Source organism: Salvelinus alpinus, chromosome 12 (genome assembly GCF_045679555.1).
Source record: "Salvelinus alpinus chromosome 12, SLU_Salpinus.1, whole genome shotgun sequence".
Lineage (NCBI taxonomy): Eukaryota > Metazoa > Chordata > Actinopteri > Salmoniformes > Salmonidae > Salvelinus > Salvelinus alpinus.
Genome location: NC_092097.1, coordinates 37,487,388 through 37,559,476, shown reverse-complemented (window position 1 = coordinate 37,559,476; position 72,089 = coordinate 37,487,388). Strand labels below are relative to the sequence as shown.

At 42.5% G+C, this 72,089-nt stretch overlaps 1 protein-coding gene and 2 long non-coding RNA genes across 3 annotated transcripts; 2 read left to right on the top strand and 1 right to left on the bottom strand.

Annotated features, from left to right (window-relative positions):
* Nucleotides 1–35,630: 35,630 nt before the first annotated feature.
* Nucleotides 35,631–38,088, bottom strand: LOC139536046 (uncharacterized). The gene is made up of 2 exons (XR_011667249.1): nt 36,887–38,088; nt 35,631–36,490 (listed from the first exon to the last, which is right to left on the bottom strand). It is a non-coding gene; the product is annotated as an uncharacterized lncRNA (long non-coding RNA).
* Nucleotides 38,089–38,942: 854 nt separating this feature from the next.
* On the top strand, nt 38,943–52,524 carry LOC139536045 (homeobox protein ESX1-like). The gene is made up of 3 exons (XM_071336165.1): nt 38,943–39,032; nt 39,212–39,272; nt 51,075–52,524. Exons 2-3 carry the CDS (start codon nt 39,239–39,241, stop codon nt 51,545–51,547), a joined length of 507 nt encoding a protein of 168 aa, XP_071192266.1. The 5' UTR covers nt 38,943–39,032; nt 39,212–39,238; the 3' UTR covers nt 51,548–52,524.
* Nucleotides 52,525–65,604: 13,080 nt separating this feature from the next.
* LOC139536047 (uncharacterized) lies at nt 65,605–68,086 on the top strand. Its single transcript, XR_011667250.1, has 2 exons — nt 65,605–66,527; nt 66,620–68,086. It is a non-coding gene; the product is annotated as an uncharacterized lncRNA (long non-coding RNA).
* The last annotated feature ends 4,003 nt before the right edge of the window (nt 68,087–72,089 follow it).

The window sequence follows — 72,089 nt, the reverse complement described above, 5'->3', positions numbered from 1 at the left end:
TAACCTACAAAGCATTACATGGGCTTGCTCCTACCTATCTTTCCGATTTGGTCCTGCCGTACAAACCTACACGTACGCTACGGTCACAAGACGCAGGCTTCCTATAATAGAATTTCTAAGCAAACAGCTGGAGGCAGGGCTTTCTCCTATAGAGCTTCATTTTATGGAATGGTCTGCCTACCCATGTGAGAGAAGCAGACTCGGTCTCAACCTTTGAGTCTTTACTGAAGACTCATCTATTCAGTAGGTCATATGATTGAGTGTAGTCTAGCCCAGGAGTGTGAAGGTGAACGGAAAGGCTCTGGAGCAACGAACCGCCCTTGCTGTCTCTGCCTGGCCGGTTCCCCTCTCTCCGCTGGGATTCTCTGCCTCTAACTTTATTTCAGGGGCTGAGTCACTGGCTTACTGGTGCTCTTTCATGCCGTCCCTAGGAGGGGTGCATCACTTGAGTGGGTTGAGTCGCTGACGTGGTCTTCCTGTCTGGGTTGGCGCCCCCCCTTGGGTTGTGCCGTGGCGGAGATCTTTGTGGGCTATACTCGGCCTTGTCTCAGGATGGTAAGTTGGTGGTTGAAGAAATCCATCTAGTGGTGTGGGGGCTGTGCTTTGGCAAAGTGGGTGGGGTTATATCCTGCCTGTTTGGCCCTGTCCGTGGGTATCATCAGATGGGGCCACAGTGTCTCCTGACCCCTCCTGTCTCAGCCTCCAGTATTTATGCTGCAGTAGTTTATGTGTCGGGGGGCTAGGGTCAGTCTGTTATATCTGGAGTACTTCTCCTGTCTTATCCGGTGTCCTGTGTGAATTTAAGTATGTTCTCTCTAATTCGCTCTTTCTTTCATTCTCTCTCTCTGAGGATCTGAGCCCTAGGACCATGCCTCAGGACTACCTGGCATGATGACTCCTTGCTGTCCCCAGTCCACCTGGCCGTGCTGCTGCTCCAGTTTCAACTGTTCTGCCTGCGGCTATGGAACCCTGACCTGTTCACCGGACGTGCTACCTGTCCCAGACCTGCTGTTTTCAACTCTCTAGAGACCGCAGGAGCGGTATAGATACTCTCGATGATCGGCTATGCCAACTGACATTTACTCCTGAGGTGCTGACTTGTTGCACCCTCGACAACTACTGTGATTATTATTATTTGACCATGCTGGTCATTTATGAACATTTGAACATCTTGGCCATGTTCTGTTATAATCTCCACCCGGCACAGCTAGAAGAGGACTGGCCACCCCTCATAGCCTGGTTCCTCTCTAGGTTTCTTCCTAGGTTTTTGCCTTTCTAGGGAGTTTTTCCTAGCCACCGTGCTTCTACACCTGCATTGCTTGCTGTTTGGGGTTTTAGGCTAGGTTTCTGTACAGCACTTTGATATATCAGCTGATGTAAGAAGGGCTAGGTAAATAAATTTGATTTGATATGTTTGGGGAGTCTCCCACATGCCTTTTGGCGAACATCAAACGTGTTTGCTTATTTCTTTCTTTAAGCAATGTTTTCTTTTCTGGTCACTCTTCCGTAAAGCCCAGCTCTGTGGAGTGTACGGCTTTAAGTGGTCATATGGACAGATACTCCAATCTCCGTTGTGGAGCTTTGCAGCTCCTTCAGGGTTATCTTTGGTCTCTTTGTTGCCTGGTTAATGCCCTATTGGCAGGTTTGTTGAGGTGCCATATTCTTTACATTTTTTAATAATTGATTTAATGGTGCTCAGTGGGATGTTCAACGTTTCTGATATTTTTTATAGCCCAACCCTGATCTGTACTTCTCCACAACGTTGTCCCTGACCTGTTTGGAGAGCTCCTTGGTCTTCATGGTGTCGCTTGCTTGGTGGTGCCCCTTGCTTAGTGGTGTTGCAGACTCTGGTGCCTTTCAGAACAGGTGTATATATATTGAGATCATGTGACAGATCATGTAACACTTAGATTGCACACAGGTGGACTTTATTTAACTAATTATGTGACTTCTGAAGGTAATCGGTTGCACCTTATCTTATTTAGGGGCTTCAATGCAAAGGGGGTGAATACATATGCACTCAGTTTATTTTTGTAATTCTTTTAATATGTTTTATTTTTCATTTCACTTCACCAATTTACACTATTTTTTGTATGTCCATTACATGAAATCCGAATAAAAATCTATATAAATTGCAGGTTGTAATGCAACAAAATAGGTAAAATGCCAAGGGGGATGAATACTTTTGCAAGGCACGATATTGTGATGCCTCTAGCACTGAGATGCAGTGATCTTAGACCGCTCCACCACTCGGGAGCCCAACATACACCTAGCAGCTGGAAACGAGTCACATATACATGGTCAGTTCCAATCGTCTCCAATGCTCAAGTGGTTGCAGTCAGAGAGAGATTAAGGAAGGAGACGAGAGAGAAGCTTAGATAGAAGAAGTGTGGTTGAGGAAATGTATAGGTAAGCTTGTTAAAGGGGTTGGAATCGTGTTGTTCAGCTTCTGATAGCATGATGAAACGCTGCGTCGCCCCCGTCTGCCTGTCTGTCTCTTCCCTCACCCCACTCTTCCCCTCTGCTTACATTAAAGTTTGTGATGTGCTGTCGTTGTACAGAACAGATCAGTGATCTGAGAGCAGGTTTATCAGACATGCTGAGCTGAGGAGAAGGATGCTGCGGTGAGTGAGTGAGTGAGTGAGTGAGAGAGAGAGAGAGAGAGAGAGAGAGAGAGAGAGAGAGAGAGAGAGAGAGAGAGAGAGAGAGAGAGAGAGAGAGAGAGAGAGAGAGAGAGAGAGAGAGAGAGAGAGAGAGAGAGAGAGAGAGAGAGAGAGAGAGAGAGAGAGAGAGAGAGAGAGAGAGAGAGAGAGAGAGAGAGAGAGAGAGAGAGAGAGAGAGAGAGAGAGCACCCTGCTCCATGTCCCTAGCAGGTAGCATATTGGAGGCTGTTGAGACTTCCTCCCATCACCAGCTTCCACTGAGGTAGCCCATGGTACAGTACAGTTAGGGGCCTTGAAAGGTTGTCAGAGAGAGAGAGATGACAGGGGTTATTGTTGCTGTTCCCACTGGCCTGTGAGGATAATTTCACGCCAGTAGCCATTGATCATTTCTCAACCTTAAGGTTCGCCCTGAACTTCCCTCCTTACTGTTGGACAAAGCCAGTTACCACAGAGCTCCAATTCTCCAGCATGAATCAATAGCTAGACAAGTTACTGTACACACGCACCCACAAACACACACACAGACACACACCAGTCCAGCCAGCTAAGCCAAGGGCCAGTGGGTGATATCCAGGCCTGTGCTGGGCATGCATGGGATTACTTCTCTTGGTTACACTTAGGCTTCATACAGTAGGCTGCATGACCTCAGTTCTTTGACATGTTTGTTATTGGACGAATCCAATAACTTGCTATTTGTGGATGTGATGACGAAGGATGGTTGAGATACTAGGAGTTTGGGGCATGTGCTTGATACATACCACGATCAAACCAGAAAGCCCAGCACTCAAAAGCAGTCAAATTCCTTTACCTTGAGGTTTGGAATGCAGTGTCTGTAATCAGTCTTGGTTTTATTTGTTGTTGTTGACTTGAAGGTGGGCGAGGAGAGGAGGGAGAGGAGGCATGAGCCTGTTTGGTCCAGCAGCTGTGATCTGCGTCTGTTGGACAGCCTACGTATGCAGGAGGAGGAGAAGCTACGTATGGAAGAAGAGGAGCTACATATACTGGCCAGTCTATGGCAGGAGCAGGAGGAAGAAGAGATGGGAGGAGCACCAGGTCTCAGTGTCTCTCATGTCCACCAATGTAACATCAGCATCAGCACCAGCACTGATGACACATCCACCTGGACACACACACCAATGGTGAGTCATGTACTCCTCATAGACCCAATGCATTCCTCTGGCTCTCTTCATAGGCTATATGATTGAGTCCTAGAATACAAAATCATAAAGTGTTTACAAAGACTTTAGGATTGTTGACTTTGACTTGTGGTTTGAGAAAAGTATGGCTATTATAAGCTTACATTCTTGTTTAACAACGTTGAGTTGACATGAACATGTGTAGGGGAATATAGAAATCCCCATCAACTGAGGAGTGGTCACCAATATGTAGGTGGATGGAAATTATCCAATCATTATTTAGAAATTATGTTGAATATAATAATAAACTACATTCATCAATCTGACTCCCATATTATGTGTATATAAATTATGTGTATATAAAATATTATAAATGCAACAGGCCCTGTACATCTCTGGTGGAATCTAGTTAAGGTAGTGAGCCTTACATCACCTCTCAGTATGACTATAATTAACTTGTGTCTTACTTGCATCATTATACAATCGTTAACAGACTAGATACAATCAACTAATCCTGGAAACCAATGTTATAGCTTTAATTTATTGAGGGAAGCAGATTAGAGATGTCAACGTGGTACCCAAGCATGTGCTCTGTGCATAGTGTAAATAACAACTCCCAATAGACCTACTCAATTAAAAGTCAATCAAATACTAACTCTGCAAAATGAGCAATGCATTTTCTAAATTCAACTAATATAGTGTATTAGTCACCAACAAATTAACACTCAAACAATTACAGTGTAGATGAGATACACGAAACATTATAGAATAAAAGGAGCCATATGTCGCACCCTCTTTGAACTATCCGCCATCCAATTAACAAAATAACACAGTTTCCCTGTAACAATAAATCCATATCACTTACAGTACAATAAAACATGTACAAATATACAGCTCTTTATGAACTCTTGAAACAATCCACACATGACAATTTAATTCACACGGTAATATTATATCCTCAATAAAAGTTTTCATCAGTCTTCTCTTCCTTCTCCTGTCAGTAACCCCAAGACTTCCATAGGAGCGTCTCTTCCTCGAGATTTCCACAGATAAGGTGTGTTTGTGATAACCCACAATGGTCAGCCATCCAAACAATGTTATTAATCGTGATTGAGTCATTACGCTGTTCTCCGACGCCAGCCAGTGGCAAGTATCACCTTCTCTCATTCTTCCATTACGCATGCCCTCTGTATCCGTGTGAGTTAAGACTGGTTTAAACTTCGTCTAACATGTCTGTAGGTAATAAGAATATGACAAGTTTCACTGGTATAAACAACACTTAGTTTGTTTTCTGGTGGAATGTTTGTTGACCATCGCGCCCTTTGTCATTCTAACTGAGACAGCGACGAGACAGTGCACAAGTTAAAACATTATCAGGTAGAATGCCCTGCTTTAGTTTTATCACATTCACAACCGTAAGCTATTTTCTGTAATTAGCTAGTTAGCCATTACCTGCCACAGTATTTGTGCGTTAGAGATGTCGACGATGAGTATGATGTGTCTCTTCTCTAATGCCCGGGAAGCTCTGCAAGCTTATAATGTCAAATAATGTCAAATAATGTCAAAAAAATGCCATCTTCACTGATCAAAAATATGAACACAACATGTAAAGTGTTGGTCCAATGTTTCATAAACTGAAATAAAAATCCCTGAAGTGTTCCATATGCACCAACAGCTTATTTCTCTAAAATGTTGTGCACAAATTTGGTTACATACTTGTTAGTGAGCATTTCTCCTTTACCAAGATAATCCATCCACTTGACAGTTGTGGCATATCAAGAAGCTGATTAAACAGCATGATCATTACACAGGTGCCCCTTGTGGTGGGGACAATAAAAGGCCACGGATGTCTCAAGTTTTGAGGGAGCATGCAATTGGCATGCTGACTGCAGGAATGTCCACCAGAGCTGTTGCCAGAGAATTGAATGTTCATTTCTCTACCATAAACTGCCTCCAATGTCATTTTAGAGGATTTGTCAGTACTTCCAACCGGCCTCACAACCGCAGACCAAGTGTAACCATGCCAGCACAAGACCTCCATATCCGGCTTCTTCACCTGCGGAATTGTCTGATGGGGTTGAGGGTGGATGCTGAGGATTATTTCTGTGTGTAATAATGCCCTTTTGTGGGGAAAAACTTATTCTGATTGGCTGGGCCTGGCTCCCCAGTGGGTGGGCCTGGCTGCTAAGTGGGTGGGCCTATGCCCTCCCATTCCCACCCATTGTTGCATCCCTTCCCAGTCATGTGAAATCCATAGATTAGGGCCTAATTTATTTATTTCAATTGACTGATTTCCTTATATGAACTCTAACTCTTTGAAATTGATGCATGTTGCGTTTATATTTTTGATCTGTATAGTCCCAGCTCGGACTCCCCCTTGCCTCCAAAACAGCCTGAATTCTTCGGGTCATTGAATCTGCATGGTGTTGGAAACGTTCGTTGCTCAATTGGTATCAAGGAACCTAACATGTGTCAGGAAAACATTCCCCACACCGGTACACCACTGCCACCTGCTTGTACCAAGCTTGATGGGTAGGGCTGTGGCGGTCACAAAATGTAATCAGCCGGTGATTGTCAAGCAAATATTTTTTGGTCTCATGGTAATTGACCGTTAATTAACATGAATACATTTAGCATCTCCTGGCCTACAAGCCACTGATACAGACCTTTGGAACATCTACATTTTAAAAAGTCTAATAAATCCATGTAATATAGCCTACACCTTCACAATAAATCCATTATTTATTTTATACAGGTCTAAAGAAGCATAATATGAAGAAAATGTCTGTTTCAGAAGAAAATAATAGCATACTCTGAGTTGTCCTTATGGATTCCGGAGGCTGTAGAAATTTGGCTTGGCACCTAAAACCCTCACAAACTTTTACAGATGTACAATTGAGAGCATCCTTTCGGGCTATATGCCGAGCCACTGCCTATTCACCCACTATTATCCAGAAAGCGAGGTCAGTAAAGGTGCATCAAAGCTGGGACAGAGAGACTGAAAAACAGCTTCTATTTCAAGTCCATCAGACTGTTAAATAGCCATCACTAGCACCATAGAGGCTGCTGCCCTATCACTGGCCACTTTAATAATTGGAACACTAGACACTGATTACATATTTTGCATTACTAATCTCATATGTATATACTGTATTCTATTCTATTCTACTGTATTTTAGTCTATGCCGCTCCGACATTGTTCGTCCAAATATTTATATATTCCTAATTCCATTCCTTTACTTTAAATTTGTGTGTATTGTTGTGAAATTGTTACTGATATTACTTATTAGATATTACTGCACTGGAGCTAGAAACACAAGCATTTCAATACACCAGCAATAACATCTGCTAAACATGTGTATGTGACCAATACAATTTGATTTGATTTGATGTTAGGTCCTGATGTGACTATGCAAAATGGCTGTTGGCTACACTAGTTCATTTAGCAGACAAGATTGGTTTAGAATTATGTGGCATTATTTTATATTATTTTATAGTATGAAGAATACAATTGAACAAAGCTGAATAAAATGTAAATATTTTCTCCAAACAATTTGAGGGAGTGCACACATGCGGCTATTCTGTGTTGAGCGGTTAGCAAAGAAATAGGTATCCATATACAGTGCCTTGCAAAATTATTCATCCCTGTCACGCCCTGACCGTAGATTGCTTTGTATGTTTCTATTTTTGGTTTGGTCAGGGTGTGATGTGGGTGGGTATTCTATGTTGTAGGTCTCGGTTTTCTGTTTCTGTGTGTTTGGCCTGGTGTGGTTCCCAATCAGAGGCAGCTGTCTATCGTTGTCTCTGATTGGGAGCCATACTTAGGTAGCCTGTTTTCCCACTTTTGTTTGTGGGTGGTTGTTTTCTGTTTAGTGTATGTCACCTTGCAGAACTGTTTCGTTTTCGTTTTTTCCTCGTTGTTATTTTGTTTACTGTTCAGTTTTGATTAAATTATTAATATGGACACTTACCACGCTGCACCTTGGTCCTCTTCTCTTTCTCCCGACGACAATCGTTACAATCCCCTTGACGTTTTACCTATTTTGTTGCATTACAACCTGGAATTTAAATGGATTTTTATTTGGATTTCATGTATTGGACATACAAAAAATTGTCCAAATTGGTGAAGTGAAAAAAAATGAAGACCAAGGAGACCAAGGAGCTCCCAAAACAGATCAGGGACAAAGTTGTGGAGAAGTACAGATCAGGGTTGGGTTATAAAAAAATATCAGAAACTTTAAACATCCCACTGAGCACCATTAAATCCATTATTTAAAAAATTGAGAGAATATGGCACCACAACAAATCTGCCAAGAGACGGCCGCCCACCAAAACTCACGGACCAGGCAAGGAGGGCATTAAACAGAGAGCCAACAATGACACCAAAGATAACCCTGAAGGAGCTGCAAAGCTCCACAGCGGAGATTGGGGTATCTGTCCATAGGACCACTTTAAGCCATACACTCCACAGAGCTGGGCTTTATTGAAGAGTGACCAGAAAAAAATCCATTGCTTAAACTCCTCTGGGATGTGTGGGACGCTAACGTCCCACTTGGCCAACAGCCAGTAAAAATGCAGATCGCCAAATTCAAATAAATTACTATAAAAATCCAACTTTCATGAAATCACACATGAAAGACACCAAATTAAAGCTACACTTGTTGTGAAACCAGCAAACATGTCTGATTTCAAAAAGGATTTACGGCGAAAGCACACCAAACGATTATGTTAGGTCAGTACATAGCCACAAAAAAACACAGCCATTTTTCCAGCCAAACAGAGGAGTAACAAAAAGCAGAAATAGAGACAAAATTAATCACTAACCTTTGATGATCTTCATCAGATGACACTCATAGGACTTCATGTTACACAATACATGTATGTTTTGTTCGGTAAAGTTCATATTTATATCTAAAAATCTGAGTTTAGGCGGGACGCTACTGTCTCACTTGGCCAAAAGCAGAGCGCCATATTCAAATAAATTACTACAAAAAAATCACACATGAAACACACATTAAATCACACATGAAAGATACCAAATTAAAGCTACACTGGTTGTGAATCCTGCCAACGATGCTATTATCTGATGATAGCACAATGTCAACAAAGAGAGTTTAGCATCTGTCAACCATGCCGGCGCTACTCAAAACGCAGATATAAAATATAAAACATGCATTACCTTTGACGAGATTCTTTTGTTGGCACTCCAATATGTCCCATAAACATCACAAATGGTCCTTTTGTTCGATTAATTCTGTCTGTATATGTCCAAATTGTCCATTTATTTGTCCCGTTTGATCCAGAAAAAACAGCTTTCACTTTGAAGAACGTCACTACAAAATATCTAAAAAATTACCTCTAAAGTTTGCCAAAACATTTCAAACTACTTTTGTAGTACAACTTAAGGTATTTGTAAACGTTAATAATCGATCAAATTGAAGACGGGTCTATCTGTTTTCAATACAGGAGGACAACAAACTAATGCTACTTTTCAAGTCTTGCGCAACAAAAACATTTTTTTTACGGATGTGATTATTGGTGCTAAAGTACGATATTTGGACCACCAGAATGGTGATGTCTGGCAGTCTTTCCTTTTTGTGTTGGGTTTCCCTCTTGCTTGTGGGAACAATAGAGAAGCAATAGAGAACAAAAGAGGAAAGCTCCACCCCCCACGTCTGATCCACCTATTGAGATGTGCCTTTTGTTAAGTAAATCAGGTGATAAATGAGGTGAAAAGGAGTCTAGAGTGCGACTTTAATGATTATCCTCAGAAGCCCTCTCTCCAGTCCAGACTTACTCTAGTGAATCTTGCCACAGGCCATCACACATTATTATGGTCTAGCCGCATTACAAGTGCATTACAAGTGCACTGTAGAGAACTCAAGGCCTTTCCTCTTGGTAGGTTCACTCTCCAGTGAATGGGGCCATTACAGACACTATAACTGTTGGGCTACTACCATAACACACACACACACACACACACACACACACACACACACACACACACACACACACACACACACACACACACACACACACACACACACACACACACACACACACACACACACACACACACACACACACACACACACACAGCATAGGGGGATGGTGGTGCTCATTTCATACGTACACATTGTTTTACAGATACAGGTAACCTGTGTGTGTATCCTGTGTGTGTGTATTTCTTTGCTCTCCTTCTCCCCTCACAGGTGGAATATATCAGTCACCAATCAGTCGCTAATCAGAAGACACCTGCTCATTTTCCCTTACTCAATCACATTCCCTTTCCCTTGGTTTAAAACCCTGTCAGTTGTTTTCTCTAGAGCTCAATCGCTCTGTCAATGCCATCTGTCTGTAGATCTCTTAGTTGGTTTTTGCAACTACATGTCACTTTGTCCCCACCTGTGAGTATTGGTTTTGTTATGGTGTTTGTTTGACGGTGGGAAAAGGGGGTACCTAGATAGGTCGCCCATGGGCATACATTACCCGTAGGAATACTTTGTATAAACACACTAATTAGAACTGGGCGGACCACCCTCTGTATTTTTGGTTAGTTAGTTAGCTGTTGTTAAAGTAGGCTAGTCTAGCTTAGGGGTGTCTTTGGAGATTTGTTTCTTTCCTTGGGTCCAGCTCAGCCCCTTTTCCTGCCCCCCCCCCCCCCCCCATTACCGTGTGTTTTCAAATAAACCCTGAGTGTTTGACGGTAATTTTAGTGTCTGGTTATTTCACTCTTACTTTTTCACTATTATAAATTGCATGAGTTATGTTACGGGTCTTGTAACCATCCCCCCTAGACTGTCGGGCCAAAGGGATTTGTAACACACATACTGTACACAGTTAATTGAAGGAAGCAATGAAGTGGGCCCAGATAGTATCTCTCCATTGTCCAGGTCAAATTTACCCTTGTGGACAATAAAGTATATCATATCATATTATCACTCTCCTGAATGATAATATAAGGTGCACATTAGGCTTATTCTCTCTCTCAATTGAACTTCAATTTTCAATTTAAGGGGCTTTATTGGCATGGGAAACATATGTTAACATTGCCAAAGCAAGTGAACTAGAAAATAAACAAAAGTGAAGTAAACAACAACAATTAACAGTAAACATTACACTTCCAAAAGTTCCAGAAGAATAAAGACATTTCAAATGTCATATTATGTCTATATACAGTGTTGTAACAATGTGCAAATAGTTAAAAGTACAAAAGGGAAAATAAATAAACATAAATACATGTTGTATTTACAATGGTGTTCATTCTTCACTGGTTTTCCTTTTCTTGTGGCAACAGGTCACACATCTTGCTTCTCTCTATCTCCCCTCCCTGCTCACCTTGATTTACTGTAGTACTCCTCTGCACTCGGTAGTAACATATGTAGCAACAGCGTCACCATCAGGCAGTTGACGGAGGTGCATTGAAGGTGTTTGTCGCTACACAGATTGTAATTAAAATATAACTGAGGTAGTTAGAAAAGATAACATACTAAATGTGTGTGGAGGATACTTTTTATTTATTAGTCTTGTGACTGAAAGCCTTTAAATTGAAACGTTAGCGGCCAATGTGCTTTTGAGATTGGGTTCTAAGTGCCAAGATTAGTATCTGATTGATTATAGCATCATTAGTAGATCATGACATTCTCTTTTCCTCATCTGTTGTCTTGTGTTGATGTCAGCCAGCGAATCAGGGCCATCAGTACCAGAAGGAAATGAACCCACTCGTAGACTCAAATCCAAGGTAAGCGTTCAACAGCTGGGGTTATTTCCACATATTCAATTCCCTCTCCCTGTAAATTCCATTTAATTCCCTCTCCCTGTAAATTCCATTTAATTCCCTCTCCCTGTAAATTCCATTCAATTCCCTCTCCCTGTAAATTCCATTCAATTCCCTCTCCCTGTAAATTCCATTTAATTCCCTCTCCCTGTAAATTCCATTCAATTCCCTCTCCCTGTAAAATCCATTTAATTCCCTCTCCCTGTAAATTCCATTTAATTCCCTCTCCCTGTAAATTCCATTTAATTCCCTCTCCCTGTAAATTCCATTTAATTCCCTCTCCCTGTAAATTCCATTTAATTCCCTCTCCCTGTAAATTCCATTTAATTCCCTCTCCCTGTAAATTCCATTTAATTCCCTCTCCCTGTAAATTCCATTTAATTCAAGTGATATTCCAGGTCAGTCTTTGAATTCAGAGAACTGGAAAAGGACACTTCCCAAAGAACATGTGTGTGCTTGCTAGTCTTGAAGTATTTATGGTTGTGAAATAGTAGTGGTAGTGACTGCAGTAGTAATGGTAGTTGGAGTAATGGTAGTAATAGGGTTGTCGTAGGCTATGGGTTAGTTAAAGTTAGTTATTTTGGGATGGTTTGTAGGTGTGGAGTTATTATAATTGTTTGAATATGTTGGTATTTTTATCATTAGTCCACTGTTGAGACGGTCCCAACATGTTTTGCATGTCAGCAATCAAGTTTTCTAAATATTGGACTTTCAAGAAGCAGTGTCACCAGCCACATCATCATGATAAAGCAAAATGCTAAATGAGGTTTCCAATTAAGATGCATTACATAAAAAATTGTACAGTGTCTCTTTAGGAGTGTTAAGTTTGATGACGACATGCAAGACATCTGTCATTCATTCATTGCTGTGCCCAAAAATATTTTGATATTCTGGTACCCCCAAAGAAAAAATGTTGCGCCAGAAATATGGGTCAGATCTTTTGAACTATTTGGACTAGAAACAAGCAGTTTTGAATGTGCACTTTGGAATCTTCACTCGGAAAACAACGGTACAGCGAAGCCTTATTATTACAACAATTGTATTTTATTTTTTTATTTTATGATTATTTTTTTGTTGCACAGGTGCTCCCAAATTAAAACTGCAGGTCACACAGCAAAATATTACGATGCGTATGTGACCAAATTGGTCGCGTTTTAGAACCCTGCTTGTATGAATGGCAAAAGACAAGATGGCTCCAATAGACATGGCAGCTCTGTTTCTAGCCACTAAGCAACTTTGCAGTATTTTACATTTTTTGTTGTGTTATTTCTCCCAATATTAGACCAGAACGTTTTTTTGAATTATTACCTACATCCAGAAACAATTTTGGGATATCAGAGCGGCGGTAACTCACCAGAATATTGATCAGAAATAAAACTTTTCTGAATTTGATCCTTTGTTGGTACCCCCCAAGGGAATTGAACTTATCCCAGAGGCTGCTCCAAGATGCCGCCGATGGGGAAGAGGTATTCAGAGTGAACTTTTAGTCCTACTCAGGAGGCGTATACACCACTTCCGAGTATATTACTCACTAATGTTCAGTCCCTGGACAAATAAAATAAATGAGCTCAGGGCGAGGATCTCCTTCCAGAGAGACATCAAGGACTGTAACATACACTGTTTCTCAGAATCAAGGCTCTCTGGATATACTGTCCCCGTCCATACAGCCAACTGGGTTCTCAATATGTCATGCCGATAGGAATAAAGAACTCTCCGAGAAGAAGAAAGGCGGAGGTGTATGTTTCATAATAAACTACTCATGGTGGGATTGTGGTAACGTACGGGAACTCAGTCTTTTTGTTCACCCAACCTAGTATACCTCAAATGTGGTCAATTGCTGACCACATTACCTCCTGAGATAATTATCTTCGGTCATCATCACAGCTGTGTAAATTCCCCTCAAGCCGATACCACGACGGAACTACACTGGAAACTGGAAACCACATATCCTGAGGCGACATTTATTGTAGTTGGGGACGTTAACAAAGCAAATCTGAGGAAAGCGCTACTGAAGTTCAATCAACACATTGCCTGTAGTACTCGTGCCTCAAACTCTCAACCATTGTTACTCTCCCTTCCAGGATGGCCCCGCCCTCCCTTTGGCAAATCAGATCACTACTCCATTCTGCTCCTCCCTTCCTATAGGCAAAAACTCCTGAGATGGGGTGCTCCCGAGGAGGTCTCATTCTCTGTGGCCAATGTGAGCAAGACATTTAAGCCTGTTCACCCTTGCAAGTCTGCTGTGTTACATTCCCCAGTTTCTGTGTTGTGGTTTGTGTATTTGTATGTATGTGTGTGTTTCAGGATGGCTTCCTGAAATTCCCCCAAGCAGCTGATTGGTCGGCCCCCATTGCTAATTGGAGCTGACCCCGCCCCCTCGTCAGGACACAGCTGTATCCCATTACAAACTCCTTCTCCAGCTATATAAGCCAGTGTTCCTTTGTTAGGAGAGAGCTGAGGGTGATATTCTATGTTGGTTGTTGCGCAGAAGGAGATGATGAGTGTGCCCTGTCTTAGTTGTGGCTGAGACAGGTTTGTTAAGTATTTTTGTAGCTGCTGATTTGAGGTATGTGTGTGCCAATAGAACTGAGTTTTTGATTCTTGAAATTGTTTAATTATGTTTGGAGTATTCTGTTTCATTTGTTCCTAGAAGGGAAGGGGATGCTAGGGAGTGCTGAGGCAAGAGGCCTGCGGGCATACATAACCCGTAGTAGTTTACTCTATGCACACTAGGTAAGACCTGGGCGGACCACCCCCTGCATTTTGGTTAGCGCACCAAGTGGTGTTAAGTTAAGTGGGTAGGCAGGTAAGGTAGGAGGGGGGGCTTTGATATTTACTTTCTTTGCTTTGGTTCCGTCCAGGCCCTTTTCCCAAAAATTACCGAGTGACGGAATAAATTCCCTGTAAACGGTACCATTCTCTGCCTTTGTCATCCTTACTCGCACCTACAGTCCCATACCTCTTTCACTCCACGAGGAGTTGAGTTGTAGCAGGGTGTTGCTGGCCCAGACGTCAACCTAGAGTGTTTACGGACATATTCAATCTCTCCCTATCTGTCTGCTGTCCCCAATTGCTTCAAGATGTCCACCATTGTTCCTGTACCCAATAAACTGAAGGTAACTGATCTAAATGACTATCACCCCATAGCACTCATTTCCGTCATCAAGTTAAGGATCATATCACCTCCTCCTTACTCAACACCCTAGACCTACTGCAATTTGCATACCGCACCAATAGATCAACGGAAGATGCCATCGCACTGCACAATGCCTTATCCCATCTGAACAAGAAGAATACCTATGTAAGAATGCTGTTCATTGACTACAGCTCAGCCTTCAACACCATAGTACCCTCGAAGCTCATCATGGGGCCCTGGGTCGGTACACTTCCCTGTGCAACTGGTTCCTGGACTTCCTGACAGGCTGCCCCCAGGTGGTGAAGGTAGGCAACAACACCTCCACTACGCTGCTCCTCAACACATGGGACCCACAAGGGTGCTTGCCTAGCCCCCTCCTGTAATCTCCCTGTTCAGGAGATGCAGGAGAGAGCCTACAGGGTGGAGGTGAGGGCCTTGGCTGAGTGGTGCCAGGAAAATAACCTGAGTGGGAACAAATCTAAGGCGCTGAATATGGACTTCAGGAGACAGCAGAGGGAGCACACCCCTATCCACATCGACGAGGTGATAAGCTTTATGTTGCTCTGCGTACACACCACTGACAATCTGAAATGGGAGTGAGGGACTGAAAAACAGTTTCTAGCACAAGGAAATCAGACTGTTAAATAGCCATCACTAGCCGGCCTCCGCCCAGTATCCTTCCCTGAACTTAGTCACTGTCACTAGCCGGCTACCACCCGGTTACTCAACCTTGCACCTTAGAGTCTTCTGCCCTATGTACATAGACATGGAACACATTGGACAGTGAAAAGGCGACTCCAGAATGCTGGCCTTCTAGGTAGAGTTGCAAAGAAAAAGCCATATCTCAGACTGGCCAATGAAAAGATTAAGATGGGCAAAAGAAAAGACACTGAACAGAGGAACTCTAGAATGCCAGCATCCCGGAGTCGCCTCTTCACTGTTGACGTTGAGACGGGTGTTTTGCGGGTACTATTTAATGATGCTGCCAGCTGAGGCCTTGTGAGGTGTCTGTTTCTCAAACTAGACACTCTAATGTACTCATCCTCCTGCTCAGTTGTGCACCGAGGCCTGCCACTCCTCTTTCTATTCTGGTTAGAGACAGTTTGCACTGTTCTGTGAAGGGAATAGTACACAGCATTGTACGAGATCTCGGTTCCATAGCCGCCGCAGGCAGAACAGTTGAAACTGGAGCAGCAGCATGGCCAGGTGGACTGGGGACAGCAAGGAGTCATTAGGCCAGGAAGTCCTGAGGCATGGCCCTAGGGTTCAGGTCCTCAGAGAGAGAAAGAAAGAGATAAAATCAGAGAGAGCATACTTAAATTCACACAGGACACCAGATATGACAGGAGAAATACTCCAGATATAAGACTGATCCTAGCCCCCTGACACAAACTACTGCATCATAAATACTGGAGTCTGAGACAGGAGTCGTTGGCTTGGATACTGTGATTGGTTAGAAATGATCCAATCGCTTATTTTGACGTCACCACAAACAACTTCATAGATTAGAAGTCTCAGACTGAAGTACAGTATGTAGCAAACAAAGCAATGGAAGAATTCAGTTGGAGTCGTCAGGTAACAGTTTCACAGCTCCAGGCAAAAAGTAAATTCTCGGCAAGGTATGGAGGTCTCATGACCAGTTTTACACTGTTTACTTCAGATATAGTTGAAGTAGGAAGTTTACATACACCTTAGCCAAGTACATCAAACTCAGTTTTTCACAATTCCTGACATTTAATCCTAGTAAAAATTCCCTGTCTTAGGTCAGTTAGGATCACCACTTCATTTTAAGAATGTGAAATGTCAGAATAATAGTAGAGAGAATGATTTCCCAGTGGGTCAGAAGTTTACATACACTCAATTAGTATTTGGTAGCATATCCTTTAAATTGTTTTACTTGGGTCAAATGCTTCAGGTAGCCTTCCACAAGCTTCCCACAATAAGTTGGGTAAATTTTGGCCCATTCCTCCTGACAGAGCTGGTGTAACTGAGTCAGGTTTGTAGGCCTCCTTGCTCGCACAAGCTTTTTCAGTTCTGCACACAAATGTTCTATTGGATTGACGTCAGGGCTTTGTGATGGCCAGTCCAATACCTTGACTGTGTTGTCCTTATGCCATTTTGCCACAACTGTGGAAGTATGCTTGGGGTCATTGTCCATTTGGAAGACCCATTTGCGACCAAGCTTCAACTTCTCTGGGGTATGTGGGACGGTAGCGTCCCACTTGGCCAAAAGCCAGAAAAAATGTAGCGCGCCAAATTCAAATATATTCCTATAAAAATCAATCTTTCATGAAATCACACATGAAAGACACCAAATTAAAGCTACACATGTTGTGAATCCAGCCAACATGTCTGATTTCAAAAAGGATTTACGGGGAAAGCACACCAAACAATTATGTTAGCTCAGTACATAGCCACAGAAAAACACAGCCATTTTCCCAGCAAAAGATAGTAGTCACAAAAAGCAGAAATAGAGATCAAATGAATCACAAACCTTTGATGATCTTCATCAGATGATACTCATAGGACATCATGTTACAGAATACATTTATGTTTTGTTCGATAATGTGCATATTTATATCCACAAATCTCGGTTTACATTGGCGCCATGTTCAGAAATGCCTCCAAAATATCTGGAGAAATTGCAGAGAGCCACGTCAATTAACAGAAATCCTCATCATAAACTTTGATGAAAGATACATGTTTTACATATAATTAAAGATACACTTGTTCTTAATGCAACCGCTGTGTCAGAATTCAAAAAAACTTTACGTAAAAAGCACACCATGCAATAATCTGAGACGGCGCTCAGATAAAAACAACATTTCTCCGCCATGTTGGAGTCAACAGAAATACGAAATTACATCATAAATATTCCCTTACCTTTGATCATCGTCATCAGAATGCACTCCCAGGAATCCTAGTTCCACAATAAATCGTTGTTTTGTTCGATAATGTCCATTACTTATGTCTAAGTAGCTACTTTTGCTAGCATGTTTAGTGCACATGTCCAAACGCTCGCGCAGATGCAGGCAAACCCGGACGAAAACTTCAAAAAGTTATATTCCAGGTCGAATAAACTGGTCAAACTAAGTAGAGAATCAATCTTCAGGATGTTGTTATCATATATATCCAATAACGTTCCAACCGGAGCATTCCTTCATGTCTGTAGAAGTTATGGAACGCAAGGCGATATCATGAGGAAAGCGTGTGACCAGGAACTGGCATTCTGCCAGACCAATGACTGAAACACCTCACATCCGGCCCCACATCACACTAGAGGCTTCATTCCACGTTCTGCAGACTTTTGACATCTAGTGGAAGGCGTAGGAAGTGCAAACACATCCATATCTTAGGGAATAGGGAATTGAATCGGCGATGAGTTGAACATTGACCAGTCTCAGAATTCTCACTTCCTGGTTGGATTTTTTCTCAGGTTTTTGCCTGCCATATGAGTTCTGTTATACTCACAGACATCATTCAAACAGTTTTAGAAACTTCAGAGTGTTTTATATCCAATAGTAATAATAATATGCATATATTAGCATCTGGGACAGAGTAGGAGGCAGTTCACTATGGGCACGCAATTCATCCAAAAGTGAAAATGCTGCCCCCTATCATAAAGAAGTTAACTTCCTGACTGATGTCCACCACTGGTGTGCATGGCCAAAGACTTCTATTTTCATGTCATATGACCATAGAATTAGTACTAGTAGTAGTAGTAGTATTGACTGTGGTAGCAGTAAGCGTAATAGTAGCAATGATAGCAGTACACTGCAGTAGTAACAGTGAATGTTGTAGATAGGTTGGCCTAAAGTCAGGTAATCATATGGGTTAGCTAAGGTAAATGGGGTAGCTATTGCAGAGTGTTTAGTGAGTGGGGTTGTTATAGTGGGTTATTTTGTGGGTTGGAGTGAGCTGTGTGTACACAATCAGTCTTAGAATGTGCTCACCCAATGCTATAATTAGATCATTCTGAAAGTTCCATTGCAGTTAATTCAACAGTGGGAAATTAGCTTCATGAAAAAGTAGTTGATGCGGTTAAAAAAACAGCTGTATCGCTTGATTCCTATCACTGTATTCCTATGGTTTTCATGTTTTGTAGTTGATAGCTTAAACAGTTTGAGAAGAGTAGTGTCTACATTTTTACTGAAGGCAATCCAGGCCTTCAACAAGCACAATAATTAAATTCCTCTCATTTCCAATGTTGGGTAAATTCCAATAATTTAATTCCCAATTCAATAATATCCCCAACAATTCCAATTCAATTCTCGCAGGCTTTCAGGCTGATCATGGCACTGTTCAGATAGCCTAGCTTAGGGTTTCCCCAAAATGTGCACGTTTTGGTTTTTGCCCTAGCACTATATAGCTGATTTAGCTGTACAGTGTTAGGGCAAAAAAATTGCATCCCTTGGGGTCCCGAGGACAGAATTTGGGGAACACTGGCTTAGCTATACTGGAAATATAGAAATTCAAGTTGAAATTATACAATACAAATCCTGCAGTACATTTTTCATACTTTTGCATTAATTCCAACTAGGAAATGTACTAATATTAAATTCCATTTGAACTAAATTCCAAAGATATAAGGTTTTTACAATTCAATTCCAATTTAAACATTAAACACAGTCTAATTCCAATTCAATTCCAATTCCAGAACTTGAAGTTTGTTGAAATTCGAATATAAATTCTCCACTTCATGAGTGAATTGGATTTGATCCCAACCTTGAAGCATACCTTATATCTCTCTCTCCCAAATAAAAAATACATAAACAATGTTATGTCTTTTAGAGGGGGCAGGGGTTAGTGAAGGGAGAAGCAATCGATACAGTTACATATCGCAATATTATTATTATTTTTTACAATTGGCTAGGTAGCGTTAGCTAGCACTAGTCGGCTAGTTGGGTGCACTTTTATTTCCATGACTGATCAAAACAATTTTTTTATCATGGCTCTCTCTTGTCTCTCTGCAGCAGACATACAGAATAGTAAGACATATGTTTGGAACATCAAATCGCAATACATATATATTCACAATACATATCGACAACAGAGAAGTAGTTTTACTAGCTAAGTAGGAGGACAAGAAAACTCCAGTGGCACTCAGTCTGAATATTTATCACACACCTGTTACATATAGACTGGAGAGATGGAGTTTTAGGTTTTATTTGTCACATGCACAAGTTCAGTGAAATGCTTCACTTACAAGCCCTTCCCAACAATGCAGTATGCAATATGAAAATAGTGTACTGAACAAAAATATAAAGTGAAATAAAAGATCTCAGAAATGTTCCATACGCACAAAAAGCTTATTTCTCAGAAATGTTGTGCACAAATTTGTTAGTAAGCATTTCTCTTTTTTCAAGATAGTCCATCCACTTGACAGGTGTGGCATATCAAGAAGCTGATTAAACAGCACGGTCATTACACAGCTGCACCTTGTGCTGGGGACAATAAAAGGCACACTCTAAAATGTGCAGTTTTGTCAACCTGTTGCATGAGGACGAGGAACACCATGGCCGGTCCTAAATTACTTTGTAGAGTGGTGTGATGAATCCCACTTGTTCCTCAATACCAAAAAGACCAAAGAGATGTGCATAGACTTCAGGAAGCGTACAACACCTACCTCTGCAACATCTATCAGAGGTCAGAACATAGAGATTGTAGAGGAATATAAATAGCTGTGTGTCCTCTTGGACAATAAGCTTCAATGGAGTAAATGTACAGACCTGATATACAAAAATAGTCAAATGAGACTGTACTTTCTCAAAAAGCTGTGATATTTTAAGGTTGACTGTACTATACTAACTTTTTGTATTGTTTGTTGGTTTGGCAATTCCACTGTCAGCAAGAGAAATATGCTGAGAACGATTATCACCACAGCAAGCAATGTACTTGGAGTCAGACAGGCCTGGATGAGATCTTTACCTTCTCTGCGCTACGGATCCCTTTTACGGGATCATTTTCCTAAACAACCGCTGAATTGCAGGGCGCAAAATATTACTAAAAATATTTATAATCATGCAATCACAAGTGAAATATACCAAAACACAGTTTAGCTTGTTGTTAATCCACCTATTGTGTCAGATCTTGAAAATATGCTTTACAGAGAAAGAAATCCAAGCTTTTGTGAGTGTATCAATCAATGCTAGAACAGCTATCCCCAAATTAGAATGGTCACGAAAGTCAGAAAAGCAATAAAATGAATCGCTTACCTTTGATAATCTTCGGATGTGTGCACTCACGAGACTCCCAGTTACACAATAAATGTTATTTTAGTTCGATAAATATTACTTTTATAACAAAAAAAACGCCATTTGGGTTGCGCGTTATGTTCAGAAAACTACAGCCTCGTTCCGGTCCGTGAAAGCCAGAAGAAAATTCTGCAAGACGATATTCAGATTCAAGAATATTACTAAAAATATTTATAATCATGCAATCACAAGTGAAATATACCAAAACACAGCTTAGCTTGTTGTTAACCTTTCACGAGCCTCTACCCCGGGTCCGGGATCACCCCCCACCCCCCCCACACACTGATTAGCATAGCTAGCATAGCTTCACAAGTAGATAGTAGCATCTAAATATCATTAAATCACAAGTCCAAGACACCAGATGAAAGATACAGATCTTGTGAATAAAGCCACCATTTCAGATTTTTTAAATGTTTTACAGGGAAGACAAAATATGTAAATCTATTAGCTAAACACGTTAGCAAAATACACAATTTCTTTGTCCACCATTTTTTCTCTCCACCAGTAGCTATCACCAATTCGGCTAAACTAAGATATTGATAGCCAATAACCTATAAAAAACCTCATCAGATGACAGTCTGATAACATATTTATGGTATAGGATAGGTTTTGTTAGAAAAAAGTGCATATTTCAGGTAGAAATCACAGTTTACAATTGCACCGACCATCACAACACGACTAGAATTACTATAGAGAGCAACGTGTATGACCAATTTACTCTTAATAAAACATTTCATAAGAATAGACAAAGCATAGCAATGGAAAGACCCAGATCTTGTGATTCCAGACAATATTTCAGATTTTCTAAGCGTTTTACAGCGAAAACACAATAAATCGATAAGTTAGCATACCACATGTGAAAACGTTACCAGAGCATCGATTCAAGCCAAAGAGAGCTATAACGTAATCATCGCCAAAATATATTAATTTTTTCACTAACCTTCTCAGAATTCTTCCGATGACACTCCTGTAACATCATTTTACAACATACATATACAGTTTGTTCGAAAATGTGCATATTTAGCCATACAAAACCGTGGTTACACAATGAAAATACTAGGAAATCAAGCCTCAAAATGTCGGACGTCATCTTTCAGAGTGATCTAGTTTAATTGAAAGCTAATCATATACTTGACTAAAAAATACAGGGTTGACAGGAATCGAAAGACAAATTAGTTCTTAATGCAATCGCTGATTTACATTTCTAAAATTATCCTTACTTTCTTATACAGCGTTCGCCAAGAGAAGCTATAACAAACAAAATGGCGTAATATGCGTTTAAAATATTTCGACAGAACAACGATTTATCATATTAAATATTCCTTACTATGAGGTGATTTTCCATCAGATTCTTGGGCAATGTATCCTTTCTTGGGTCTAATCTTCTTTTGGTCGATAGATGTCCTCTGTCCTTCGAAATATCCACTAACGATCGAACGGGACCCCGAAACGTGCCCAAAGTTTCAGAGTGCACGACAAAGAAATTCCTCAAAATCGCACTAAACGGATATAAATTGCTATAAAACGGTTCAAATTAACTACATTATGATGTTTTTAACAACTATAACGACTAAAAACATGACCGGAGAAATATCACTGTCTAAACAACCATTTGGAAAGAGGCAAGTCCGATGTTCATCTTGCGTAAAACGCGCGAAGGGAAAGAACGGTACTTCCACGTTTTGTTGTTTTATAGTGGCTCTGATTGCGCAATCGACTCCATTCAAAACGTCATGACGTACTGACACCCAGAGGAAGACGTAGGCAGTGTCGGTTTCTCCATAGCATCTACTGGCACCTTAAAACCGATCCCAGATCAGGGGTAAAAATGTCTGAAATCTGACTCCCTGTCAGGAAAAGTGCTGTAGAAGTAGTTCTGTACCACTCAGAGACAAAATTCCAACGGCTATAGAAACTAGAAAGTGTTTTCTATCCAATAATAACAATAATATGCATATTGTACGATCAAGAATTGAGCACGAGGCAGTTTAATTTGGAGACCAAAAAATGCTAATGCGGAACAGCACCCCCTATAGTTGCAAGAAGTTAATCCACCTATCATGTCAGATTTTGAAAATATGCTTTGCAACGAAAGCAATCTAAGCTTTTGTGAGTGTATCAATCAATGCTAGAACAGTTAGCCTTATATTAGCTTGGTTAGCTTGGTCACGAAAGTCAGAAAAGCAATAAAATTTATCGCTTACCTTTGATAATCTTCGGATGTTTGCACTAACGAGACTCCCAGTTACACAACAAATGTTATTTTTGTTCGATAAATATTACTTTTATAACAAAAAAACGCCATTTGGGTTGTGCGTTATGTTCAGAAAACCAAAGCCTCGTTCCGTTCGACGAAAATTCCAAAAAGTATCTGTAATGGTCGTAGAAACATGTGAAATGTTTTTTATAATCAATCCTCAGGTTGTTTTTAACAAACATAATCGATAATATTTCAACCGGACCGTAACCTACTCAAAAAGAGAGAAAAAGAAAATGGAGAGCTACCCTCTCTCGCGCAGGAACTAATCATAGAACACCTGACTACTTTTGAAAAATCTCGCTTATTTTTCAAAATAAAAGCCTGAAACTATGTCTAAAGCCTGGTCACAGCCTGAGGAAGCCATTGGAAAAGGAATCTGGTTGATACCCCTTTAAATGGAAGAAAGACGGGCCAGGAAACACAGATTTACTTCCAGGTTAGATTTTCTCAGGTTTTTGCCTGCAGAATCAGTTTTGTTATACTCACAGACAATAGTTTGACAGTTTTGGAAACTTTGGAGTGTTTTCTATCCTAATCTGTAAATTATATGCATATTCTACGATCTGGACCTGAGAAATAGTCTGTTTACCTTGGGAACGTTATTTTTAAAAATGAAAAAATCTGACCCCTAGCGTCAAGAGGTTAAGGTCAGGGCCCTCCGCAAGAATCACAAAATAATTTTAGACCCAAGCCCCCTTTGTTACTGGACTTTCAACCACTCCCCTCTGGGCGCACCCCTCGGCAGGAAAAACAGAACTAGACAATAATTTGTGGCAGGTGTGATATCTCTCCTAAATAGCTCAGGCTAATGTTCCTATCGACCCAGTTAGACCTGCAGGCTAGTCTCTTTTTATTGGTATGTAACTGTTATGAAAGTTGTATTGTCAATTTGTTTTGTATTTGAACTGCACTTTAAACGTGTACATGACACTGCAACAAAATTTCCCCATGGGGACAACAAAGTCAGTTAAGAAAAGATGTCTCACATTTTGAGGGAGGGTGCAATTGTTATGCTGACTGCAGGAATGTCAATCAGAGCTGTTTTAAGATAATTTAATGTTAATTTCTCTACAATAAGCAGTCTCCAAGGTCGTTTTAGAGAATTTGGCAGTACGTCCAACTGGCTTCACAACCGTAGACCACGTGTAACCATGCAAGCCCAGGACCTACACATCTGGCTTCTTCAGGGAAGCTCATGCGCATGGTCGTTGTCCTCACCAGGGTCTTGACCTGACTGCAGTTCGGCGTCGTAACCGATTTCAGTGGGCAAATGCTCACATTCTATGGCTGAGACCCATTGTCGTGCCATTCATCAGCCGCAATTACCTCATGTTTCAGCATGATAATGCATGGCCCCATGTCGCAAGGATCTGTACGTAATTCCTGGAAGCTGAACATTTCTCAGTTCTTCCATGGCCTGCATACTCACCAGACATGTCACCCATTGAGCATACTTGAGATGCTCTGGATCGATGTGTATGACAGCGTGTTCCATTTTGCACTAATATTCAGCAACTTCACACAGAAATTGAAGAAGAGTGGGACAACATTCCACAGTCCACAATCAACAGCCTGATCAACTCTATGCGAACGAGATGTGTTGCGATGTATAAGGCAAATGGTGGTCACACCAGATACGGACTGGTTTTCTGATCCACCCCCCTACCTTTTTTTAAAGGTATCTGTGACCAACAGATGCATATCTGTATTCCCAGTCTTATGAAATAAATAGATTAGGATCTAATTTATTTATGAAAATTGAAAATATTAAATGTAACTCAGTAAAATATTTGAAATTGTTGCATGTTGAGTTTATATATTTGTTCAGTGTATAAAAATAATAATAACAAAAAATATACATGAGAAATAAGAAAAAAGAAAGGAAGGTTTGCATTCATTTGTGGTTGTCCATCAATCATTTCCTATGATATGTTATGAATTACAATTCATATTATATGTTGTGATTTTCAAAAATGATATTTTGTTACAAATTTGCAAAACGTACAATATGTAACATTTGAAAAACATATGATATGTTACAAATTTTAGCTAATGTAGGTGACTACGTGGCTAACGCTAGCTAGCTAATGTTAGCTAGGCTAAGGGTTAGAGTTTAGGGTCAAGTTTATGATTTAGATTAGGATTAGAGGAAGGGTTAGCTAACATGCTAAGTAGTTGCAAAGTAGTTGAAAAATTGCTAATTAGCTAAAATGCGGAAGTTGTCCTTATGAGGTCCAGAACTCAAACCCTTTGGGTTGCTAGACGTTTGCGTTATACGCAAGGGTTAAGGTTAGGGTTAGGGAAAGGGCTAGCTAACATGCTAAGTAGTTGCAAAGTAGCTCAAAAGTAGGAAATAGTTTAAAAGTTGCTAATTAGCTAAAATGCTAAAGTTGTCCGTGAGGAGATTCAAACTCGCAACCTTTGGTTTGTGAGACATTCACATTACATATGCCTACCCGACCAACCGACTAACCACCCAGCCACCCTACTTTTGTTTTTGCCTTAAGTAAGCATCTGTCTTACCTAACCATACCAAACATAGCAAATCATACTAATTTGAGTATACTGGATTTGCATTTACCAGGCTGGCCATGGCTGTCATGGGTGATTAGCAAAGAGTTGGTTTGAGTTTCCGGTGGCGCAGAGCCCACACGGAGGTCTAATACACCTGTCACCTGGCTGTCATTACTCTGCTGTCATCACCTGGGTCTGGCTCACCTCAGAGTGCTTCACCTCAGCGTGCTGCTTTGTTACAGGATGTCATTACTCCTTCGAGCTCTTGTCAACCTCTCTGCTCGCCTTTCAATTAGATGCAGGGCTCTGTTATACTGTGTTCTGTCACTCATCATCTCTCTATCTCTGCTGCAGTGGATCTGAGAGCTGGCTGTGATGTGGCATGCCAACCAGCTTTAACTTAACTAGCTCTCTGTCAGTGGGAATTTTTATGTTTTTTTATGTTCCGTAAGCCCAAAAGTTAAATATTTGTTATTGGGTGTCCAACTGGCACCATTGCCTGCAACTCACTGGGCACACCACGTCATTTCAATGTGAAAATTTGGGTAATATTTGGTTGAGACATTGATCAATGAGATTTCAACATTTATTCACCCACTCAAAAAGACAGAAGTTTGTTTAATTTCAAATGTGTTATCACTATGCTTTCAATCGTCTAAAGGCACAACCATCAATCCAATGGAAAAACAATGTCACACTTTTTATTTAGTTATCATCTACATGTGTTATCACTGCACTTTCAACCATTTGAAAGCACAACAAAGTTCAAATGGGAATACAATGTCAGATATGTTGTATTTATACAACAACAATGTGTCATCACTATGCTTCATCTAATTGCTCAACAAAATGATCTGGATTGTAGTTGAGATTACATTAACCCAATAAGTCACACTGTCGCTCCAGCCTGATTTGGCCTAATAACCCCTTTTAAACATTGTGTGTTTGAGCTACACCCTTCTGGGTTGTATCATTTGATTAGTCTATCTGCTTCCGTTGTTACCAACCATTAGTCTGTGTGATTTAACGGGGGCTGAGCTAGCACCGTGTTTGTGAAACAAGGGTCGATCCTGAAGGGGCCCAGGGCTGGTCTTTTATACAAAAACTTCCGTGGAGTCAGAATGGTTTGAGCTACAAACTATTAAAAGCTGTCCATGAAAAGCTGAGACTCACAAACACACGTGTAACAGTGTAACATGTTATGCTCTATGACAAGCTACACAAGTGTCGTTAGAATGTAAGGGGCTCTTCCACATTGAAAATCATAGGAAATCCCAGGACATATTGTCACTGACTGGTTGGATATTAATTTCCTACTGAGCAAAGAATTTTTGTACTTACAGCATTTATAGAAACTTAAAGCATTTTTGCTTACCTTATTTTTATTTTATTGACATTTGTCAAGAAAACTCATGAATGCAACTGTTTATGTCAATTGTAAAACACTTCATTGTGAGGCTAAATATAAGGGCTGGACATGCAGATAAATGAAAGTCAGATAAATGAAAAGCCGATGTTTGCTGAGGTCTCGGGACTGATAGGGTTAAAAGTACATAGTGCAAGTGATCAATGCTGTAGTGAAAATCTCCACAGACCTGCGACTTTTGCATGTATGCTTTCTACAGTATGATTACATCATAATACTTTTATAGTTACAGTAGGCTAACCTCAAAATGTGGACATGGATGTGTTACTCATTTCAAGGTTGAATAACATAATAATTACATTCGTTTTTAAGATAGCCTTAACTTAAAGGCTATTTATTGTATTACAAAAATATGATTGAATTGTGTTTTCTTGACAACACAACCAAATATCAACATCTAAAGGATATCTAATGCTTGGATAGTTTCATCTGAGCCACTAGCTTAATCCTTTAACTTAGTTGGAGAACTGAATCCAACATATTATTTGTTAACTTGTCAACAAGTTTATAGGCTATTTACTGTATTGAAAAAGTGAAGGTGAATTGTCTACAAATGAATAATTTATATGTTGGATTAATGTCTCCATATCAACCAAGAATCAAAGTTAAAGAACAGGACTACATCAAATTAAACTTTATTTAAAATGCATTTAAAGTTTGATTTGATTTAGTTCTATTCTTTAACAAAGGTTTTTGGTTGAGATTGAGACGTGAATCCAACATATCAATTATTAATCTGTAGACAAACTGGAATTAAAGCCAGACTTGGTCAGTGGCACAGATGCAACTATCCAAGCAGAAGATACATCTCCTTCAAATTTTGAATTTGAAACACAATTCAATATCCACTTTGTCTACAAATTAATAATTGATATGTTGGAGTCAAAATCGTATTTAAAGAATAGAACTAAATCTAATCTAATCAAACTTTAAATGTACTTTAAATAACGTTTCATTTGATTTAGTCCTATTCTTTAACTTTTTGGTTGAGATGGAGACGTAAATCAAACATATTGATGATTACCTTAGAGATTACATTTGAAATCAACCAAAGCTTGAAACCCTAGGTCTATATGTATTGTCTATTTTTAGGTTAAACCTGGGTTGATTTGCAACAATAGCTGTTGATGACTTTTCAAGTGCTATATAGGCCTATATAGTATAAATGATGATATATGACTTATAAAGTGTGGTTACATTTCATTTGCTCTGTTAACTTCTTGCAACTATAGGGGGTGCTGTTCCGCATTAGCATTTTTTGGTCTCCAAATTAAACTGCCTCGTGCTCAATTCTTGATCGTACAATATGCATATTATTGTTATTATTGGATAGAAAACACTTTCTAGTTTCTATAGCCGTTGGAATTTTGTCTCTGAGTGGTACAGAACTACTTCTACAGCACTTTTCCTGACAGGGAGTCAGATTTCAGAAATTTTGACCCCTGATCTGGGGTCGGTTTTAAGGTGCCTGTAAATGCTATGGAGAAACCGACACTGTCTACGTCTTCCTCTGGGTGTCAGTACGTCATGACGTTTTGAATGGATTCGATTGCGCAATCAGAGCCACTATAAAACAACAAAACGTGGAAGTACCGTTCTTTCCCTTTGCGCGTCTTACGCAAGATGGACATCGGACTTGCCTCCTTCCAAATGGTTGTTTAGCCAGTAATATTTCTCCGGTCATGTTTTTACTCGTTATAGTTGTTAAAAACATCATAATGTAGTTAATTTGAACCGTTTTATAGCAATTTATATCCGTTTAGTGCGATTTTGAGGAATTTCTTTGTCGTGCACTTTGAAGCTTTGGGCACGTTTCGGGGTCTCGGTCGATGTTAGTGGACATTTCGAAGGACAGAGGACATCTATCGACCAAAAGAAGATTAGACCCAAGAAAGGATACATTGCCCAAGAATCTGATGGAAAATCACCTCATAGTAAGAAATATTGAATATGATAAATCGTTGTTCTGTCGAAATATTTTAAACGCATAATCCGCCATTTTGTTTGTTATCGCTTCACTTGGGGAACCCTGTATTGCACAGTAAGGATAATTTTAGATGTAAATGTAAATCAGCGGTTGCATTAAGAACTAATTTGTCTTTCGATTCCTGTCAACCCTGTATTTTTTAGTCAAGTATATGATTAGCTTTCGATTAAACTAGATCACTCTGAAAGATGACGTCCGACATTTTGAGGCTTGATTTGCTACTATTTTCATTGTATAACCACGGTTTTGTATGGCTAAATATGCACATTTTCGAACAAACTCTATATGTATGTTGTAAAATGATGTTACAGGAGTGTCATCGGAAGAATTCTGAGAAGGTTAGTGAAAAAATTAATATATTTTGGCGATGATTACGTTATAGCTCTCTTTGGCTTGAATCGATGCTCTGGTAACGTTTGCACATGTGGTATGCTAACTTATCGATTTATTGTGTTTTCGCTGTAAAACGCTTAGAAAATCTGAAATATTGTCTGAAATCACAAGATCTGGGTCTTTCCATTGCTATGCTTTGTCTATTTTTATGAAATGTTTTATGATGAGTAAATTGGTCATACACGTTGCTCTCTGTAGTAATTCTAGTCGAGTTGTGATGGTCGGTGCAATTGTAAACTGTAATTTCTACCTGAAATATGCACTTTTTTCTAACAAAACCTATCCTATACCATAAATATGTTATCAGACTGTCATCTGATGAGGTTTTTTCTTGGTTAGTGGCTATTTATATCTTTATTTGGCCGAATTTGTGATAGCTACTGATGGAGTAAAAAACTGGTGGAGTAAAAAAAGTGGTGTCTTTTGCTAACGTGGTTAGCTAATAGATTTACATATTGTGTCTTCCCTGTAAAACATTTTAAAAAACAGAAATGATGGGTTTATTCACAAGATCTGTATCTTTCATCTGGTGTCTTGGACTTGTGATTTAATGATATTTAGATGCTACTATCTACTTGTGAAGCTATGCTAGCTATGCTAATCAGTGTGTGGGGGGGGGGTGGGGGGTGATCCCGGACCCGGGGTAGAGGCTCGTGAAAGGTTAAACGGAAGCAAATGGAATGTAACGGGGATGGAGCTATCCGAATTTGTCCAATAGAAATGATTGTTTTGCTATGTTGCTTCCGTTTGGTTCTTAAAACTTCTTATGGATAGGGGGCAGCATTTTCACGTTTGGATGAAAAGCGTGCCCAGAGTAAACTGCCTGCTACTCAGTCCCAGTTGCTAATATATGCATATTATTAGTAGATACCCTCTGAAGTTTCTAAACCTGTTTGAATGATGTCTGTGAGTATAACAGAACTCATATGGCAGGCAAAAACCTGAGAAAAAATCAAACCAGGAAGTGGGAAATCTGAGGTTGGTCGTTTTTCAACTCATTCCCTATTGAAGATACAGTGGGATATGGGTCATGTTGCGCTTCCTAAGGCTTCCACTAGATGTCAACAGTCTTTAGAACCGTGTCTGATGCTTCTACTGTGAAGTGAGGCTGAATGAGAGGGGATTGAGTCAGAGGTCTGGCAGAATGCTTTGAGCTCGTTCACGTGAGAGCGAGCTATGTTCCATTTGCTTTTCTGAAGACAAAGGAATTCTCCAGTTGGAACATTATTGAAGATTTATGTTAAAAACATCCTAAAGATTGATTCTATCCTTCGTTTGACATGTTTCTACGGACTGTAATATGACTTTTCGTTGGAACTTTTTCATGGACCTGCCCGCGCGTCGTGAGTTTAGATTGTGTACTGAACGCGCGAACAACATGGAGGAATTTGGAAATAAATGGACTTTATGGAACAAATCAAACATTTATTGTGGAACTAGGATTTCTGGGAGTGCATTCTGACGAAGATCATCAAAGGTAAGTGAATATTTATAATGCTATTTCTGACTTATGTTGACTCCAACATGGCAGATATCTTCTTGGGTTGTGTTGGTCTCTGAAAGCCGTACTCAGATTATTGCATGGTTTGCTTTTATTAATGTTTATTATGATTATTTATGTGATTTGATATGGCTCTGTGCAAATTCACAGGATGTTTTGGAGGCAAAGCCAAATGTAAACTGAGGTTTTTGGATATAAATATGAACTTGATCAAACAAAACATACATGTATTGTGTAACATGTTGTCCCGGGAGTGTCATCTGATGAAGAATATCAAAGATTCTTAATTTAATTATGAGATTTCTGTTGATTGAATTTGGCGCCCTGCAATTTCATTAGCTGTTGGCGAGCGGAACCCCAGTCCTAGACAGGTTAAACAGTAGATGGTCACAAAATCAATGAATGATAGAGAGCTTAAACTTCTTCAATTCAACCATTATTGGGTTCGCATGTAATTCGTTACTCCCCAACTCTGAATAGAAGGGACCCTAAATATTTATGTTCACTACCACAATTATTCATGTTCAAGTAACTTCAATCGTTATACTTCAGAATACATCATGTAATTTAGTGTCAAACAGTTCATAAAACAAAACAAAACAGTAAAGTATTTAGAACTTTAAAAGATAACCATATGGGTGGTGATGTCACTTTATTACTATAAGTATTGAACACTGACTTACCTTGGGTTACTCAAATGGTTCTAGGCAACGGGTTTCCATCTCTTTCCAAGATGGTGTAGCAGTTCAGACGTCTTTGTCTTTGTCTTGTCATGTCCCGTGTATATATATATTTTTCTTTGTATATGTTTTGTATATATTTTTTATATTTTTAACCTCAATTTCCACATACTCTCCTGCAACCCGCCTCACCCAATGTGGTATGTATCTGCTATTTTCTATACTTTATAACTGGAACCCCCAACAGAAGCAAGCCAGCTAAATAGCTACTAGCTAGTAGTAAGTTAGCCACTGCTAGCGGTCATCAGCTAACCTTAGCCCATTCATTCCTGCCAGTCTGCACAGCGCGACTCAACCCAGAGCATACCGGACTGCTTTTTATCCACCAAATCTCCACATCTCAGGATTCCGCAAGCTCTGAACCTTTTCAACTGGATCGTCGCAGCTAGCTAGCTGCTATCCGAGTGGCTACTCCTGGCTAACGTCTCTGTCCCGAAGCAAGCACCAGTTAGCCTGGAACTAGCCTTGTGCTAGGCCCATCTCCTGGCTAGCTGAAGCGGGCCATCAGCCACTCCTTGGGCTACAATACCTATTTTGCCAATTGGTCTGGACCCCTTTTACTGACGACACGGAGCCCCGCCGATCCATCACGACTGGTCTACCGACGTAACCGTCCGAGGGAACTACAACAGACTCTTCCATCGCGATGTCCCCCTAAGGCCCTTCTGCTAGCCCCGGCTTGCTAGCTGTCTGAATCACCGTGTCTCCAGCTCGCCTAGCTACTCACTGGTCCCTATGATCACATGGCTACGCATGCCTCTCCCTAATGTCAATATGCCTTGTCCATTGCTATTTTGGTTAGTGATTATTGTCTTATTTCACTGTAGAGCCTCCAGCCCTGCTCCATATGCCTTAGCTAGCCCTTTTGTTCCACCTCGCACACATGCAGTGACCTCACCTGATTTAAATGGTTTCTGTAGAGACAAAACCTCTCTCATTGTCACTCAATACCTAGGTTTACCTCCACTGTATTCCCATCCTACCATACCCTTGTCTGTACATTATGCCTTGAATCTATTATTCCGCGCCCAGAAACCTGCTCCTTTTACTGTTCCCGAACGCGCTAGACGACCAGTTCTTATAGCCTATAGCTGTACCCTTATCCTACTACTCCTCTGTTCCTCTGCTGATGTAGAGGGTAATCCTAGCCCTGCAGTGCCTAGCTCCACTCCCATTCCCCAGGCGATCGCATTTGTTGACTTCTGTAACCGTAAAAGCCTTGGTTTCATGCATGTTAACACTAGAAGCCTCCTCCCTAAGTGTGTTTTTTATTCACTTCTTTAGCACACTTTGCCAACCCGGATGTCCTAGCAGTGTCTGAATCCTGGCTTAGGAAGGCCACCAAAAATCCAGAAATTTCCATCCCTAACTATAACATTTTACGACAAGATAGAACTGCCAAAGGGGGTAGAGTTGCAATCTACTGCAGAGATAACCTGCAGTTCTGTCATACTATCCAGGTCTGTGCCCAAACAATTAGAGCTTCTACCCCCCAAAAAAACACCTTTCCAGAAACAAGTCTCTCACCGTTGCCGCTTGTTATAGACCACCTTCAGCCCCCAGCTGTGCCCTGGACACCATATATGAATTGATGGCCCCCCATCTATCTTCAGAGCTTGTACTGTTAGGTGACCTAGGAAATGCTTAACTTCTCTAGGATAGGGGGCAGCATTTTCACGTTTGGATGAAAAGCATACCCATATTCAACTGCCAGCTACTCATCCCCAGAAGATAAGATATGCATATTATTAGTAGATTTGGATAGAAAACACTCTGAAGTTTCTAAAACTGTTTGAATCAAGTCTGTGAGTATAACAGAACTTATTTAGCAGGCGAAACCCCGAGGACAAACCGTTTTTTGAGGTCACTCTCTTTTCAATGAAATTTCATTGGGAATACAGATTTCTAATTGACCTTCTTGCAATTCCTACAGCTTCCACTGGATGTCAACAGTCTTTAGAAATTGGTTGAGGTTTTTTCCTTTGTGTAATGAAGAAGTACGGCCATCTTGAACGAGGGGCACTTGAGGTGTACTGTTAGTTAGTTAGCGAGACCAGAAAGCTAGCTATAGTTTGTTTTAATCCTGTATTGAACACAGATCATCCCATCTTCAATTTGATCGATTATTTACGTTAAATACCAAAAGTTGTATTACAAAAGTAGTTTGAAATGTTTTGGCAAAGTTTACAGGTAACTTTTGAGATATTTTGTAGTCACGTTGCACAAGTTGGAACCGGTGTTTTTCTGAATCAAACGTGCCAAATAAATGGACATTTTGGATATATATCGACGGAATTAATCGAACAAAAGGACCATTTGTGATGTTTATGGGACATATTGGAGTGCAAACAACAGAAGCTCGTCAAAGGTAAGGAATGAATTATATTTTTATTTCTGCGTTTTGTGTCGTGCCTGCAGGGTTGAAATATGCTTCTCTCTCTTTGTTAACTCTGTTGCTATCCTCAGATAATGGCATCGTTTGCTTTCGCCGAAAAGCCTATTTGAATTCTGACATGTTGGCTGGATTCACAACAAGTGTAGCTTTAATTTGGTATCTTTCATGTGTGATTTAATGAAAGTTTGATTTTTATAGTAATTCACAAAGGAAGCCCCAAAACATCACTGCTCTAGAGGAGATCTGCATGGAGGAATGGGCCAAAATACCAGCAACAGTGTGTGAAAACCTTGTGAAGACTTACAGAAAACGTTTGACCTCTGTCATTGCCAACAAAGGGTATATAACAAAGTATTGAGATAAACTTTTGTTATTGACCAAATATTTATTTTCCACCATAATTTGCAAATAAATTCATTAAAAATCCTACAATGTGATTTTCTGGATTTCTTTTCTCATTTTGTCTGTCATAGTTGAAGTGTACCTATGATGAAAATTACAGGCCTCTCTCATCTTTTTAACCCTTTCACACGTACCATCACACGGGTGTGATCGTTCTACAGTGGTCCCTGAAGCGTACGATCACACCCGTGTGATTAGAACACTCATTTAGAACGCTCGTTTAGAACGGCCAGTTTCGAATGACGCAACAATCAGCGTTTGAGCTGGCCACACTTTTTTCAGAAACTATTTACACAAACACAGTCCTTACAAAGTTATGTCCAGAATGTGAGCAGTTTATTTTTGGATTCAATGTTCAGATATTCACAGAAGAATATATAGCATAACACAATCATCCTAACCGGAAAAATGTAGGCTACATTTGTCCTAGCGCTGAGGAAAGATTGACCCAACACAAGCAGTCATATTTTCTAACTCTCGGCTGACATAAACTACAATATGAATTAGCTAATAGCAATTATTATGTATAATTAATCACATCACGGGTGAGCACACCATTGATCGAAATAATTAGGTAAAGCACTTTTTAGAAATCGAAAGTAATCCGACGATTAGTTTCAGCGCGCAGCCATGCATTTTTTTTTCCTCACAGAAACCGAAGATAATAAGAGAAGACGAGATGAGTTTGGTCTGTTTATAGTATGCATGTTGAAGGGGTGTGTCGTCTACCGTCGTTCACATCCCACCATTCATTTCCGGAAGTCCTCAAAAAACGAGTGAACTCTTACTCACCTCATTTTGCTATAACATCTTTGGTCAAACAGACGATTACGTGAACCCAGAATGCATTGAACGTCAACAAACATGACTACACAGCTGGAATTAGCGTAGCTCATCATATAATCAGTACAACCTTCAAAAAAGTATTTTACACACATAATATGTGCCCATTACAATCTGTGCAAGATTCGGAATGCATGATTTGTCACCTAGATTTGAAAACATGTGAATAAAACCGTAAATACACAAATAATTGCCACACAAAACATTTTCTGATAGTGATTTATTGATACAAGTGGCGCGTGCCGGCAGTCAACCACGTACCCTCTCACTCTAAACCATTCAGTGTTGTTGTTTATGTATGTAGCTAGTGAGATGAGCTGAAGCATTAGCAATGTCTTTCAAAAGGAGACAACAAACAAATGTGGAAATTCTGGAGATTTTTTAAAATTCTGACAATGAGTCTGAGTATGAAAGTCAGGAATCAGATTCTGACAGTGACAGTGAGGAGCTGCCCCCCAACCTTGTAGCCATTGAGAACCCTGAATCTGAATTTCCCTTGTCCACTGACAAAGTCCCAGTTCCCTTTGAAGATGCTGGTGGTGATGGAGGCATACCAACAGTGGATGAAGTACAGGAGTTCTGTGGTAGCTGGAAGGCCACCAGTCATTTCACCCCTCCTGGCCCTGCTGTTTCACCCCTCCTGGCCCTGCTGTTTCACCCCTCCTGGCCCTGGTGTTTGCTTTGATGAGTCCCAGTCTGGAGTGCAACGCCCCTTGCCATTTCCAACTGAGGCAGAGTGCTTCAAGTTGTTTCTGACAGAGGAGCTGGTGGGAGACATAGTAGAGACCAATCGCTATGCCTTGGAGCTACAGGATAAGAGAGAGCCAGGAGTGGGGGACAACCACAATTAGTGAAATGTATACATTCCTGGTGACAGTAAAGACTGCTTTCTAGTTCTGCTGCTATGACTGCATTTCATCAACGCTACTACCATCCTAAATGACCCGTTATACAAAATAAGAAATGTTAACAGCTGGCAGTAAAGTGGCATGACAAACGAGACGTCCATGTCCTCTCCACTGTCCATACAGCAACCATGTCGGCCACAGGGAAGGTGGACCACCTGACGGGAGAGAGAAACAAACCAGACAGAGAAACATGAAACCAGACTGCGTGCTTGACTATTACCTCAAAATGGGGGCAGTGGATGATAAACAGCTTTGTGGAATGCACTCAGAAAACGACCAAGTGGTATAAGATATTTTTCAATTTTTCCAGGGTAGCGTCAAAATACAACATGCCAATACTTCTGACGCATTTAGCATTGTTTTACAGAACTAATAGAATAATGTAACTAGCTACATAAGCACGATTGAATATAACACCATAAAAGGTGAGTAACGTTACCTCGCGTGTCCGCGGTTATAAGGAATATATACAAATATATTATGCTCCATTCACACAGTGAGCTATAGTAGAAACGGTATAACACGACACAATAACGTAATTAGGCACTTACTTTGATAGAAACGCAGTCTTGATTTGAAGATGGGTGTCTGGAGTGACGCCTCTAGCACTGAGACGCTGTGCCACTTGGGAGTCATAAGGCCAGGGTAGCTTCAAAATACAACACATGCTAATACTTCCCTGACGCAATTAGCATTGTTTTCCAGAGCTAATAGGAGAATGTAGCTAGCTACCTAAGCATTGAGTATAACACCATAAATGTTATGAAATGAGTAACGTTACATCGCGTGTCCGCGGTTATAAGGAATATACACAAAAACATGATGCTACAGTAGAAACGACATAACACGACATGCAGAAACTATTATAACGTAATAAGGCACTTTGATAGAAACGCACACATTTCCAAAGGTATTATTGGTAACGAAAACAACTTTGATTTCGATGCAGGCGACAGGTGGAATAATATGAACACGTGTATGCAGGACGGCAGATGAGTAAATGTCCTGCACAAACAATTGAGAAGTGTTTGGGGAATTTTGTCCGGGTCAGAAATGTCAAAAAAATTAATTGGTCCGCAAAAGTAAAAATGACTACTTTTATGTGAATGAATGAGGCGGAACACACCTCATTTCAAACTGTTATTAGAAAATAAAAAACTTGTTAGAAATAATTTAAAATTGACAAATAAAAACAGGCTGCGTGCTTTTGTTTGAGGGCAGCGCGGATGAAATGTACTGTTACATAACAAACACATTCTGGAATGGAGAGAACGTTCTAATATCACGTGCATAAAAAAACTCACGCTGGGGCGACCGTTAGAGATATTTGGAACTCACGCATGAAAGGGTTAAGTAGGAGAACTTGCACAATTGGTGGCTGACTAAATACTTTTTTGCCCCACTGTAGCCCATCTGTAAATAGCCAATCCAACTACCTCATCCCCATATTGTTTTTGTTTGTTTGCTCCTTTGCACCCCAGTATCTCTACTTCCACATTCATCTTCTGCACATCTATCACTCCAGTGTTTAATTGCTAAATTGTAATTACTTTGCCACTACGGACTATTTCTTGCCTTACCTCCCCAATCTTACCTCTTTTTCACGCACTGTATATAGATTTTTTCTATTTCGTTATTTACTGTACATGTGTTTATTCCATGTGTAACTCTGTGTTGTTGTTTGTGTCGCACTGCTTTGCTCTATCTTGGCCAGGTCGCAGTTGTAAATTAGAACCTGTTCTCAACTGGCCTACCTGGTTAAATAAAGGTGAAATAAAATAAATAAAAATAAAAACATGGAGTTAGCAGAACTAATTGCTTTTTATGTTGAACGTCTAGTTTAAAGTGTCATTCTACCAAATCACATCAGTCTTCAGACCATCATTAATATACAGTAGGGTTTCCATAAACAGCAGTGCAGAGAAAGTACCCATGAGAAGCCTATTTCTCACATATCCAGTTGTCTAAAGAGGAACCCCGATAGTCATGCCATTCTCCTGATGAGTCATAAGAGATAACCACACAGCTCGAGTTACACCACCATCAGGCTGTCCATCCCGCCAATACCTGCAGTAGAAACAATACAGAGGTAGACTGGCCACTCTCTCAGAATCTAGAGTATGAACAACAAAGAAAATCAGTCCTACTCCTTAAGCTGTGGTCAGTGGTGTGCCGTTCACCAATTTCCAGATCCCCTCAACAACAGAGTCAGTCACACCAATCCAGACATGATTAACTGATTGAAACCCATTTATAAATGGCTATTGTTGTGACAGAAAACAATATTGTTAATACAAAGTCTCAACTGCTGTTATCTCTCTGTCTCTAACCAACATAGAGAGAGCGAGAAAGAGATATCGTTGTATACATAATGAACTATACATCTTAACATCGAAAAAAACAAACTATAAAAAGAGGAAGAAATAAACCACGGAACAGAATGAACAAGCGGGTTGAAGAGGAGGTTACACAAAACTGTCTGCTTTACTTGCTTCAATCCCAAATGGCACCCTATTTCCCTGTGTAGTGCCCTGTATAGAGAGTAGAGTGCCATTTGTGATACATCTCAATAGTCTCCTTCTTATTGGTGGTTTGAGCCTTGAAACATCCTGCCACCTGCTGTGGGCCACAGAGAACAGAGAAGGACCAGGCAAAGACACATCAGACCAACTACTCAACTACTACTCAGTCAGAAAGGTGATCATAAGTACGTTAATACTGTAAGCAAAAGTAAGTTAGAATCATAGATATTACAACAAGAGGTCAGACAGACTGAATTAGTTAATTCATTGATTCATTTGGATAATCATTGAAATACGGTGCAGTTAGTTAAGATGGTCGACTATGTCAATAAACAGGTTATTGAATTAAACAAGGTTATTGAAGAAAACGAGAACAGAGCAATGAGGAGAGTAAAGACTGAGACCCATCTCTCAGGTACGAACAAATCATTTCTCCCTCTCTCTCACACACACACACAAATACCACATAATCAACACTTTTTTATGGTTCAGTTGGTACGAGCGTGGGGTTCAAAACCTGCTGGTGTCACATACACCAAAATGTATGCATTCAATGTATTTATTTGGAACGCTTTGGAACTATTTAAATACGAAAACAATTTTTTAAACAACAACAAAGTGGACACCCTACCACTGTTTTTGGTAAACAGCTGAGGGATGGGGCTGGAGAAATGTAACCACTCTCGAATTCATAGACAGAGCTATGTATGCAAGGACTGAACATCCATAAGATCAAAATGATAGTTTTAACCATTTGAGGCTATAAAGTGTTAGTTTACAATCAATTGTTAACAGTTCCATCATAAAACAAGCTTATAGTTTGGGTTCTGATGGGTTAGACAGTTAAACTAAGCTCATGAGGCATAAATAATTTATATTATTCAATATATATATATATATATATATATATATCGCATACAAATACACATTAGCATATGTTATTGAGGGTGTAGTGAAATGCTTGTGTTCCTAGCTCCAACAGTGCAGTAATACTGTATCTAACAATACACAACAATATGTACAATTCTAAAAGTAAAATAATGGAATTAAGAAATATAGAAATATTAGAACGAGTAATGTCGGAGTCCGGAGTATAAATATATGATGGGATGTACAGTATAGACATTATGGACAGTATGTGGATAGAAAATATGGTATATCTGAAAAATACGTAGCATAGAATAATATATGTACAACAATAGTTGAATAGGATGGCCTTGACTAGAATACAGTATATACATATGAAATGGGTAAAACAGTATGTAAACATTATTAAAGTGTCCAGTGTTCCATTATTAAAGTGACAAGTGTTCCATGTCTATGTACATAGGGCAGCAGCCATGGTTGAGTAACCATGTGGTAGCAGGCTAGTGAAAGTGATGGCTATTTAACAGTCTGATGGCCTTGAGATAGAAGCTGTTTATCAGTCTCTCGCTCCCAGCACCTGTACTGACTTCGCCTTCTGGATGATAGCAGGGTTAACAGGCCGTGGTTCAGGTGAATGAGGTCTTTGATGAAGTTCTTGGATTTCCTGTGACACCGGGTGCTGCAGATGTCCTAAAGGGCAGGCAGTGTGCCCCCGGTGATGCGTTGGGCTGACCTCATCACCCTCTGGAAAGACATGATGCGGTTGCAGACGGTGCAGTGATACAGCCCGGCAGGATGCTCTCAATGGTGCATCTGTAAAAGTTTGTGAAGGTCTTAGTGACCGAGCTGAATTTCTGTTGAGCCTTCCTCACCACACTGTCTGTGTGGGTGGACCATTTCAGATCGCGCTGTTGCGGACAGTGCAGTTTCTGTATCAGGCGGTGATACAGTTTCTCTCAATGGTGCATCTGTAGAAGTTTGTGAAATTCTTAGGGGCCAAGACACATTTCTTTACCACCAGTCGCTGTTGTGACTTCTTCACCACACTATCTGTGTGGATGGACCATTTCAGGTTGTCAGTGATGTGCACACTGAGAAAGTCATGGGTGAACAGGGAGTACAGGAGGGGGCTGAGCAAGCACGCTTGTGGGGCCCATGTGTTGAGGATCAGCGTAGTAGAGGTGTTATTGCTTTGCTTCACTACCTGGGGGTGGCTTATCAGGAAGTCCAGGACCCAGTTGCACAGAGCAAGGTTCAGACCCAAGGTGCCAAGCTTAATGATGAGCTTGGAGGGTACTATTGTGTTGTAGGCTGAACTGTAGTCAATAAACAACATTATTACAAAGGTATTCCTCTTGTCCAGAAGTTATAGGGCATTGTGCAGTGCGATGGAGATTTCATTATCCATGGATCTATTGGGGTGGTATGCAAATTACAGTGGGTCTAGGATGTCAGGTAAGGTGGAGGTGATTTGATCCTTAACTAGCCTCTCAAAGCACTTCATGATGACAGAAGTGAGTGCTACGGGGCGATAGTTAACACGTTTAAATGTCTTACTCGCACGGAGAACGAGAACTCACAGTCCTCGGGAATCAATAGGTAAATATCATTAATTTAAAAGTCCCAAAAAATTGATGTAGCAATCGCTGATTGACCCTGTAATCACACTACAGCTATATTGTGTAATTTCGGTAATTTCTTCATACATTAGCTTCCTGTTTATCCCATTTGAGATGACTGCACTCTTGAGCAAACTGTTGCTGCCAACCCTCAATCGGGGGAAAACCAATGACGCAATGGAAATGTTTGGTTGTCAGAATTTGTATTATAATCGTTAGTGATGTGGGATGATGTGTGTTCTGTTTTAATGATATTGATTAGTGATGTAGAATGATGGTGTTGGTGTGCGTGCATGTGTGTGTGTGTCGGTGTGTCGGCGTGTGTGTGTGTTCCTCTGCAGATGGAAGAACAAGACTCTACAGGCTGGCTGCTGTGTGTTTTGGGATGCTGTGTATTCTACAAGTCATTCTCAACATCTCCCTAAAGCTAGCTTTCTGTGAGTGAGTGTCCTAAATTACACAATATCAGCGCTCTTCCATTTATAGTACAATACTTTTGACCAGGGCCCACAGGACTCTGGTCAAAAGTAGTGCAATACATAGAGTATAGGATGCCATTTGGGACCCTTTTCAATTTGGGACCCTAGGGTGCCATTTGGGACACTATTCCATGAATAGTGCATTCATTTTAACCAGTACCCATAGTGCAGGTATATAGTGGCTTGCGAAAGTATTCACCCTCCTTGGAATTTTTCCTATTTTGTTGCCTTACAACATAGATTTGGGGGGGGGGGTTGTATCATTTGATTTACACAACATGTAAACTGCTTTGAAGATGCTAAATATTTTTTATTGTGAAACAAACAAGAAATAACAAAAAAAAAACTGAACTTGAGCGTGCATAACTATTCACCCCCCAAAGTCAATACTTTGTAGAGCCACCTTTTGCAGCAATTACAGCTGCAAGTCTCTTGGGGTATGTCACTATAAGCTTGGCACATCTATCCACTGGGATTTTTGCCCATTCTTCAAGGCAAAACTGCTCCAGCTCCTTCAAGTTGGATGGGTTCCGCTGGTGTACAGCAATCTTTAAGTCATACCACAGATTCTCAATTGAGGTCTGGGCTTTGACTAGGCCATTCCAAAACATTTAAATGTTTCCCCTTAAATCAATCGAGTGTTGCTTTAGCAGTATGCTTAGGGTCATTGTCCTGCTGAAAGGTGAACCTCCATCCCAGTCTCAAATGTCTTGAAGACTGAAACAGGTTTCCCTCAAGAATTTCCCTGTGTTTAGCGCCATCAATCATTCCTTCAATTCTGACCAGTTTCTCAGTCCCTGGCTATGAAAAACATCCCCACAGCATGATGCTGCTACCACCATGCTTCACTGTGGGGATGTTGTTCTCGGGTGATGAGAGGTGTTGGGTTTGCGCCAGACATAGCGTTTTCCTTGATGGCCAAAAAGCTCAATTTTAGTCTCATCTGACCAGACTACCTAAATCCATATGTTTGGGGAGACTCCCACATACCTTTTGGCAAACACCAAACGTGTTTGCTTATTTTTTTCTGGCCACTCTTCCGTAAAGCCCAGCTCTGTGGAGTTTACGGCTTAAAGTGGTCCTATGGACAGATACTCCATAGGACCACTTGCAGCTCCTTCAGGGTTATCTTTGGTCTCTTTGTTGCCTCTCTGATTAATGCCCTCCTTGCCTGGTCCATGACTTTTGGTGGGCAGCCCTCTCTTGGCAGGTTTCTTGTGGTGTCATATTCTTTCCGTTTTTTAATAATGGATTTGCTCCATGGGATGTTAAAAGTTTGATATTTTTTTATAACCCAACCCTGATCTGTACTTCTCTACAACTTTGTCCCTGACCTTGGTCTTCATAGTGCCGCTTGCTTGGTGGTGCCCCTTGCTTAGTGGTGTTGCAGTCTCTGGGGCCTTTCAGAACAGGTGTATGTACACTGAGATCCTGTGACATATCATGTGACACTTAGATTGCACACAGGTGGACTTTATTTAACTAGTTATGTGACTTCTGAAGGTAATTGGTTGCACCAGATCTTATTTAGGGGCTTCAATGCAAAGGGGGTGAATACATGTACACGCACCACTTTTCAGTTATTTATTTTTTAGAATTTTTTGAAACAAGTCATTTTTTTCATTTCACTTCACCAATTTGGACTATTTTGTGTATGTCCATTACATGAAATCCAAATAAAAAACTACTTGCATCTAACATGTAGGTAGATACAGTAACTTCCTCTAAAACAGTTGTGAGAAACGGTCCTCTTATAACTGGCTATACTGTATCACACCCCTACCCACCATAATGTGTGTGTGTGTGTGTGTGTGCTTGAATGTGTGACTGTATGAGTACGTGTGTATGCCTTAAGTCCTACACCTGCTGTTTCCATGACATAGACTGACCAGGTGAATCCAGGGGAAAGCTATGATCCCTTATTGATGTCACTTGTTGAATCCACTTCAATCCGTGTAGATGAAGGGGAGGAGACAGTTAAAAAAAATATTTTTCAGCCTTGAGACAATTGAGACATGCATTGTGTATGTGTGCCATTCAGAGGGTGAATGGGCAAGACAAAATATTGAAGTGCATTTGAATAAGGTATGGTAGTAGGTGCCAGGCGCACCAGTTTGTGTCATGAACTGCAAAGCTGCTGGGTTTTTCACACTGAACAGTTTCCCATCTGTATCAAGAATGGTCCACTACCCAAACTACATGCAGCACACTTAACACAACTGTGGGAAGCATTGGAGTCTACTGGGCCAGCATCCCTGTGGAACGCTTTCGCCACCTTGTAGAGTCCATGCCTCGACGAATTGAGGCTGTTCTGAGGGGGGTGCAACTCAATATTAGGTAGATGTTCCTAATGTTTTGTACACTCAGTGAACATGTCTGTGTGTATGTGTGGGCATGTACACGTGTGTGTGTGTGCTCACACCAACTTTGCTATTTTGTTTGTTTTTTCAAAAATGTTGTAAGTCATTTCGTACATAATTTTGCTGCTACCGTCTCTTGTGACCGAAAATAGCTTCTGGACATCAGAACAGCAATTACTCACCTCGAACTGGGCGAATACGTTTTCTTTAATGAGTCCAACGCGAAGGATATGCTGCTTCCCGTATACCAGGCCCTCATCCCCGCTGTAACGATCGTCTGTGGTGGTAGAAGGATCGGACCAAAGCGCAGCGTGGTAAGTGTTCATGTCTTTAATATATATCCAAAAACTGAACACAGGAACAAAAACAATAAACGATGATCAAACGAAACATTACCGTGTGGTGACAAACACTGACACGGAAACAAACACCCACAAACCAAAAGTGAAACCCAGGCTACCTAAGTATGATTCTCAATCAGGGACAACGATTGACAGCTGCCTCTGATTGAGAATCATACCAGGCCGAACACAAAACCCCAACATAGAAAACACACATAGACTGCCCACCCCAACTCACACCCCGACCATACTAAATAAAGACAAAACAAAGGAAATAAAGGTCAGAAACGTGACACTAACCCCCCCCCCCACAAGGTGCGGACTCTGGACGCAAAACCTGAACCTATAGGGGAGGGTCTGGGTGGGCATCTGTCCGCGGTGGCGGCTCTGGCGCTGGACGTGGACCCCACTCCACCAATGTCTTTGTCCGCTTTCTTAGCGTCCTTTGAGCGCCGACCTTGGCCTGGGAACCCTAATAAAGGGCCCCACTGGACTGAGGAGCGCCTCTGGACTGAGGGACGCCTCTGGACTGAGGGGCGCCTCTGGACTGATGAAACTCCTCCGGACTGAGGGGTAGCTCAGGACTGAGGGGTAGCTCAGGACTGAGGGGTAGCTCAGGACTGAGGGGTAGCTCAGGACTGAGGGGTAGCTCAGGACTGAGGGGTAGCTCAGGACTGAAAAGCAGCTCCGGACTAAAAGGCAGCTCCGGACTGAGGGGCAGCTCCGGACTGAGGGGCAGCTCAGGACTGAGGGGTAGCTCAGGACTGAAGGGCAGCTTCAGACTGAAAGGCAGCTCCGGACTGAGGGGCAGCTCAGGACTGAAGGGCGGCTCTGGCGGCTCCTGACTGGCGGGCGGCTCTGGCGGCTCCTGACTGGCGGGCGGCTCTGGCGGCTCCTGACTGGCGGGCGGCTCTGGCGGCTCCAGACTGGCGGGCGGCTCTGGCGGCTCCTGACTGGCGGGCGGCTCTGGCGGCTCCTGACTGGCGGGCGGCTCTGGCGGCTCCTGACTGGCGGGCGGCTCTAGCGGCTCAGGACAGACGGGCGGCTCTAGCGGCTCAGGACAGACGGGCGGCTCTAGCGGCTCAGGACAGACGGGCGGCTCAGGCGGCGCTGGACAGACGGGCGGCTCAGGCGGCGCTGGACAAACGGGCAGCTCAGGCGGCGCTGGACAGACGGGAGACTCTGGCCTGCTGAGGTGCACAGGGTGAGTGCGTGGAGCAGGAACAGGGCATACTGGTCCCGGGAGGCGCACTGTAGGCCTGGTGCGTGGTGCCGGAACTGGTGGTACCGGGCTGGGAACACGCACCTCAGGGCGAGTGCGGGGAGCAGGAACAGGGCATACTGGACCCTGGAGGCGCACAGTAGGCCTGGTGCGTGGTGCCGGAACCGGTGGTACCGGGCTGTTGACACGCCCCACTGGGCGAGTGCGGGGAGCAGGAACAGGAGGCCTGGTACGTGGTGCCGGCACCGGAGGGCTGGTGCGAGGGGCTGCCACAGGAGAGCTGGTATGTGGGGCTGCCACAGGAGAGCTGGTGCGCTGAGCTGGCACAGGACGTGCAGGGCTAGGGAGGCGCACAGGAGGCCTGGTGCGTGGGGCTGGCATAGTCTTCACCTGATGGCTAGCACGCACCTCAGGACGAGTATGGAGAGCTGACTCAGGTGACATCAAATCCCCGACACGCTCCGTCGGGCGGATGTCGTGCCTCATGCACCAACACAGCGCCTCCCTCATAACTCTCTCCTCCAATCTCCCCATTAACTCCTTCACCGTCTCTGCTTCGCTCACCTCCAATACCGCCCTGACCGGCTCTGGTTCCATCCTTGGCTCCTTACGGTAAGCAGGGGGAGTTGGCTCAGGTCTGACTCCTGACTCTGCCACACTCTGTGCCCCCTCCTCAAGAACTTTTTGGGGCTGCCTCTCGGGCTTCCAGCCGCGCTGCCGCGCTAGCTTCTCATAATGCCGCCTCTCGGCTTTCGCTGCCTCCAGCTCTGCCTTGGGGCGGCAATATTCACCCGGCTGTGCCCATGGTCCCTTGCCGTCTAATATTTCCTCCCAAGTCCATCTCTCCAGGTATCGCTGCCTCTCCTGCTGCTGCTGCCTGTTACCACGCTGCTTGGTCCTTTGGTGGTGGGTGTTTCTGTAACGGCTGTCGTCCTCTTCATCTGAGGAGGAGAAGTTTGAAGGATCGGAGGACCAATGCGCAGCGTGGTAAGTGTCCATAACGCTTATTTTAAAACATAAACTGAACACCATGAAATACAAAACAATAAATGTGAACATGAACGAAACCGAAACAGTACCGTGTGGCAAAAGAAAACTCACACGGAAACAAACACCCACACCCCCAACAGAAAACAGGCTACCTAAATATGGCTCCCAATCAGAGACAATGACAAACACCTGCCTCTGATTGAGAACCATATCAGGCCAAACGAAAACACCACATAGAAACAGAAAACATAGAACCCACCCAACTCACGTCCTGACCAACACTAAAACAAAGAAAATACAAAAGAACTAGGGTCAGAACGTGACACCCTGTATATAGCCTCGTTATTGTTATGAACATTTTGTGTGTTACCTTTCTATTGATTCCAAAAAATATATAATTTAGTTTTTTTAGTAAATATTTTATTGTCGTGATGTTGTATTAGTTAATGTGATGACTGCTGCTCATCGAATGATTAACGGTTTATAATTGCGTGATTAAATGAATCAGGCAATTATTAACTGATTAACCTGGGGCACCATGGGAAAATTCATTTTATTGAGTTTCTATTTCCCAAATTAACTCAAATTATATCAGAATATCGATTTTACAACAGTCGCTAATTAATCAATTTCCTCTACAGTCTCATTCTGAACGTCGCTAATCCGGGAATCTGCACAAACCCGAGTCCCACCATTGAGTTCGTACCACACCAATTTTAGTTGATCATTTATTTACTAGAAAGCCAAAATGATAATAAAAGATACAAAAACACAGTCTAGGCTATTGATTAGAATTTAGTACAATGGGCCAACACACTATGACGCGTGTTACCCAAAATGGGGATTTAAAATGGGGATTTAGTACACTAGAGAAATATAAATTTGGGTGCATTTGTCAGCTATACTTATTTTAACCCTAGCCTTGCCCCGAACTGCCGCTCTTATGGGTTAGAATATAATGATGTAATTACGTGTTTAAGGTCTCCGGTGTGAAACTTCGCCTGGGCCGTTTAGGCTTCAAGAAATGACGCACTTCTCTGGTGCTACTCTATGGTTGTCCTCACGATGTGAATGTCCTTTTGGCTTAATAGTCTGATTCCTCGCCCTTGTTCTGAAAGGGGTCTTCTGATGACAGCCAGCCCTGTAGCTCAGGGCTCACAGCGTAGGAATGAAAGCAGTGTAGGTACACGATTTGATTGAGAGTGGTGAAATGGAAAGTCCTGCTTGAATTCACCCTTTAAGACGCAGTTACTCATCCGTAGCATGGGTAGAAAAGGATTCCTTTGTCTTCAACCTCGTGTTGCGTTTTGGGTTCGTTGACTACTCAGACCTTTGCTGCAGCTCAGGTCACTTAGTCTGATATGTTAATTCTTAACTCACATGTCTTATACCCTCGGGTCAGAAGTGGGCGTGACCGCCTTTAGGGCAATTCTCTGGGCGTACCAAGTTATGAGGCAAGGTCTAGATTTTACTCAGATCCAATTTAGACAACTAACTTCACATTTCATCTTTAAAAAAACATTCTCTTTGATTTGGACATTTTCCACACAACGTACAATGTATAAACATTAAGCACATATTAGGAAAACTCTTAAAGTTACAATGTTTTCGTTATAACGTTGTCCTTTGACTTTTAATAACATAACAAAAATGACATTCATTTTCATATTCCATCTATCGTCATTACCACCATTGTGGCTGACGAAACCATTGTTCCAAAGTCCATTTATTGCATGTTTAATGTTCTGAGGCCGGTTCTCCATAGTGAGAGGACAAAGGAATTTTGTCTGTGGCCTAAGATTTACAATGGGCGTGAGGGGTCATAAAACCCCCCACATCCTCATACCCCTAGATCTCTCCTCCTCTGTTGGGGTGAGAGATAATCTGTACGGTTGTGGTCTCCTGTAACCTGACCTGATCAGAACAGTCATGACATTATTAACTTTAATTGTTGGTTAAGGTCTTGTAAGTTAGCATTGCACGGTAAGGTCTACTACACCTGTTGTATTTCAAAACTATGACTAGAGAGACACTGTCAACTAATATAGCAAGAAGCTGCTGTTTTTATGAGTGAGTTCATGTTTGTCAACACTTTATTCAACACTTTATTCAACACTTTAATAAGCCATGAAACGCCCTCTCCCTATCCACTCGCGCTACAAAGTGTATCGATAGACATGCGTTGTTATTAGCAGATTGTGTCTTTCTAACATCGAGGAGTATTTCACGCTCTCTGGTTAAATGAGTAACAACGTAAATTGGTGCATGAGGCAGAAATAATAAAGTGCGACTTGAGTTTTGCCATCAGTTGGAAGACAGTGTCCCTTTTTGGTCTCTCTCAAAAAATAAGATCTCTCTCTCTGTCTCTCTCTCTCTCCGTCGGTCTCTCTCTCTCTCTCTCGCTCTCTCTCTCCATCCAATGAAACTGACTAAGTTGCGTAGGCTTATGTTTATCTCAATAATCATTGTTCAACCTCATTTAAAAAGTTTTTGATAAAACGTTGAAGATCTAAAATTGTTTTAAAGGTACAAATCCAACATGTTTTATACAAGGGTTTTCTATGTTGGAGATTGGTTACAATGACTCAAATTTCACCCTCAAAACAACAGTTGATAACTTTTTTCAAATGTATTTTCCATGTAGAATCCACGTCACAATACATTAACAAATTATGTTGAAACAAGGTTGATTAACCAGTGTGTACGCACTGGGGAGACTCGATCATCTGTTATTTGGAGTGGTGAAATCTTCCCTCAGACAGCTAAGATGCTGGTGCTGTAGCTCTCTCTCTGCTGTGGTTTTCAGTGCTTTTCCGACACATTTTTTCATGTTCCTCTGTGTGTGACGTCTATGCCTCCTGCCTCTAGCTGGTAAACAAGCTTTGGATCTCTTAAACACCTTGTCATAGAGATACAGAGTGGCATTTTCACTGAACACGGAATCCTCTTTTTACAAATAGACTATTTTCAACACAAATAGAAAAGCCAACATATTTATTTAAGTGGCTCTGGTAGGGGTAGGAAAATGTATTTGGAATATATTAGCGCTTTGCTTTGGTGTGGAGAAGTGATAATGTGTGTTACTTTCAAGTCCATGAAGTTGAAATTTAAAAGCAAGTAGGGTCTATATGTGACAAAGTATAGAACTGCTGTATTTATTAATGTGTACATAGATGTATTTACAGAAAAATTAAATGCGAGTGCAAGCATATTGCCTTCCCAGTTTGGAGATGGAAATTTGAGAATTCCATATCTCACTTAAATGTATTCTACAGCCACACTGTTAAAATGTCACGTTCTGACCTTAGTTCCTTTTTTATGTCTTTAGTTTAGTTTGGTCAGAGCGTGAGTTGGGGTGGGCATTCTATGTTGTTTTTCCTATGTTTTGTTCTGTTGTTCTATTTCTATGTGTTTGGCCTAGTATGGTTCTCAATCAGAGGCAGGTGTCAGTCTGATTGGGAGCCATATTTAGGTAGCCTGTTTTCCTTTGTGTTTTGTGGGTGGTTCTTTTCTGTTCTGTGTTTTGTTTCACCCTACAGGAATGTTCGATTGTTGTTTTATTGTTTTTGTTCAGTGTTCTTTATTCGTATTAAAAAAATATGGACACTTACCACGCTGCGCATTGGTCCTCCTCTTCTTCCAACCACGACGAGCGTTACAGAACCACCCACCAACCAAGGACCAAGCAGCGTGGTAAATGTTTTTTTTGGGGGGGGACACACGGGGAGTGTGGCGGAGTCAGGTTGGAGACCTGAGCCCACTCCTCGTGCTTATTGTAAGCAGCGAGTTACTGGTCAGGCACCATGTTATGCGGTTAAGCGCACGGTGTCGTCAGTACGCGCCCATAGCCCGGTGCGCTATAGGACAGCCCCCCGAAAGTGTCATGCGAGTGTGGGCATCCAGCCAGGGCGTATTGTGCCGGCTCAGCGTGTCTGGTCTCCGGTACGCTGTTTCGGTCCAGGGTATCCTGCGCCGGCTCTGCGTGCTGTGTCTCCGGGGCGCTGGGAGGGTGCAGTGCGTCCTATGCCTGCGCTCCGCTTGTGCCGGGCGAATGTGGGAATTGAGCCTAAGGGAGAGGTGCGCGTAGTATGCACCAGATCTCCAGTGCTCACCCACAGCCCGGTTCAACCTGTGCCTGCACTCTGGAGGGTCCGGGCTAGAGTAGTCATCCAGCCTGGGGGAGTGGTGCCAAGGCTGCGCACCAGAGCTCCAGTGCTCCCCCACAGCCCGGTCCTTCCGGTGCCTCCTCCAAGCACCAGGCCTCCTGTAGGTCTCCCCAGCCTGGTGGGTCCTGTGGCAGCCCCACGCACCAGGCTGTCTCTCCGTCTCCTCCCTCCAGGTTCTCTCTCCAGACCTGAGCCGCCCGTCTGTCCTGAGCTGCCGAAGCCGCCCGTCTGTCCTGAGCCACCGGAGCCGCCCGTCTGTCATGAGCCGCCGGAGCCGCCCGTCTGTCCTGAGCCGCCTGAGCCGCCCATCTGTCCTGAGCCGCCTGAGCCGCCCTTCAGTCAGGAGCCGCCTGAGCCGCCCTTCAGTCAGGAGCCGCCTGAGCCGCCCTTCAGTCAGGAGCCGCCTGAGCCGCCCTTCAGTCAGGAGCCGCCTGAGCCTCCCTTCAGTCAGGAGCCGCCTGAGCCGCCCTTCAGTCAGGAGCCGCCTGTCAGTCCAGAGGCGCCAGTCAGTCCAGAGGCGCGCTCTACTAGGGTCTCCAATCCGGGGTCGGTGGCGAGGGTCGCCGCTCCTAAGGTGTCACAGAAGTGGGCCGAGACTATGGTGGAGTGGGGTCCTCGTCCCGCTCCAGAGCCGCCACCGCGGTAAATGCCCACCCAGACCCTCCGTTATAGGTTCAGGTTACATTTGGGGGGGGTACTGTCACGTTCTGACCTTAGTTCCTTTTTTATGTCTTTATTTTAGTTTGGTCAGAGCGTGAGTTGGGGTGGGCATTCTATGTTTTTCCTATGTTTTGTTCTGTTATATTTCTATGTGTTTGGCCTAGTATGGTTCTCAATCAGAGGCAGGTGTCAGTCGTTGTCTCTGATTGGGAGCAATATTTAGGTAGCCTGTTTTCCTTTGTGTTTTGTGGGTGGTTATTTTCTGTTCTGTGTTTTGTTTTACCCTACAGAACTGTTCGTTTGACGTTTTATTGTTTTTGTTCAGTGTTCATTATTCGTATTAAAACAATATGGACACTTACCACGCTGCGCATTGGTCCTCCTCTTCTTCCAACCACGACGAGCGTTACATAAAACTTCTTACGGCTGAGATCCCGTTAACGGGATCGACTTGACAACAGCCAGTGAAAGTGCAGGGTGCCAAATTCAAAGAACAGAAATCTCTTGTTAGATAATGCGGTCGGCATTTGATTGTAAGGAATTCTAGGTCAGGTGAACAAAAGGACTTGAGTTCCTGTATGTTGTTATGATCACACCACGACTCATTAATCATAAGGCATACACCCCCACCCTTCTTCTTACCAGAGAGATGTTTGTTTCTGTCGGCGCGATGCGTGGTTAAACCAGGTGGCTGTACCGACTCTGATAACGTACCCCAAGTGAGCCATGTTTCCGTGAAACAGAGAATGTTACAATCTCTGATGTCTCTCTGGAAGGCAACCCTTGCTCGGATTTCGTCTTCCTTGTTGTCAAGAGACTGGACATTGGCAAGTAGTATACTCGAGAGCGGTGGGCGATGTGCCCATCTACGGAGGTGGCGCCGGAGTCAAGTCGCCTGTGCTCAGGTCTGTTCAACGCTGGTCTGACCAATCTGATTACACGCTTCAAGATTGCTTCGATCACGTGGACTGGGATATGTTGCGGATAGCGTCGAACAACAACATTGATGTATACCCTGATTCGGTGAGCAATTCTCTTAGCAAGTGCATCGGTGATGTTGTAACCACGGCAAATATTAAAACCTTCACCAACCAGAAACCGTGGATTGATGGCAGCATTTGCGCAAAACTGAAAGCGCGAACCACTGCTTTTAATCAGGGCAAGGCGACCGGAAACATGACCGAACACAAAACGTGCAGCTATTCCCTCCGCAAGCAATCAAACAAGCTAAGCGTCAGTATAGAGACAAAGTAGTCGCAATTCAATGGCTCAGACACGAGAGGTATGTGGCAGGGTCTACAGTCAATCACGGACTACAAAAAGACAACCAGCCCCGTCACGGACCCCGATGTCTTGCTCCCATACAAACTAAACAACTTCTTTGCTCGCTTTGAGGACAATACAGTGCCACCGACACGGCCCTCTAACAAAACCTGCGGGCTCTCCTTCACCGCAGCCAACGTGAGTAAAACATTTAAACGTGTTAACCCTCGCAAGGCTGTGGGTCCAGAAGTCATCCCTAGCCGTGTCCTCAGAGCATGCGCAGACCAGCTGGCTGGTGTGTTTACGGACATATTCAATGAATCCCTATCCCAGTCTGCTGTTCCCACATGCTTCAAGAGGGCCACCATTGTTCCTGTTCCCAAGAAAGCTAAGGTAACTGAGCTAAATGACTATCGCCCCGTAGCACTCACTTCCGTCATCATGAAGTGCTTTGAGAGACTAGCCACCCCAGGTGGTGAGGGTAGGAAACAACATCTCCACCCCGCTGATCCTCAACACTGGGGCCTCCCCGCTGATCCCTGTTCATCCATGACTGCGTGGCCATGCACGCCTCCAACTCAATCATCAAGTTTGCTGACGACACTACAGTGGTAGGCTTGATTACCAACAACGACGAGACGGCCTACAGGGAGGAGGTGAGGGCCCTCGGAGTGTGGTGTCAGGAAAATAACCTCACACTCAACGTCAACAAAACAAAGGAGATGATTGTGGACTTCAGGAAACAGTAGAGGGAGAACCCCCCTATCCACATCGACGTGACAGTACTGGAGAAGGTAGAAAGTTTTAAGTTCCTTGGTGTACATATCACAGACAAACTGAAATGGTCCACCCACACAGACAGCGTGATGAAGAAGGCGCAACAGCGCCTTTTCAACCTCAGGAGGCTAAAGAAATTTGGCTTGTCACCAAAAACACTCAAAAACTTTTGAGAAAAATGACAATCTCTCTCTATTTCTCTCTTGCTTCTCCTTCATTTTGGAAGAAATACATTTGTTCAAAACAGTTTAACCTCTAATTCCTCCCAAACCCGGATCCGGGAGCACCCCCCACAGTAAAAAAGCTGACTAGCATAGCCTAGCATAGCGTCACAAGTAAATACTAGCATCTAAATATCATTAAATCACAAGTCCAAGACACCAGATGAAAGATACACATCTTGTGAATCCAGCCATCATTTCTGATTTTTAAAATGTTTTACAGGGAAGACACAATATGTAAATCTATTAGCTAACCACGTTAGCAAAAGACACCATTTTTTTACTCCATCAGTAGCTATCACAAATTCGACCAAATAAAGATATAAATAGCCACTAACCAAGAAAAAACTTCATCAGATGACAGTCTGATAACATATTTATTGTATAGCATATGTTTTGTTAGAAAAATGTGCATATTTCAGGTATAAATCATAGTTTACCATTGCAGCCACTATCACAAAACTCACCAAAGCGACTAGAATAACTACAGAGAGCAACGTGTATTACCTAATTACTCATCATAAAACATTTCTTAAAAATACACAGCGTACAGCAATTGAAATACACAGATCTTGTGAATCCAGACAATATTTCAGATTTTCTAAGTGTTTTACAGCGAAAACACAATATAACGTTATATTAGCTTACCACAATAGCAAACATCACAACAGCATTGATTCAAGCAAAAACATAGCGATTAGTATAAGTCACCAAAATATATTAATTTTTTCACTAACCTTCTCAGAATTCTTCAGATTTACATTTACATTTAAGTCATTTAGCAGACGCTCTTATCCAGAGCGACTTACAAATTGGAAAGTTCATACATATTCATCCTGGTCCCCCCGTGGGGAATGAACCCACAACCCTGGCGTTGCAAGCGCCATGCTCTACCAACTGAGCCACACGGGACCAGATGACAGTCTTATAACATCATATTACACAATGCATATAGAGTTTGTTCGAAAATGTGCATATTTAGCGGCACAAATCGTGGTTATACAATGAGAATAGTGTCCAAAACTTAGAGCAATCTGTCCGGCGCCATCTTGGAGAAGCACCTATTCTAATCAAAGACTATTCATAAACTTGACTAAAAAATACAAGTTGGACAACAAATGAAAGATAAATTAGTTCTTAATGCAATCGCTGTGTTAGATTTTTAAAATTAACGTTACTAGACATACAGTGTGCGTTACAGCCAGACCAGTGCCTGCAAAAATGGCGACCAAACACTTTTACATTTTTCCACATAAATACGGAATAACATCATAAATAGCTCTTACTTTTGGACGAGCTTCCATCAGAATCTTGGGCAAGATGTCCTTTGTCCAAAAGAATCGTTGCACGGTCCTAAAACGTCCTCTTCACCTTTGGAATTAGCAGCTAACAATAGCTATGTCGCACAGACATGCCCAAACGTCAAAGCGCAATACTAAGGAAATACCGAAAATAGCAATATACTCGCATAAACTGATATAACTCGGTTTAAAATAACTTCGTTATGATGTGTCTAACACCTATATCGAATTAAATTACAGACGGACATATATAAGGCCTAAAACGAGAGCGTTTGAGCATGCCATCCTGATGTCCTCTTCTGCGTCTTGACGAGCGTCGAAAAGAGCGGACACTGCATGTTATGGCCTTTTATAAGCTCTGAGAGCTACGTAGACACTCCATTCCACTTCTCATTGGTTACTGACATCCAGGGGAAGGCGGGTGCAGTTCATGTCGACCCATAGGACACATACAGAGCTTTAAACTGATCTGAGAACAGAGCCTCGTTTTCAGACCTTCGCAGTTCCTGTCATGGATTTCGCTGCAGATGGGTTCTGGTTCACCCACAGACATAATTCAAACGGTTTTAGAAACTAGAGATTGTTTTCTATCCAATAGTAATAATAATATGCATATTGTACGAGCAAGAATTGAATACGAGGCAGTTTAATTTGGGAACGCTAAATGTCGAAGTTGAAACAGCACCCCCTGTAGTGTCAAGAGGTTAACTATTGTCTTTTTCTCTCTTTGAGTCAATTACTCACCACATTTTATACACTGCATTACTAGCTAGCTGTAGCTTATGCGTTCAGTACTATATTAAATATCTGATCCTTTGATTGGGTGGACAACTTGTCAGTTCATGCTGCAAGAGCTCTGATAGGCTGGAGGATGTCCTCCAGAAGTTGTCATAATTACTGTTAAGTCTATGAAAGGGGGTGAGAATCATGAGCCTCCTAGGATTTGTATTGAAGTCAATGGGCCCAGAGGAGGACGGAAGCAAGCTATCCTCCGGCTACACAATGGTGCTACCCTACAGAGTGCTGTTGAGGCTACTGTAGACCTTCTTTGCAAAATAGTGTGCTTTAATCAATTGTTTGATGACGTGATTATATTTAGTATAGTTTTCTATAAAAAGGATCATGTTTTACAATTACATTTTTTATTAAGTTCACTGAGGAGGATTTGTATTGTTTTATTTTTTTAATTTAACCTTTATTTAACTAGGCAAGTCAGTTAAGAACAAATTCTTATTTACAATGCCGCCTACCGCGGCTGAACCCGGACAACGCTGGGCCAATTGTGCACCGCCCTCTTTGACTCCCAATCATGGCCAGATGTGATAGAGCCTAGATTCGAACCAGGGACTGGGATGAAGTGCCGAAGTCAAGTCACAAAATACTGAAGTCAAGTCACATACTATAAGTATCAACAGTCTGCGGTGCTCTTCCACCCTCTCTGTCATATGTAGTAGAAAGATTATCGATCCACTATGTACCCCAGCAGCATAATGTGTAATATTGGTCCTCTGACGACCACAAAGACCAGTGACACTCAAATGAATTGTCAAAAATATGATAAACCTCTAGAAGAAAAGAAGAAGTTGAGTTCGAAACTTCATAAACCTCCCATGATGTTCTCTGAAGCAACTTTTATACCTTAATGCAAAGAAAGTACAAATAGATTTAAAATGACCTTAGAGATAAAGACTTGATAGAAGTGAGAAAAAAGTGGGGACAAATTGTAGAAAATGAATACCTCTCTGGATGGTGCTCCAGTAATTTACCATGCAATGATGATGCCTCTTTTTCTCCAGTTTCTTTCCACCTTCCCTCACTATATACTTAAATTGAATTGTTTCATTTCTGCCTCAAACTGCAATGCAGGAAGGGGAGAATGGAGCACAGTGGTGGCAGTCATATATATAGTGCCTCTAGACAGGAGAGGGGAAACTAATTTGCTGAGAGAGGTGCTCCTATGGAGGAAAGACAATCATTATATAGTATCACAGACAGAGCCCTGCCTGTAATGCACCGCTCTTTCTCCCTCCCAGCCAATGGCAAGGTTGAGGCCCCTGCCCTCGTCCATGGGACTGGAGTACTGTGCGGGACAGACACTTCTCACAGCGTGTGTCTGTGTCTGATGAATGGTCCTCCAGCCAAGCTTTCTGTTGTTGAGCCAGCTAGAACAGAAGGCTCAAGGGCAGTGGACGGGGAGGTTAGTGGTGGCTCATGGTGGGCTAGTCTAAAGAACAAAAGAGATGGGAGTCTTTGGTAGGCTTCATGAAGAGATCATCACACGCAATCCCTACAGTATTCTTATCTACCAAATCTCTTTGATGGGCGGTGGTAATACTTTAGGTTCTGGTAACAGGGATGGGATTTTCCTGATAAATAAAAAATGTCTTCCTTTTATATGATACACTATTCATAAATTGACCTACACCTCAAATCAATATGATATATTTCTTCATTTTCTTTATTGTACTGATAGCATCCCAGTAGTTAATGACTGTTCTGATGCCTATTGCCTCTTGGGAATGGATGGATGTCCTCAGCCATCTCATTATCCCTCCTAGCCAGAAGAAAGGGAAGGAGTCAGATGGCACAGGAGACCATCGGAGGGGAACCCCACCTTGGCTCAACACCCCTACAACCAAACTCCTTATCGTACATGTACACGCACACACACACACACAATCAAGGATTGACATTAAGGGTTGCCCTATTGCTTGGGGCAAGTGAACTGAGCAGTTGTGCAAGTTTAGCCTACTCTGTGGTTGCCCATTGGGCAGGTAAAAAAATACAAAAAGTGACAAATGCTAAGAATTCCGAGCCTAAATCGGATCTTTCTGGTTCATCCCCATTGTTTAAGTGAAAGACAGATAATGTACGGCAGTCAGGCAAGTTGAGCCTGCGCTGAGATTTTTTTTACTAATTAAAACCAAAATACAAAGTATTCCAGTACTGATCTTTCTGATCCCACCCCTATGTGTAGGTGAAAGGCAGGCAATACATGGCTCTTCTGTGTGTAAGCCTATAGAATCCATATTGTTATCATTATTCCCAGAAACCTGTGAAATGACACCACTGTCACATCTTGCTAATGGAAACGTTTTACAGGTGTCAGAGGTTAGGCAGGCGGAAATGTTAAGGCTCTTGTAAATAAGGCACAGCATGGAGACAAGGCAGAGAGAGGAGTCCTGTAAAACTAGGTCCAATTAGGAGTAAAAAAAACAGAAGGCTGCAGCTTTCTGTCCTCCCCATGATTCCATAGGTCAGTAGAGACCGTCTCCTTACAAGACTGTGCTTCCAAAGACACGCCTGCCGGGGTTAATTGGCGAAACCTTTTCATTTTACAACATCATTTTTAAACCTCTGACACATTGTGTCTTATAATTCGTTTTCATTATCATCTATTGGAGTTTCCGATTAGATAGAGTGTTCCTCCCGGAGCATTCCATAACCTTTTTAAGTAGTTAACTGCCCGTCAATTTAACAGCTAAAATCATGGCGCTTGAAGCCATGGGCTGGAAATTACATCACCTTTTTATTACAAGCTTTCATAATGTGTCTGTTCGGTACTCTGGGGTGAGAGGATCTTAAATGTGGATGTGCTTATTGATGTGAAGAGAGTGTCTGGAGAAGGAGAAGTTTAGGTCCACCTCGGTCCGAAGGTCCGCAGACCCTTACAGCCTCCCAGGAACCATTTCATTCCACAACTAGTTCTGTTCACATGTTAGTAGGGGGACAGATTCATGGCTTACACTGCTTGGTCTAGTATTGGCAGTTTCTTCGGTCTTGAACTTATAGTTCATACAGGGTCGTGTTCAGTTCTCACCAAAGAGAGATCCCACCTAACAGGAAATCAGACAGTTTATTCAGTCATATACTTTTACTATATATTTATGTATGGTGTGTAGTATATATTGTAGCAAGCTAAACAACACTTAGCAATCTCATTAAGCAGTTTGGACCTCGGTTATTGTCAGAGTCGTGTCTATAGGTGGCAGGAAGTCAGGCGCAGGAGAATCAAACTTAATGAAATGGAGTTGTTTAAACTTCTTGTCAATAGGGGGGCGCCATTTCGACTTTGTAAAAATTCGTTCCCAAATTAAACTGCCTCGTACTCAATTCTTGCTCGTACAATATGCATATTATTATTACTATTGGATAGAAAACACTCTCTAGTTTCTAAAACCGTTATTATATCCCCCAAAAAATATGAATTATATCTGTGAGTAAAACAGAACTCAAGTTGCAGCTAACTTCCTGTCAGGAAGTGAGAAATCTGAAATCGATGCTCTGTTCCAGGGTCAGTTTATTAAATTGCATGTGATCTATGAGTCGACATGAACTGCATACGATTTCCCCTAGATGTCAGTAAGCAGTGAGAATTGGAATGGTGTTGCTAGGCAGATCTGAGGCCATATAAAGGCTCATGGAACCGGGGGTGCACTCTTTTCAACGTTCGTCATGGCGCAAAGGAGGACCTCAGGATGGCATTCTGAAATGCCCTCGTTATAGGCCTTAGATATATCCGGCTCTGATTTTATTCGATATAGGTGTTAAAGACATCATAATGTAGTTATTTTAAACCGAGTTATATCAGTATATTGCGATTTTCGGATATTTCTTTGTGCTGCGTTATGAAGAGTTGGGCACGTCTGGGCCACATAGCTAATGTTTGCTGCTAATTCCTAAGTTGAAGAAGACAATCTACAACCGAGCAACGATGATTCTGGACAAAGGACCACTTGCACAAGATTCTGATGGAAGCTCATCAAAAAGTAAGAACTATTTATGATGTTAATTCGTTGTTCTGTTGAAAAATGTAAAACTACTATTTCGCCATTAATTTCGGTGCGGTCTCGCTTTAACGCACGCTGTATGTCGTAGTGACGTTAATTTTAAAAATCTAACACAGCGGTTGCATTAAGAACTAATGTATCTTTCATTTGCTGTCCAACCTGTATTTTTTAGTCAAGTTTATTATTAGTTATTGATTAGATTAGGTGCCTCTCCCAAGATTTCTCCCGACATTTTGTTGGCAGCTTGGCTACTATTCTCATTGTATAACCACGATTTGTGCCGCTAAATATGCACATTTTTGAACAAACAATATATGTATTGTGTAATATGATGTTATAGGACTGTCATCTGATGAAGTTTTGAGAAGGTTAGTGAAAAATCTAATATCTTTTGCTGGTTTATTCGCTATCGCTAACGTGCATGAATCAATGCTGCTGTGTGGTTGGCTATTGTAGTAAGCTAATATAATGCTAAATTGTGTTTTCGCTGTAAAACACTTAGAAAATCTGAAATATTGGCTGGATTCACAAGAGCTTTGTCTTTCATTTGCTGTACGCTGTGTATTTTTCATAAATGTTTTATGATGAGTATTTAGGTAATTCACGTTGCTCTCTGTAGTTATTCTAGTTGCTTTGGTGAGAGTTGTGATGGTGGCTGCAATGTAAAACTATGATTTATACCTGAAATATGCACATTTTTTGAACAAAACATATGCTATACAATAAATATGTTATCAGACTGTCATCTGATGAAGTTGTTTCTGAAGTTTCTGAAGTTGTTTTGACAGTACCCCCCCCCCCCCCCCGACGACCCGGAGGGCGAGGCACAGGGCAATCCGGATGGAGACGGTGTAATTTTCACAGCATGGAAGGATCTAACACGTCCTCCACCGGAACCCAGCCTCTCTCCTCCGGACCGTACCCCTCCCAGTACACGAGGTACTGAAGGCCCCTCGCCCGACGTCTCGAATCCAAGATGGATCGAACGGAGTACGCCGGGACCCCCTCGATGTCCAGAGGGGGCGGAGGAACATCCCGCACTTCAGCCTCCTGGAGCGGGCCAGCCACCACCAGCCTGAGGAGAGACACATGGGACGAGGGGTTAATACGGTAATTAGTGGGTAGCTGTAACCTATAACATACCTTGTTCACTCTCCTCAGGACTTTAAACGGCCCCACAAACCGCGGACCCAGCTTCCGAAAGGGCAGGTTTCAGGTCGAGAGCCAGACCCTGTCCCCTGGTGCGAACACTGGGGCCTCACTGCGGTGACGGTCTGCGCCAACTTTCTGGCGCAGTATGGCGTGCTGAAGGTTGACGTGGGCGGCCTCCCAGGTTTCCTCCGTGCGCCGGAAACAATTGTCCACCCAGGAGCCTCGGTCTGACTCTGATGCCAAGGAGCCAGAACCGGCTGATACCCTAATACACATTGAAAGGTAGAAAGGTTAGTGGAGGAGTGGCGGAGCGAGTTTTGGGCCATCTCTGCCCAGGGCATGACCTTCGCCCACTCTTCCGGCCGGTCCTGGCAATAAGACCGCAGAAACCTACCCACATCCTGGTTAACTCTCTCCACCTGCCCATTACTCTCTGGGTGAAAACCTGAGGTAAGGCTGACCGAGACCCCCAGACATTCCATGAACGCCTTCCAGACCCTTGACGTGAACTGGGGACCCCGATCAGACACTATATCCTCAGGCACCCCATAGTGCCGGAAGACGTGTGTAAACAGGGCCTCCGCAGTTTGTAAGGCCGTAGGGAGACCGGGCAAAGGGAGGAGATGACAGGATTTGTCCCGGGCAAAGGGAGGAGATGACACGACCAGGATTGTGGTGTTACCCTGTGAAGGTGGAAGATCAGTTAAGAAATCCACCGACAGGTGCGACCACGGCCGTTGTGGAACGGGTAAGGGTTGTAACTTAACTCTGGGCAGGTGTCTAGGAGCCTTGCACTGGCGCACACTGAGCAGGAGGAAACATAAATCCTCACGTCCTTAGCTAAAGTGGGCCACCAGTACCTCCCATCAAGACAGCGCACCGTCCGACCTATCCCAGGATGACCAGAGTAGGGTGACGTGTGGGCCCAATAGATCAGTCGGTCGCGGACAGCAGATGGAACGTACAGACGCCCAGCTGGACACTGAGGGGGAGAGGGCTCTGCACGTGATGCCCACTCAATGTCCGCGTCCAGCTCCCACACTACCGGCGCCACCAAACAAGAAGCTGGGAGTATGGGAGTGGGATCCATGGACCGCTCCTATGTGTCATACAGCCGGGACAGTGCGTCTGCCTTAACGTTCTTGGAGCCTGGTCTGTGAGAGGGTAAACACAAAACGGGTGAAAAACATGGCCCACCTTGCCTGACGAGGATTCAGTCTCCTCGCCTCCCGGATATACTCCAGATTGCGATGGTCAGTCCAGATGAGAAAAGGGTGTTGAGCCCCCTCAAGCCAATGTCTCCACGCCTTCAAGGCCCTGACGACAGCCAACAGCTCCCAGTCCCCCACATCATAGTTTCGCTCCGCCAGGCTGAGCTTCTTCGAAAAGGCACAGGGGCGGAGCTTAAATGGCGTACCCGAACGCTGAGAGAGCACTGCTCCTATCCCAGCTTCGGATGCGTCCACCTCCACTATGAACAGCAAAGAGGGATCCGGATGAGCCAACACAGGAACCGAGGTAAACAGAGCCTTCAGCTGCCTAAAAGCCCTGTTCGCATCAGCTGACCACTGCAAGTGCACCTGGCCCCGCTTTAGCAGTGAGGTAATGGGAGCAGCCACCTGACCAAAACCCCGGATAAACCTCCGGTAGTAGTTGGAAAACCCTAAAAATCGCTGCACCTCCTTTACCGTGGTGGGAGTCAGCCAATTACGCACGGCTGCAATGCGGTCACTCTCCATCTCCAATCCTGACATGGAAATCCGATGCCCTAGGAAGGAGACGGACTGTTGGAAGAACAGGCATTTCTCAGCCTTGACGTACAGGTCATGCTCCAACAGGCGACCAAGCACTTTGCGCACCAGGGACACATGCTCGGCGCGTGTAGCGGAGTATATCAGAATGTCATCTATATACACCACTACACCCTGCAGGTCTCTGAAAATCTCATCTACAAATGATTGGAAGACTGATGGAGCATTCATCAACCCATACGGCATGACGAGGTATTCATAATGCCCTGAGGTGGTACTAAATGCCGTCTTCCACTCGTCTCGCTTCCGAATACGCACCAGATTGTACACACTCCTGAGATCCAGTTTAGTGAAGAAGCGCGCCCCGTGCATTGAATCAATCGCCGTAGCGATAAGAGGTAGCGGGTAACTATATCTCACAGTGATTTTATTGAGACCTTGATAATCAATGCACGGGCGCAAACCTCCATCCTTCTTCACAAAAAAGAAACTCGAGGAGATGGGTGAATGTACCCCTGACACAGGGATTCGGAGACATATGTCTCCATAGCCACCGTCTCCGCTTGCGACAGGAGATACACGTGACTCCTGGGAAGTGCAGTGTCTACCAGGAGATCTATCGCACAATCTCCCCGTCGATGGGGTGGTAATTGAGTCGCATTCTTTTTACAGAAGGCGAGAGCCAAATCGGCCTATTCTGGGGGAATGCGCACGGTGGAGACCTGGTCTGGACTTTCCACCATAGTAGCACCAACGGAAACCCCTAACCACTTACCTGAGCACTCTCGCAACCACCCTGTGAGAGCCCTCTGTGGCCAAGAAACAGTGGGGTTATGACAAGGTAACCAGGGTAGGCCCAGCACCACAGAATACGCAGGGGAATCAATAAGGAAAAGACCCCAGGTGCCTACTCACCTGGGGTGACGCCAGAGTGCCCTGCCTGCTGCCTCGATTCCCAGAGGAACCACCCGGCACCGACCAGCAGTGTGACCTCTGCGACCACATATGGTGCACGAGCGGGAACCCCCTCGGGTCTCCCTGCGCACCGTCCCTCCCAACTCCATGGGTACAGGAGAGAGGGTGCGGGAGGATGGAACAACCAGACCCCGATCTAGACGTCCACGAGTAGCCAGCATGTTGTCCAGCCTGATGGACAGGTCCTCCAGCTGGTCGAAGGTGAGGGTGGTGTCTCTGCAGGCCAGCTCCTGACGGGCGTCCTCGCGTAGACAACAGCGGTAATGGTCGATCAGGGCCCTGTCGCTCCATCCAGCACCAGGAGCCAGGGTCCTAAACTCCAGAGCAAACGCCTGGGTGCTCTTCGTCTCCTACCTCAGATGGTGGATCCTCTTCTCCACACACAGCACTGGCCCACTCCAGGGCTTTCCCGGTGAGGCACGAGACGAGGGCATAGCTCTTCTCACGGTCCGACGGAGCTGGGTGGACCGTGGCCAGATACAAGCTTAGTTTGAGGAGGAAACCCTGGCAGCCGGCAGTATCTCCGTCGTACCCCTGTGGCACTGATAAATGGATCCTGCTGGGTTCAGGCGGGGAAGGGGCGCTCAGGGGAGACCCCGGTTGTGCTGGTGGAGGTTCTGGAAAAACTCAGTGTCTCCCAGCGGTCCATATTCTGGACAACGCGATCCATGGCGGCGCTCAGATTGTATATCATCTTCGCATGTTCCATGACGCACTCCTCCACCTCCATGGCCGGGGTACCTTCTCCTGCTGACTTCATGTTTGGTGAGAGATTCTGTCAGAGTCGTGTGTATAGGTGGCAGGAAGTCCGGCGCTGGAGAATCAAACTTAATGAAATGGAGTTGTTTAACTTCTCTAGGGTAGGGGGCAGCATTTTCACGTTTGGATGAAAAACATACCCAAATTCAACTGCCAGTTACTCATTGCCAGGAGATAAGATATGCATAGTATTAGTATATTTGGATAGAAAACACTCTGAAGTTTCTAAAACTGTTTGAATCATATCTGTGAGTATAACAGAACTTATTTAGCAGGCGAAACCCCGAGGACAAACCATGCAGATTTTTTTTCCTTTGAGGTCACTGTCTTTTCAATGAAATTTCATTGGGGAACCAGATTTCTAAGAAACTTGCTTGCAGTTCCTACGGCTTCCACTGGATGTCAACAGTCGTGAGAAATAGGTTGAGGTTATTCCTTTGTGTAATGAAGAAATACGGCCATCTTGAAGTCGGGGCACTCCTGGTGTCCGAGACATGCGTTTCAATCAAACAGAAGGCATGCTACATTTCGTGTTAATCCTGTATTGAACACATATCATCCCATATTCAATTTTATCGATTATTAACGTAAACAAATACCTAAGGTTGTATTACATATCAAAGGTAACCTTTGATATATTTTGTCGTCATGTTTGAGCAAGTTGGAACTGGTGTTTTTCTGGATCAAACGCGCCAAATAAATGGACATTTTGGACATATATCGACGGAATTAATCGAACAAAAGGACCATTTGTGATGTTTATGGGACATATTGGAGTGCCAACAACAGAAGCTCGTCAAAGGTAAGGCATGAATTATATTTTAATAATTTTGTGTCGCTCCTGCAGGGTTGAAATGTTTTCTCTCTTTTGTTTACAATGGTGCTATGCTCAGATAATAGCATTGTATGCTTTCGCTGAAAAGCCTATTTGAATTCTGACATGTTGGCTGGATTCACAACCAGTGTAGCTTTCATTTGATATCTTTCATGTGTGATTTAATGAAAGTTTGATTTTATAGTAATTTTCATAGTCATTCATTTTAATGTGGCGCTATACATTTTCTCAGGCTTTTTGCCAAGTGATACAGTAGCGTCTTGCCTAAACTCATATTTTGGATATAAATATGAACTTTACCGAACATAAAATACATGTATTGTCTAACATGAAGTCCTATGGGTGTCATCTGATGAAGATTATCAAAGATTAGTGATTAATTTTATCTCTATTTCTGCTTTTTGTTAATGCTCTCTTTAGCTGGAAACATGGCTGTCTTTTTCTGTGACTTGGCTCATACCTTACATAATCGTTTGGTGTGCTTTCGTCATAAAATCTTTTTGAAATCGGACACTTTGGCTGGATTTACAACAAGTGTAGCTTTAAAATTATGTAAAGAGGTTTAATGACTGTAACCAAAACATAACTCCAAAACTATGAATAAAAATAAAACAAAGTGGGTACGAGGACCCGTCGCGCACCAATACAAACAACACAAAATAACAAAATAACAAACAATCTCTGACAAAGACATGAGGGGATACAGAGGGTTAAATACAGAACAGGTAATGAATGGGATTGAAACCAGGTGTGTAGGAAGACAAGACAAAACCAATGGAAAATGAAAAATGGATCAATGATGGCTAGAAGACCGGTGATGCCGAGTACCGCCCAAACAAGGGGAGGCTTCGACTTCGGCAGAAGTCGTGACAGTTATGGCGTTGGAAATTGGAATGGTCGTAGAGAGCCAAGTTCACCCCCCATGTATGTGCATGTTTAATCAAATCACATTTATTTGTCACATACACGTGTAGACTTTACTCTGAAATGCTTGGTTACGAGCCCTTCTTAAAGATGCAGAGGTAATTCTTTTTTTTTAAACTTTTTTTTATTGTAACAGGAGGATGATAATACACAAGAATGGAGATATATACAGGAAGTACCAGTACCAGATCAATGTGCAGGGGTATGAGGTTTTTGAGGTAGATATTTACATGAAGTCAGAGTAAAGTGATAGATAATAATAAGAGTTTATACTATATGTGAGTGTATGTCCCTCCTGTGTGTGTTTCAGGGGCTGATGGATCAGTGATTGGAGCAGATGACTACAAGGAGGAGTATCTGAATCTGCTCAAAATGCATGAAAATGAACAGAACTGTTCTGTTATTCCGGTGTCTCTCTCTGTCATATCCTATTCTTCTGTTGCTACCTCTGTGTCTTGTCTGGTGTGTCTCTCCATCACCTATTATTATTTTGCTGTCTATGTGTCTTGTCTGGTGCCTCTCTCCATCACCTATTCTTCTGTTGCTGTCTTTGTGTCTTGTCTGGTGTGTCTCTCCATCACCTATTATTCTGTTGCTGTCTCTATGTCTTGTCTGGTGTGTCTCTTTAGTTTTGCAATCCAAAACGGTCAAGGGGATACTGGGGTAGTTTAACCGAATTGATGATTACTTGTTTATTGCCAGTTGTGTGCATGTGGACAGGACTGAAACAAACTGTCACTACTTCCACCGAAGGTGGCTCCTCTCCCTGTTCGGGCGGTGCTCGGCGGTTGTCGTCGCCGGCCTACTAGCTGCCACCGATCCCTTTTACCTTTTCGTGTGTCTGTCTGTATTGTTTACACCTGTGTCTTACACCTGGACCTGCAGTACCTCGTGGATTGGGAGGGGTACGGTCCGGAGGAGAGATGCTGGGTGCCGGTGGAGGACGTCTTGGACACATCTCTACTGAGTGAGTTTCACCGCCTCCATCCGGATCGCCCTGCGCCTCGTCCTCCGGGTCATCCTCGAGGCCGGGGGGGGGGGGGTACTGTCACAACTTCCACCGAAGGTGGCTCCTCTCCCTGTTCGGGCGGTGCTCGGCGGTTGTCGTCGCCGGCCTACTAGCTGCCACCGATCCCTTTTACCTTTTCGTGTGTCTGTCTGTATTGTTTACACCTGTGTCTTACACATGGACCTGCAGTACCTCGTGGATTGGGAGGGGTACGGTCCGGAGGAGAGATGCTGGGTGCCGGTGGAGGACGTCTTGGACACATCTCTACTGAGTGAGTTTCACCGCCTCCATCCGGATCGCCCTGCGCCTCGTCCTCCGGGTCATCCTCGAGGCCGGGGGAGGGGGGGGGTACTCTCACAACTTCCACCGAAGGTGGCTCCTCTCCCTGTTCGGGCGGTGCTCGGCGGTCGTCGTCGACGGCCTACTAGCTGCCACCGATCCATTTTTTATTTTCGTTTGTGTCTGTCTGTATTGTTTACACCTGTGTCTTATTAGTTGATTTCGGTGGGTATATTTACCTCCGCTGCCTGTTAGTCTTTGTGCGGGATTGTTTTTCTGTGATTACGTTAGTAGGGGTGCGTGTCTGCACCACGGGGTTTCTTTTCTCTTGGCAGTTGTGTGGTTTGGTATTGAGTTTTGGAGTAGAGGTTTCTCCTCCGTGTGTGGCGCTTTATTCCCTGTGTGTGTGTGGCAATCTCGTTTGGGCGTGTTTCAGTCCCATGTTTGTAGTTGAGTTGGGACTGCTCAATAAACATTATTTGCCACTGGGATTTCCTTGCTCCCCTGCTCCTGATTCCTGCACTTCCCTCCATTAGGAGGCACGTAACACAAACCCAACCATCATTTAAGTTGTGATGCAGTCATGACCACAAGTTTCACAAAACTCCGTTTTGGACGAGACTGACTTTATGACCAAAATTATCCTATTTACACTTTGTAGTAATTTTTGACAGTGTAATAAATGTTTCTGACTCATGTCGATACCACAGTCTGTTTTCTAAATGAGAATATCGTTTTTAGAGGCAGTTGTTCTTTAAAGTTACTGTATACTGACACGACAAGGGAAATTCAACTGTAAAGAAAATTTTAAGTGTCCGCATAACAACACAACTCCTAACACGACAGACAAGAAGCTAAATAGCCCCTAGGCTATATGAATATAAAGACACATGAGCCAAAAACATTGACCTGAAGAATGGAATAAGTTATAAGACCTCTATGATTAATTTTATTTTGGCACTTCTAACAGCTAATGTGAGATTTTTAGATTACATAACATTTGGAGACACATAATTTAAGGGCCTATGTATTTTCAATGTTTTATTCACCTACAATCTAACCACAAAGCTGGCCATCTTTTCCTCTCTCTTTCTGGCTGACCTCTCCCTTCCCTTCCCTTCCCTTCTATGTTGTAGTTTGTTTATTTGTCATATACACATGATAATATATGCCAGTTAGCAGATGCTAAAGATGGGTCACGGGAATCGAACCCAGAATCCTGGCATTGCAAACGCCATGCTCCACCAACTGAGCCATGCAGTGAAATCCATACTTGCAGGTTAACCTCTCAAGAATGCAACAACAGTAGAAAAGGTAATAAAAAGATAAATAAACAAAGCTCAATTAAATAATTTCACCAATTTAATAATGGGCAGTTTATCCTTTTGTCAATAGGGGGGCGCTATTTTCACTTTGTAAAAAATCGTGCCCAAATTAAACTGCCTCGTACTCTATTCTTGCTCGTACAATATGCATATTATTATTACTATTGGATAGAAAACACTCTCAAGTTTCTAAAACCGTTTGAATTATATCTGTGAGTAAAACAGAAGTCATTTTGCAGCAAACTTCCTGACAGGAAGTGAAAAATCTGAAATCGAGGCTCTGTTCCAGGGCCTTCCTATTAATTTGCCTGAAATCTATGGATATACATGCACTTCATACGCCTTCCACTAGATGTCAACAGGCAGTGGGAGGTGGAATGGGGTGACTAGCTTGATCTGAGGTCGAACAAGAGCTCTTGGAATGACGTGACCCCAATTTCCTTTGTCTAGCAAGGCGCGGGAAGGACATCTGCATTGGCTTCTGAAAAGCGTTCGGTATAGACGTCTAATAACTCCGGCTATGATTTTATTTGATACATGTGATAATATAAAGTATGTTTTTTCAATATAGTTTTATCAGATTATTGAACATTTATCGGGAGTTTTGGCGTTGTCCGTTCTCTGCGTTTGGTGAAGATGGACATCTTCGCGCCACTTGGCTAGCTAAGGTTGCTAATTCGACAGGCGAAGAGGACATTCTAAAACCAAACAACGATTTATTCTGGACAAAGGACTCCTTGTACAAGATTCTGATGGAAGCTCAGCAAAAGTAGGAACCATTTATGATGTTATTTCGTATTTCTGTGGAAAATGTTTAGTTCTATTTTCCGCCCTCATTGCAGGCGCTGTCTCGCTATAACGTAAGCTGTATGTGGTAATAAAGTTATTTTTTTTAATCTAACACGGCGATTGCATTAAGAACTAGTGTATCCTTCATTTGCTGTACAACATGTATTTTTTAGTAAAGTTCATGATGAGTTCTTTGATTAGATTAGGTGACTGTCCAAAATATCTCCGGCTAATTTTGTGCAGTTTGGCTACGTATTCACATTGTAAAACCACGATTTGTACCGCTAAATATGCACATTTTCGAACAAAACATATATCTATTGTGTAACATGATGTTATAGGACTGTCATCTGATGAAGTTTGTCAAGGTTAGTGAATAATTTTATATCTTTTGCTGTTTTTTTGCGATCGCTACCTTTGCGGTGAAATGAATGCGGTTGTGTGGTTGGCTATTGTGGTAAGCTAATATAATGCTATATTGTGTTTTTGCTGTAAAACACTTAAAAAATCGGAAATATTGGCTGGATTCACAAGATGTTTATCTTTCATTTGCTGTACACCATGTATTTTTCATAAATGTTTTATGATGAGTATTTAGGTATTTCACGTTGCTCTCTGTAATTATTCCGGCGGCTTTGGTGATATTTTTTATGGTAGCTGCAATGTAAAACTATGATTTATACTATAACATGTTATAAGACTGTCATCTGATGAAGTTGTTTCTTGGTTAGTGACTAATTATATCTCTATTTGGTCGGTTTTGTGATAGCTACCTATGCGGTAAAAAAATGGTGAAAATATACGGTTGAGTCTTTTGCTATTGTGGTTAGCTAATAGAAATACATATTGTGTTTTCGCTGTAAAACATTTAAAAAATCGGAAATGATGGCTGGATTCACAAGATGTGTATCTTTCATTTGGTGTCTTGGACTTGTGATTTCATGATATTTATATGCTAGTATTTACTTGTGGCGCTATGCTAGGCTATGCTAGTCAGCTTTTTTACTGATGAGGATGCTCCCGGATCCGGGATGGTGACCAAGTAGAAGTTATCTTACAAATATTTACATAGCCTATATGGAAATAACAGACATGAGCCAAGCAGGTTTACCTGTAGAATTGTATAGGTTACAAGACTTATATGATTAATTTAATTTAGTCAGTTCTAGCACATCAACACTGCTAATTTAAACAGTGGAGGCTCCTCAGATGAGAAAAGGGAGGAGCATCCTCCTCAGTGAATTTCATGAAAATAAAAACAGTGAAAGATTTTAAAAATACTATATATATTCACGTCACCAAATAATTGATTACAACACACTGTTTTGCAATGGTCTACAGTAGCCTCAACAACACTCGGTAGGGTAGCAGCATGGCGTAGCCAGAGAACAGCTAGCTTCTGACTTCCTCTGGATACATTGACTTCAATTCAAAACCTAGGAGGATCTTGGTTCTCACCCACTTCCATTGACATACACAGTAATTATGACAACTTCCGGAGGATGTCTTCCAACCTATCAGAGCTCTTGCAGCATGAACTGACAGAGAAAGAGAGAAAGATATTTGGCTGTATTTTTTTAAACTTTCACTTAACTAGCTAGCTGAACTCAAAAACCCGGCTCAAATAGAGAAGGTTTCTGTTAGCTAGCTGGCTATGGCTATCCAACACTGGAACTCTTCCAAGTCAAGGTAAGCTTTTGGTTATATTAATTTCTTACCACCGGGGTCTGCCGGTGTAATTGCTAAACTGCTTTCTGTAGCGGGTTTACTAACGCGTTAGTTCTAGTATCTATTTTGACTATGAGGTGACAACGATGTATGCTGTGCATAGCGGTTAGCAGTTAGGAAATTAAGGTTTGGCTTGGAAAGGGTATTTCACCTGGTTACTGACAGCTGATGTGTTGTGCACTCCACAAGTTGTGGAGTCCACAAGCAAAGGGAAAAGGTGAGAGGAGGAAAGCGCGTAGGTAGTTGCAAGAAATAATTATATATACAAGGAGCAAAGTGATCATTCTGTTTATATATGGCTGCTATGAAAATGAGCTGTGTTTGCGTGTGATCAGGGGTGTATTCATTCTGCTGATTCCTTTGAAAAAAATGGAAGCAAAATGAGGATAAACATACTTGAATTTGTCCAATAGAAACTAATTTACAACTTTTGGACTAATGATTACACCCTAGATCAGCTAGATGCAGGCAAGAGTGTGCAAGGCGGTATTGAATGTGTCACTGTCACCTTGATTACTCAAAAGTCTCTTGACCTGAGCACCTACGTTGTAAACATTCGTTCATAGGTTAGGTTGTAGTAACCTCATGATGGGTACAGGGAAAATTCAAGTATCATGTAGTAGCCTTAACCTATTGCTGTTACATTGAGC

Excerpts from the sequence above, each read along its gene's own strand:
- LOC139536045 (XM_071336165.1), top strand. The coding sequence starts at position 39,239 with ATGAGGAGAGTAAAGACTGAGACCCATCTCTCAG. Across the intron at positions 39,273-51,074 it reads GACTGAGACCCATCTCTCAG|GTTCTCTCTCCAGACCTGAG; the intron begins GTACGAACAAAT and ends TCCTCCCTCCAG.